Raw genomic sequence first — 72,089 nt, 5'->3', positions numbered from 1 at the left:
GATACTTTCTGAATGCGAGAATCACGAGCTCGTAGCTTTATTTTTGGCAGTTGCTCCTGTTGACTGAGAATTCGTTCAGCCGTCATACGTCATAAGACCAGGGCTATACATACTGAGCGGATATGAATCGGTGACATGAGATCATCATGGCGCGTGCCATTTCTCGAGCACACAAGACATGGCAAAGAGGGGGGGGGGGGGGGGGTGAGGGGGAGGGGAGGGGTGGATGTCAGTGAGTTACTTGCGGGTCGCGGGCCGCGTGTTTGAGGCCGCGGCTATACGGCGAGCAAGCGCATCGAAACGCAAAGAGTGGCACACCAATCAACGGGCACCAAAGAGAACGCGCAGGAAACTCGCGATGACAAAGCAGTCAAGTACGCGCCGTCATTGGTTGAGGTTTCGGGGGGGGGGGGGGGGGGGGGGGGGGGGGGAGAAAAAGCGCGTTGTTGCGTTTAGCAGGTGAATAAACGTACGATATGCGCAAGGAACAGAACAGACAACAGTATAGCTGCCTTACAGACCCCGTGTGAACTGTCCCCATTTTGTATTGTTCCCACAGTCGCGGGTTGTTGTAAAAATATTTAGAATGTGTTATCCTTGCGCGACTGCTCTTGGTAACAAACCTGTTTGCTGAGCTAAGCTCCCAGTTTAGTGTCTTTGATAACACTGCGCAAGAGATGAAGTATGGTTCCGCTACCACCCAACTTTCAGCGCCATAGAAAGCTGTAACTTGCCGATGACATCTGTCCGATGTTCATTACACTGTACAACAAAAGTAAATAAATCAGCCAAACGTGCTTTACAGAATCATTTAACCACATAGGCTTCCGGAAAGCGGACCGATTCTATGAAAGTTTACGAAAAAAATGTGTGGCACGTGTGGCAATGCCGCCGTCAATAACGCAATGCTCCTGATATCCTCGTCATGACGAAGGTATCAGGGGCATTGAAGTGAGTGCACTTACTATCAGGGGGAGCGAGTGCACTCACTATCAGTGACATTGAAGTGAGTGGACTCTTTTCAAGTTTTCAGAGAACATTACCGTCATACTAACGCGAGATATTGATTGGACGACAGCGTCTAGCTGGGGATCACTTAGCGATTGCGTCCAATCGGTAGTTGATCTTTGGGCGAACTGCGTTGGGCCTTTCATATAAATGGAAGAGGCGATGCTGGCTGGCGCCAAAGAAATGTGAAAGGAATGAAAAAGTGTTCTAAAAATTCCTTAATTGCAAGACACCTCTTAAAGTGTGCTCACTTCCAACATAGGTCTACTAAATAAACTACGGTCTGGAGTTACGACACTTCTGCCGTATCTTTGCTTAAAATAATGATTCCCAGATATAAGAACCTTAATCTGAAATCGAGGAACACTCTTTTCCGTCTTCCGGAAATGTTAAAACAGCCCATGGCAAAGTAAAACGAGATCGCCTGACACCGAGTAGACTCAGGAAGCCCCATTAATTTTGTTGACTGCCACCAGTTGCGCCCACTCTGCACTGGGCAAAAAAATGGCGGCGCCCACGAGAAAATCGAGGAATGGGGATACGAAATAAACATAGCTTAGTATTAAGTAACTATGTATAGTATTAAGAAAAAACAGAAGAGGTCTTACCCGCAATAAAAAAAAAAAAGTGTCACTTTAATACCTGATCGGCATCATACGGCCATTTCTTTCGTTGGAAACAAATACCGCTAGTGGATCCACCTCCCCTGTTCTGTTTCTGTGACGTCACAAAAGTAGTACATCTGTACGCCGTTTTCCTACGGAAATTGAGGAGGGGGGGGGGGCTGTCCTGAAGTTTAAATGATGCATTAGACAGTATATGAGAAGAAATATAGACACTATACATTGATACCCCAGTGGCGGTGTTTGCCATAAATATAAATGACCTTTGCTCTTCGGATTTTCCGTATTCTTATCTAACAGGTGGAAGGTCAGCACAAGACGGTGATGGCCAAGAAGTTCTTCAATAATGAGGTACGTAGGATTTAAGGGGCGACAAATATTTGGGCGGGACTATGGGGCTGTTTGTACAGAGCGTGTGAATCCGAAAACTAAAAGTATGTTTTGTTTTTCTATTTGTTTCAGCATCGCGCACGATATTCAAAGCGATTCCAGCAAAAGACCAAGAAAAGCGTCAAACAATTAAGAAACTTGGTAAGTTAAAAAAAAAATATAGAAAGCCGTCTATATGGTGCTCGATTGAAGTTTTGTAAGGAAGTTTGCTTATTTATTTATTTAGTAATCATTTTAGATTTTACTGCAGAGAAGTTTAATTGCAGAGAATTTCAGCTTTCATTGCAGATAAGTGTGATTATGAGCAAGCCGTAATTAATTTTTCTGAATGACACAATGTGCAATCCATAACGGAGTAGTATACTGTATATGTTTCCAAGAAGAAAATTATTTAAAAAAAACGCAAAACGAAACTAAAAAAAATATGCCTGCCGAATAATGTTATATACCGAGGCAGATGTCAAGGCTCAAGCATAAATAAAAGGTTAGTGGTCTAGTTAACTCACGTTCTATAACTAACCTTTTAACCATATTATATCTGACATATTTCAATCGGAAATTTGCAGTCGGTTGTATAATATAGACAATATGACTTAATATATATAAAAAAAGTTACCTCTTGGCGAATTCCGGTAGCTGTGGCTGTGCGAGCGCAAGACAAAAGCTCGATTGGCATTGTGCGATTTTGTTTGAAATTTCTTAGTTGCAACGTTTGAGCACCGCCGCCTCACCCACGCCTTTTTGACCGCCCTAGCGACTTCGCAACAGTGACATCGCAAGCAAAATCGCACCGTGTGAATCGGGGGAAAGGCGGCAAATAGCCCAAAACTCAGAAAGAACACCGCCCCCGAAGGCGCGGGCCAGTGTGTCACACTGATCTGATTGTGTTTCGTCAATTATTAAAGAAACGTTCGGTTCTTGCTCTCGTACTGCAGCGCTATAAAATCTAAAATATTGAATAATTTGGTTGCACACTATAAAAAAAAAAAAAAAGGTAAATCGCAGTCGCACTTGTTTTGTTGGAGTAGACGCAGGTGTTGCCAAAGCGACCCGTACATCGCAAACCGTTTCAGTTGCAGCCGGTCGGACTCGACGCAACTGTGTGAATCGCCCTTTAAACATAACGACTGCGTAAGCGTTCTTTTTTTTTCTAGTGTGCTTCTTTTTTTTTTTTTTGGCACAAGTTTGGCTCTGAATTCTTTGGATGCAATGGCGGAAATCTGAGGGCTTATAGACCCCATCAAAAAATTACGCCCGCTTACGGTCGATCTGAAAATACTGCAGAAAAGCGTGCGCAAAAAAAAAAGAAAAAAAAAAAGAAAAAAAAACAACAAAAAAACACACACATGAAAATGGCAGGTTGATCGATTTGATACAGTCACTCGGAAGTGAGCATTATATCAGCAATAGAATTTCCAGCTAGTTAGCGTTTTTTGCGCACGGTACTTTGCAGTATCTTCAGATAGACCTTAGGAGGGCGCAATTTTTGAAGGGGTCTCTATAGGCCGTTGCTTTGTACTGGTCAGTTTCTATGTCCGTATCAAGGAAGCTCAAATTAATCGAGGAAGAATTATGAGGTGATTCAAGAACAAGCTCCTCTTTGCCATTGACTTGCGAATGCAATGGTGCCCGAGTATATACAGTTTCATGACCGCCATTTGTTTGTTGGAAGTGAAACCCCTTTTTGAGCCACAAGATGACACATAATTTCGGAAAGTGTGCATAAAAGGATTTCAGTATATGACGAATATAAGAATTCAATTAGACCCATAAAACTCGATTTTTGCAGGGACAAAGAGCATGATGTTTCAATAGATCATTTTCAAAAGGCCATCAAGGAACATTGGCGGTCGCCATTGCTTGAACACGAAACACGTGACTGGATCCGAGTTTTCGCAGAACACTGACAAAGCACTCGTGTCTAATACATGCTTGGAATACGTGATCGAGCAATGGCGGACAGGCGATGGTGTGGACTAAAGAAAAGGGTCTATTTGCCCGTCGTCCCTGCACACATCGCATCTTCGAGATCAAGTGGTATTAGGGAGTTTTCGCAAATGGTTTTCGCCGTCGCGAAACGCTGCGGAGAGCTTAGCGGAGGGGGAAGTGCGTCCTACGAGAACTCCCTATTAGGGAGCTCTACGAAAACTCCCTATTACCAACTTTGCCGTTCGCTAAGATCCTTCTATACTACTCCGTGATTTGGTGCCTCGTGTTCTGCGGGAAAGCTAACTTTACAAACCACCCTTTTTTTTAGAATGCATGGTTGACTACGCCACATTAAAGATGATACATTTTTTCCAGGGGACCAACCCGTACCTGCAAGGAGAGAAGCTCCCGGTCGTGGCCAAGAAGGCTCCTCTGTCTCCTCGCATGTGACGCGATCGGTACGTGATAATCATGTAACACTTAATGTCTGCCTTGTACAATACGCCGCTCTAACAAATGTATTAATATCATGTTACGCTTCGTCAGAACTTCGCTAGAGAATGTATTCTACAGTGTTCCCGGACAATAAAACTTATTTATTGTTGATGTCAGTTTTTTTTTTCTTTTACAGCGTCAGCTGTTAGTGGCTCGTTCCCCGGTTTCTCGGCGGTGTGAGCGTAAACTAAAAGTTTCCCCGTTAAATTTGGCGGGAAACTTGATGTCACGTGACCTGACGTCACGGGACCTGCAGACAAATTCAGGTTCTCCCCTTAATTTAACAAAACAAATTGACGCCCCGTGACCAGAGTTGGCCAGAGATACTCTAAATAGTGTTTGGAAATACCAATACTTGGGTACATGACGAGGACAGCTCAAATACTGATACTGAAGGACACCCGTAGAAAAGCATCGCTCTACAAATCAGAAATACATTTGAAAATGATAAAAGTGTTCGCAAATACAAATATAGACGCTTTCAGGCAACATTTCATGGGCGCCGCAATCTTGACGTCACGTGACCCTGCCGCCATAGCCGCCCTTCAGTTTCTCGCCGTTCCTCCGGGTTGCGTGCTGCACCGGCCACTCCCGGAGCTTTGTTTTCGCGTTCTTTTACGTTCTGCATTAAAATTGTGTGTTTTCTTTCGGTCTTATCGATATTTCGGGTTTTCATTTAATCATTTAATATCTATATTTCAACATAGCTCTTGTATTTTCTTATTTATGAAATGTGATCGGACAGCGAATGTATCGACGATACAAGATTATGGCTTCAGAGACCATGAAGTTCATCCCATTCTAACCTTTTTGTCGCTAATAAAGGGCAGTCAACACCACTGCGACATAAGCAAATTTTAACTGACACAGTAAAGCTATCCAGTTGAGCTTCTCGATGCATGTGCGCGCTCGTTTCCGTAAAGCCGACCAGCATGTAAGCGATTTAGCGTGCGACGAGACGAGCGAAGGCGACAACAACGAGAGTCAGCGACGAAGATTTCTCACTGTCGCCTGTTTCATCGCCCGGTGTTTGAGTTTCTAAAAAACGTAGCTCGCCGTCTTGGTCGCTTGCTCCCGTCGCTTCCGTGCGGTTTGCCTCGTCGCGCGACTAGCCGAGCGACAGCGAAGCGGGTCACCGTCTCTTGTCTCGTTGCTCGCCGAATCGCTTGCATACGGTGACAATGGTTCAATGCTGTGTGCATGTAAATTAATTGAGTATAAACCGCATGTAACCGAGTCGGCGAGCGACCAGATAAGCGACGGCGACCCGCTTCGCTATCGCTCATGTCAGTCCCGCGATGAGGCAAACCGCATGGAAGTGACGGAGCAAGCGACCAAGACGGTGAGCGACGTTTTCTAGAGATCCCAAAACCGAGCGATGCGACGGGCGACAGTGAGAAATCTCCGTCGCTAGTCTCGTCGCACGCTAAATCGCTTACATCCGGGTCGGCTTTACGGAAACAAGCGCGCACATGCAGCGAGAAGCACGACTGTGATAGTCTTACTGAGTCAGTTGCAATTTACATATGTCGCAATAGTGTTGACTGGCCTTGATTAGCGACAAAAATGTAAGAATGGGATGAACTTATATGGTCATTGAAGCCTCATAATCTTGTATCGTCGACCCATTCGCTCTCCGATTCCATTCCATATAAATAAGAAAATACAAGAGCTATGTCGAAATATAAATATCAAATGATTAAATGAAAGTCCTAAATATCGAAAGGACCTAAAGAAAATATAAGATTTGAACGCGCAACGTAAAAGAGCACGAAAACGAAGCTCCGGTAGTGGCCTGTGCAGCACACAACGCGGAGCAACGGCGAGAAACTGAAGGTCGGCTATGGCGGCCCAGAAAGCGCGCGAAGGGGGGGAAAGCATTTTGCCGGGGCAGCAATACTCACATACATTTTTTTAGAGAACTTTGCGTGATGTGATTTCTTGTATTACCAGCAAAATGTTACTATTTGCAAAACAGGAATGAAAGAACTTTTCGCTAGACATTTTATTTTTTTCATATGAAAGCAATACAAAACAAAAGTAAACATACGAATTTGCTGCTACACTCGAACACAATTGATAAGAAGCAGCTTTTTAAATAGCTCGTCGATCTGCTGCTGCCAATTTGGGCAAATAGTCATGTTAGCGAACGAGACTAAGCGTTCTGCAAGTATTAATGAACACTAATTCTTACTGAAAGAAACGAAGACCGCTCTCAAAAAAAGAGAGTTTTAAACGATGCATATATATATATATATATATATATATTCAATGGTTTTCAATGGTACATAAAGACCTCGCTTGGAGCTGGTAATAGGTAGGCTTCGTTGAAAAGGTTTGTACGTCTAAAGCAATAAAATAATCCTGCAGTAAAAAAAAAAAACAATATTTTGTTAACCGTGATGTAAAGATTGAAGTTGAACTTAGACGTTCTCGCGTTCGAATTTATTTTCACGTGGAATCGTCATTTTCCTTTTAACAGAAAGCTCTGGGTACTAAGCGAGTTTCCAGTAGGTTAGTAATAATTTCCATCCAGAATGCAGTGCAGATCTCCCTTAATTCTATTGCGCGCCTTCGAAACAATACCACACGAACCTATAAATTCGTTTTATGTCTACCCAAATATCCCCGCCAGGTCAGCATCCTTTAATCTCATGTCGGTACCTTTTCTGCAGTCACTTCAAGACGTCACCTTTGAATGAAATGTTGTTATTTTATCTGACGATCTGAAGGAACTAACTTTACGCTTGCTCTAGAAAATGGGGCTGGGGCCTGGGAGTGCAATGCACAAATATAATGCTCGCCACAGTGCCTTCAACGCTTTGATTCTAAAAAAAAAAAAAAGTAGTTGCTCAACTGAGGCGCTCTAAAATACAAACGTTATATTTGTAAAGTAGGGAAGGGAGTCACCACTGTCGAGGCCATGTTGTTCGAAACAAACCTTTGTCTGCTTGATAACAAAGTCTCAAGGTCCCATTTACTGTACCTTCTACCTCTCTGAAGCACAAAAGAAGAAAGAAAACAATCTCTTGAGCTTTCGCTTGGACGTCACTGATTTCTCGAACATGAGAACGAGGTACATTGGCCCGGGATTGTATCGCGATACAAGGAATACACCAAAAATGTATTTCGATACTGAAATACAAACACTGATTGAAAACATGTATCGCGATAAAGAAACATAAATACTAAATGCATTTCTTAAATACTATGGCGATACATTTGTATCGCGATACAGCACAGCCCTGCCTGTGACCTATGCACCAAATCAATTTCCCCGCTAAATTTAGCGTAAAAATTGACGTCACGTGACTTATACACCAATTCAGTTTCCCCACTAAATTTGGCGGGAAAATTGATGTCACGTGACATGACGTCACGAGACCTACACATAAATTCAAGTTCCCCGCTAAATTTAGCGAAAAAATATACATCACGTGACCTTTGCAGCAATTCAGCTTCCCCGCTAAATTTGGCGGGAAAACATATCACGACCTTAAAAACATTTATTCATCAACAACGTGTCGACGCTAGATAAACGCAACGTCATTTCAATATCAGATCATCGTATGACGCACGATCGGGGTAATGTTAATCGATCGTCATATCGATTAACGTCAGTCAACATTTAGACAGCGTCAGCACAACTGACGCCGTCTAAATGTATCACGTCGTGTGATCGTCGCAAATTTTTTTTACTTTCTATCCCTGAAGTACAAAGTGGGCAAACGCAACCCACAAGTCAAATTAATTAAATCAGCTCGCCCGCATCTTGATTTTAGTCAGCGCAGTACATGAGCTGAATGAGACTATCACCATCCTGGGGTGGCTCTCTTGGCCACGGCCAACTCTATATAGTATTGGCAACGTGAGCGATCGAAAGCGTTGCTGTGGTCGGCCCACCACAATTGGCCGAATGCTGACTATGACGTCAGCAAAGGATATCAAATCGACGCAAATAAGAGAAATGTAAGCACTTCAATTTTCACGATGTGGGCAGTGTAACTTTGAGAGCGCTATGATTTCAGGCTTTCACCATGCTCATTACAAATACCATTCAACTCGTTCTTCACAACGTAATGACGTCACGAAAGATAACCAAGCGAGGGCGCTACCGAAACATCTCGCCGCTAATAGAGTAGGTCGTGCTCTTGACTAGTCACGTCAATATTGTCATGATCCCGAGCTAGGTCAGCAAGCTTTGGGAAGAAGAGATTAAAATAACATACACGGGGACAACTTTTTTTCAGCATTTCTGTGTAGAGGAGGAGAGCGCGCACAGCTTTATTCAGCGCTGAAAATGGGGGAGGCCATGCGTGCCCGTACCTTTGAGTCTATTGACAAGGAAAGCTGTTTCTGAGTATTTTCAACTTTCACTAATGGTGGTACCGCGGTGTGAGAATCACGCTCTCTAGCTCCAGGGTGATCGGCTTCACAATATATGTACTTGCCTACACCCAGAGCCGTGTATTGAGAGAGTTTGGTCAATGGGAGGCGCGGGCAGAGTCAGGGCGTGCGGCAGAGTCGGAAAGAGGGCTTGGCATGCTCTCTTGACCAACCAGAAGCCGAAAAGAATCCCCTAGCGGTGGTAGCGGCAAACAGTTCTGATCAAAAATCTATGTTCGTATATGGTTTTAATAAACGCGTAAGAGTGAAGTGTAGTAACTCTTCGTGGTTGAAAATAGGGTGCACGTGTTGTTTTGATCATGATCATGCAGAAAGATGTAAGAAACGAATGCACCGCGCAACTCTGTTTTGCACGAACGTTCGGACGGCAGATTCCCGGCCCTGGGCGCTTGGCGTACGGATCATGTCGATCGTTCCGCTAGTCGCACTCTTCCACCGTCATTTTGGATTAACGTGATTGAAACATCACGTGTACCATATTTTCAGCCATTGAGAGTTACTCCAATGCAGTTATCAGGTTTGTTTCTCGCGACCACCGCCAGGGCATTATTTCCGGCTTCTGGTTGGTCACATTCGAATTTCTGAAGACGCCCTGGAACACGCACAGCCCGCTTTCGGCCAATGGCGCCTCTTCATTTGTCTCCTATACTTCCCAACGAATGGCCAAACTCTCTACATTTACGGCTCTGCCTACACCTACGTGACGTGAAAAAATAAAATTCGGCTCTAAAATTGCTCGTATAGCGTAAAACGAGAATTACTTACGTGTCACAGACCCAGACCCGTCCTGTAGTTCTACGACGATCATTCAGAAGGCTGCCATTGTGATAGGCGCCAGTGCGCCCCCTATAGGTCGTGGAAGTTGTGAATAGAAAATAACACCTAGGTAAGAAAGCCTAATTGCTGAACTTTCCTGGGTCGCTAAAGGTGGCCAGGGTAGGCAAGAGCAGCGCCTCCTATATAAGTTACACTTTGCCTGTGGGCTTCGAGCAACGAAAACGGAAGGAAGAGGGCAAATAGTACGTTTGGATGCCGTGTGGGGGAGCCAGGGAAGCGTTCGCCGAAATTGCCGTGCGGTGAAGCCCAACGCAAGCTGCCAAGCAACTATGTACGAGCTCCCAACTGGCAATCTTTACCTCGTTTTGCCTCTGCTTCGCGCAAGCTCATCGGATTCCCTGAGGTGCCTGCCTCCTCTGTAGAAATATGCTCGGAACTGCTGTGCTACCAACCATTTACTGAATATAAACATATTTTTTTCACACCCATTAGGTTCGAAGACATGAAACTAATGAGTCTGGAAGATCTTCAGTAAATAGTTGCTAGTCCAGCAGTGTTTTTGTACTCTCTTCTTTCTCTCGCTCTCTCTTCATGGAACATTCTACGTTCAGCTGGCTTATTTAGAAGCATACATCACCAACTAGCTTAGTATCGACGACGCACGACGCACGAAGCAGAAGACCAGGCGTTCGCGCCATTCGCGCCACTGTTCATTGTTCAATTTCGCACCAGTACACCCTGCACCAGCGCCTCCTGGTCGCGCTTGACTTGGTTTCGGGTATAAGTCGCACCGAAATTATTTGGAAACAAGGCGGCCACATGTGTGACCACCTTGTTTCCAAATAATATATGGTGGCGGTTGTGCTCGTGCACCGCGTGCACACGCACGTGCGGGAGCATGTGCGGACTGCAGTGACTCTCTGCTGCCCTGTCGATTGCAGCGCCGCGATTGTTGCCTTTGTCGAGTTCCCATTGTCGAGTCGCGCCCGTCGAAACACTACCCCGTATTCTAGTACACTGTAGTCGTAGGGTGGAGCATCGAGCTTGTATATCTCGTGGAGAAAGGCCGACAGGCATAGTGTAACTTATACGAGTATAGGGAGTATTCACTGGCGGCGATAGCTGTGTGCATGACTGCTGAGCGCGTGCTGAAGACAAGCTTCCACAGTTCTTTTGCAACGTGCATTCCACACCATCAAGATTGCCGGTCACAGCAGCCTATTAATGTGGGCTCGTTCTGAGCATGCGCTCTAAATAGCGCCCTCAAATATGGCGTCCAGTGATTACCCCCTATAGGAGGCACTGGTCAGAGATTGGACCCGAGTGATGCGCCAGCATTCTGCTACAACTCGTGCCCAATCAGTCAGAGCACGACTCCTAGCCGAACGCTGACGCCGTAGTCGTGTCCAAACTCTGGCCTTCGGTGGTCTTTTCTAGTGACACAGGAAAATTCAGTACTCGGGCTGGCTTATCTAGGTGGGTTAAGTATAGACCGCTTGTATGCTTGTACACTGCAACGAAGTATCTGCTTGGTAAGTAGCGTTCCGTGCGAGCGCCAAAGTTGTGCCACAGTTGTGTGTGTACGCTTGTGTAAAGTGCATAGAATGAAAACTCCACATTGTTTATTGGACCCTATAAATAAGTCAAATGATTCAACAATCAAATGCGTCAAAAACTGGCCAAGTTACTCAGTGACGCGTTTGGGTTTTAAGTTTTGACGAGTGAAACGCCACCCATAGTTTTCACAAAAGAAGAAACTGCTTTGCCCTCCCCCTCCCCCCTTCACCCGCTCTTTCCCTCAGCGATACATGCGTTCGAATACTGCATCAAAAATGGGGTGCTTGAGATTTTTAAAGATTTTATTTGCTAGCAGTGTGGGCACCTGCAGCAAAACACGCTAATAGCTTTCCAGCCTGGTTTGAATTTGAGGTAAATTATGCCAAAGCGCCGTTACATGTGATGCGTATGATTTCCATATTCAGTCGTGGAGTTGCAATTGGAACCTCTGCAACCACGTCCTGGCGCTTCACCAAATTCTTTCAGGTACAAGTAAGACAGTAGGATTATAATAAGTAATGCGGAGACGACCATACTAATCAAGATGGCTAAAACTGTCCCGGGAACTTGATTCTCCATATTGGGTATAAAGTGTTGCGGAGACGTCTGGGACCTTAACTCCTGTCCTGCAAAAAGCAAAAAAAAAAAAAAAAGAAAAAAAATGTTAAACGTTTAGCTGCATTTTTCGCTTCTGTTATTGAAACAAAATTAAGCCCTTATAAATACTTGGTTGCAGTCCCTGTTCACAGATGACATCGTCTTTCTCGAACAAATACATAAGCGCTATAGACATTTGCAAGTACGGACTCTGTGTGGCGCCATCTTGCTGCTCGGGTGGGTAGATCGCCTGATAGTCAAGCATTGCTGAGGCTTAGCCACGGTCTCAGTTACGCTTGATTATCAGACGATCTGCCCACACCAGCCGCAAAATGGCGACGCCCAGGGGCCGCACTTGCAAACTTATGGAGTCGCTGAAGAGAATTCGGCATTAGCCGATAAGAAAAATATAAGTACGAATCACGATGCGGGAAGCGTGATGTACAAGCCGCGCTCTGCGTTTCTTAAGCTGTCGGCGACTATGCGGAGCGTGTAAGTACAGAGCGCGACACTGTTAGCGCGAACAAGCGATCGCCGGTTTTTCCAGTTTTTCTCTTTGAGACCAAGGGATGTCGTCCAAGTTATTACTGCTACGGAAAGAGCTCATTTAGTTCTGTAATGTAAGCCATACAATTTCGGGCTCGCTAATACTATTTAGAAATAAAATGCGAAAATGCGCCGATGTCGGGTTCGCGCTAACAGTGTCGCGATGTGCACGTCTGATTCTTGCGCATGGGCTGCGGTGACGTCACAACACCAAGTTCTGATTGGCTCTGATTGAAGAACAGCGGCCAGGCCTCAAGGGCGCTATACTTCGTTTCAGCTTCGGTCCGAGCGCGGCCGATGTTATGAGCCGAAGGGCCAATCAAACATGCGAAAGAGACACAACGTCATGGCGTGCTCTCGGCAGTTGATAGGACTAGCCGGTATTCGCCGTCTCTCTGTGCGTGCTCCTCCGCCGGCTAGTCCCATCAAGCTCAGAGATCACGCCATGACGTTGCGCTTTTTGCGCTGTTTGATTGGCCCTTCGGCTCATAACATCGTCCGCGCTCGGGCCTAAGGGGAAACGAAGTATAGCATTGATGTCTACCCACTATCTTTTAAATCAGAGCCAATCGAAACTCGGCGTTTCGACGTCAACGCAAACCCTGTTCGAGAAGCAAGACGAACTTGCAGTCCGCATTATGGGAGTTACAAAAGCTTTTTCTGCAAAAGGTGAAGGCTATAGCGTTTATCTAGTAGGCATAAAATATGTTGTGATGTGTAAAATCGACGTAATATTTCAACGCTACTTCTTCCAGCTGGAAAGCCATGAAATAGGCCACAAAAGCAGATCCGCAGAAGTTACAATGGAAGTGATTTACTCAAGGATGCAATAACCTGAGCTTAAATATTTAACTTACAAGTGAGGCACCCGTTTCCAGATGTACACAGTTAAAGTTATACTTACTCGCACAAAATAACTTGCCTTCGTTACAGTTACTCGTGTAAAATACCGTTTTTGTTTTTTTTCTATTCTAGCAGATTTGTTTTAAAAAAGAACCATGAGAGCTACACTTATGCGGTTCGCGCGAGTGAGTTACACGCCCAGGGGGACATTATATGGGTGGCTAATCTTTGCGATAAGTCGGCTAATTAATTAAAATTCACACATTAACGTTTTATTTAGTGAAAAGACACGTGGTTCCAATTAGAAACGTGCTTAACGTCGTCCAAAACCCCAAAATCAGTAATTTTTAGAAAGACTGTGAGCGCGTGAGAAGCGCAGTAGTGAGCTGAAGTTACCACTCGTGGAGCAAATACAAGGCTGGGGCTAGATAAGAGACGGAAAAATTGCGCGGGCGCCTTACCGAAACCGCTAGCCCTGTACCTGCTCCACGAGTGGTAACTTTAGTGCACTACTACGCTTCTCACGCGCTAAACGTCTTTCTGAAAATGACTGATTTAGTGGTTTTCGATAATGCTCAGCCAATTTATAATTGGAACCATATGTCTATTTTCACTAATTAAAAAATTTGCCGACTTATCGCAAAGATTAGCCACTCCCATAATGTCCCGCTGGGCGTATAACTCACTCGCACAAACCGCATAAGTCTGTCTTTCATGGCTTTTTTAAAAACAAATCTGTAAGAAAAAACAAAAAACAAAAAACACCCGGCATATAAGTGTCACGGGTGTCGTAATTAGAAATATTCTGTCCTGCTGTTTAGCTTCCGACGTTGGATGCAGTACCAATTCAATCCTGCCGTGGTTCAGCATAGAGCTCACGATACGTTTCCGGTCTATTACGTGAACGCTCGCGTTCACAAGCAGTCATACGAACTGCATGAGATACATTGCACACACTATGCTACGCTAAAGGCCCAATACGCCGAGGGACATTGGGCATTAAACGGAGTCATTTAGCACTAGCTTTGTGGAGCGCGCAAATGCGCCTAAGAAATTCGGTACGTCTACTTTCCTACAAGGCACTTGGGAGAGCCAATCGTTGTAATCGCTGCAATCTGGCTGAATGACAAGGCTGGGCTGATAATGCACTTACACCAAAAAATTAAGTGTGCTCTATATGAGACTGAGCACGACTTAAGCATGCGCTTACATCATGCACTGATTCTCAGCGCACACTTAATGTTGATGTCTAAACATACTCTCAGTGAATTGAATTCGGAAAAGTTAAAGTTATCTGTAACGCGGACTAAAAAGATTGGTTTTAATGAAGTAAACATTATTTCTCTCCTCCTTCCTCACCCCCCCCCCTCTTTTTGTTAGGAACAAATTAGGCATCGAGTTTGAAAGGTATTACATATTCAGTTTACTTTCATTGTAAGTTTTTAGAGCGCAGCTCTTAGGCGCCCGTTTCCGGCTTCAGCGGCGTCGGCGTAACCATGTGGTCACGTGACCCCCCCTGAGGTCACGTGAACCCCCCTGTGGTCACGTGACCCCCTGAGGCCACGTGACTCCCATGAGGCCACGTGGCCCCCGTGGCAGAGTAGCAGGCAGGATGACGGGGTGAAAAGGAGGGAGGAGGGTTATACCCTCCTCTCAGTACCCTTCCATTCTCCTCCTCAAGAGCTGCGCTCCAATTTGGCGTTACAGGGAGTTTTAAACGGCTTTCATTTTTTTTTGTCTTGGAAATCTACTCGAGAACCCCAAAAGCGCTATGTCTTAATGTATATCGGTTAAAGCATTATGTTACACGAAAGGAAATTAGGCTCGATTTCACGTTTTCGTTGAGCGGTAGTTAACTTGATTTGGTATGCTGCTGTGTGGTGCGCGTGTCCCCAGTCAGCAAAATATTAAGTTAGCCTATAACTGGTGGTGGCATTTGGTCTGGCAATACCGTGATCAGTCTCAAGGCTCGCCTTTTTTTGTTTCCGACGGCGGGCACTTGGGAGTCTATTCGCTTACAAGGGTTACCACTGAGAGCTACTAACTTTTGCGGCCTCGCCCTCGCCGAAAGACTGCCGCAGCAAGCTCATTTCGGGGGCAGAAATATTACCTGGGGCTGATTTGGCAGCCTTCTGACCAGGGGATGCCACAGAGACGGTTGGAGACCCGACAACCGCTGGAGGAGCTTCGCTAGATGGCAAAGTCCTGGTTTCCGCTGCGGCGCCGATGTCATCAGGAGAGCAGTCGACCAGACGTCTATTGATGTGGCCTGTATCATTTATAGCTGCAGACTCATTATCAACTGGAGGCACCACGTCGGTCGTAGATGGCGCTTCAGCTATCGGATTGCTAATGGCCTCGGGCTGGGCATCAACATCTGGACGGCTGCCCACGCCTGAATACTTTCTGAGAGAGGCGTCTTTGGTGCTCTCCGGCTGATCTTGAGCAGGCAGTTCGTCCACTGCGTCTTTCTTCTTTTTAGGTCTCTTGTGTTTCTTCGTGCGCCGCTTCTGACTTTCAGGTTGGCTTTGAGCGCTTAGAGACGGAAGGTTTGTAAATAACGAGCTGTCGGTGAGTCCTTTTGGGGAGCTCTCTTGCCGTTCCATGGCGACCTAAGGAAGGAAACTGACTGATCTTTTTCATCTTCGTCTGAAGTTGCAGTGGTCGACGTGTACGCTTTCAGACTTGAATTTACCAGCACGTGCGTCTAGTTCTAGCATTTTCTTTCAAGTTTCTTGGTTCTATGTTTTTCACAGCGGCCATTCCCGTCTACGAGCATTAGTTTTTATGATTTGTCTTCTATGTGCTCTGACGAGCGGAAATAACATTAATGATACTGCGGGAACACAGGGGGTGTTTCGTTAAGTTTCCGTGGCATTTCAGAAGAGGAAGGCGCGTGCACAGCTTTAATCGGCGCCATCGACGCTCAGGTTGCGTGAGCCCACGTGCGTCCCTATATCTTCTTTTATTGCCACAGAAATATGTTTTCAAATACAGTAATTTTATGGAACTCCAAAGTTGAATCTGCAGGGAATGTACGACGAGAGCTGTTGGAGGTACAGTGGCTATGCAAAGAGCTATACGATACGAAGCGAATCGAACATTTTTAGACTTACGGGCCTGGTAATATCCTTTTTGAGCGGCTATGCATAGCCGCAACCGCAAGTGACCCTTCCTTTTTGTTTCCTTTCATTCCGTTCGCGGGAGATCGATGGTCGTGTGTGCTATCGCACAACAGCCCCGTGCACTATTGAACCAAAGTTCACACTGCACAACACAGGGATCCTGGGTTCAATCCCCACTCCTTCCTGTTTTGATGTGGATGGGCATCGTACCGGCGTGCGGCCGCGTATCACTGCTGCGTGGCTCACGTTAAGGCTTTCAGCTAGCAGTGGAACTGCACTGGCTGAAACTTCACCTGCACAGAGAGTCACCACACGTCCACGTGGGATGGCAAACTTCCCGGTCCATAAATAAACATGCAACACATCAAATCCGTTAGCGTCACTTTACCAATGTGCTCGCACGTCAGAGTATTGACCTTCGAGTCACTACAGTGTTCAAACCTTCAAAGGAGGTTTTGTGCGTGGGTGCCTGGTCATCTCGTTGAGATTGAAGTCGGTGGATTCTAGAACCTGCAGTATTTTTAGGTGAGACAAAAGATGGTGAGTTTAAATTTAGCGCGTGCGCTGAAAGCGTCCTACAACAAACCGATCACACCATGGCGTTCGGCTCGTGCGCTAGGCCGCCATCATTTTGCTCAACAGAAGGCAGGCACCAGTGCGCGAGACGACTCGTGCCGTCTCTTACTCTGCATGCACAGGGCTTCAACGAGCTTGTCGCACGCTCAGAAAGACGAAAGTTATTTCTATGTAATGAGGCAGCGGTGCCGTAACCAAAATGGTCGGTGAGACGGGTTTACGGCTGGTGCTCCATGCGTGTAAGCGTAGAGCGTGTCTTCTGGAAAGTCTTGCCACAACAATTGCACCAAAGTGTTCATTTTTTTAATAACATCTGGGGACGCGAAAATTGCTCTAATTGCCACCTTAAAGGCTCTTTAGATTGCCCGTACGTTATCTAATATTTTCAGTTCCATAAAATATAATTCCGCGGGATTTCCTTTAGACCCACAGTGTCAGGGTTTAGCAATCCCTTGATTTTCCTTCGGCTACAATGTTGGCTTTTTACTTGACCTGCGTTGCTGTTCCTTATATGACCAATTATTTTATTGTATTCGGAGTTTATGTGGTGGCAGTTCTTTTAATGGTATGTCCAGTTTTATCTATCTTACAGCAGAGCTGTTAAGGGCTAGGTTCCCCAAGATCGTGTCCGTGTATGCCGACACAAACCTACCTGGACAGCTACCGCCATCGATAAGCGACGGCGGCAAGCACACAACCAGTATGGTTTCCGCCGTCGCTCGTAGATGGCGGCAACCTTTCCAGCTAGAATAGAAGAATGGATAGTTGGGCGCGTTGGTGGGAATACACCCTTTCCAAAATTCAGTCTGGCCACTTTGATCACTATCATCATCTGCGGAACGGCATCTGTGCCATACCAATGGCGGCCTTCTAGTGACTGATAAACGACCTCCTTGCTGATAAAGGAAGACGTTGGAGATGCTCCTAAGCGGATGATGCAAGGCCTGTACATACGGGGGGTTTATACGACGCGACGTAGGAATGAAACACAAGAGCTACGCAAGCATTCATTTCTAATAACTCAGATTCAGTCAATGTGTGTGCGGCACACAATCGGCTTTAAAGCCCTTTGGTGTATAGAATATTCCCGAAACATCGGTGTGGGTTGGAGCTTTGTTCTGACTGCAGGTTCTTGGTCACCATCGAAGTGAATGTGATCGAGAAAGAATTCACACTGAACAATTCTTCGCGTGCCGTTGACTTGCGAAAGTGAAGGTGCCGATACGATTTCATTTCCGCCATTGATATGGCAAAACCTAAACTGCTATATGAACCACCAGCTGGCACTGAATTTAAAAAAGGCTCTATTCATCCTAGGAAACAGCGCGAAAAACAGACGACGACGAAGAAGAAGCACACAGTGCATCGAGTACAGCTCCGCTGGTCTTCCTTCTTCACGAAAGTGGAAAGGCTGAACGATTTATTATTACTGTAACTAGACAACCTTTTTTAATCTCCTATTGTGTTTAGTGGTGCTCCTTCAAACTGGAGCACCAGCACCAGAAAAGTCGTTGTGGAAAAGAGGTCGTTCCGTTCCAATTCAACTTTCCGAGTTTCCAACTTTTTCCCCTGCCACAGTCTTTGTTAGGTTGTATCTGACTACAGTGCAGTCCTCAACGAACTCAACGAACTTAGATGATCAAGAGCGTGCATTCAGATGCGCAAACAGATGGTAACAGTAACCACCAGCCTTGATCACAGCCACCGCAATGGTGAGATTAGGCATGAATGATTTGCTATTGGAGAGAAGATCGAGCTATTGGGTGCGCTTTCTCGATCTAGGCACGAGCGCTGCTCTTTGACTATTGCTTTGGTAGCCACAAAGAGCGGCCTTCAAATCGCAATCTTTGACATCTCTGATAAAAAAAAGGCTTGTTGTTTCCAAAGCTAAACTATTGGTCACTATTGGGGAGGGCAAAAACAGTCACTCCTCTAGAGGTACTCTAGAGGCGTGACTGTTTTTCTCCTTCCCAATAGTGACTTCGAGGGAAAGTCCACAAAGGTGGAGAAGATTTGGCTAAGAATAAGCTGGCAATTCCACCTGAATGTCACGGACGGATGTGACGTTACGGATGACGATACTTGTCACTTCACCAATAACAGGGCATTTCACTTAAAAAAATACCGTGTACGCCTTTATTATTAAGAAATCCCCCCCCCCCCCCCTCTTTAATCTTCCTTTGGCCGGAAGTGCCTAATCTGAAGCAGCTCAATGGTGCAAGGTGTGGCTGTCATGTCTCACCACCGTTGTAATTTTTTTTTCCATTTCTGAAAACTGTTATGCTCTTACAGCAGCTGCGGCTATCTTTCTGTATCAATGGACTCTTATCGGCCTCGATTAATAGTGAGGCCTGTATAAGAGCCGGGCACTACTTGCCTCCTAGACGAGTTCCGGAGATTGCGCACCATCCTGCTGCTTCCACCGAACGTAAGGTATTTCTTCCCTGCCATATTACTTGAAAACTTTGAGATCGAAGTTTCTGTTTTTGGCGTGGCTCACGTTGAAGCGTGAACCTATATCCCGATGGAACCCTCACCCCCCCCCCCCCCCCCATCCCAAAATTTTGTCCGTAGATCCGTTCATGCATGCATTTTCCGCTTAATTTAGGGGGGAGAATGAGATCCCAAGATCTGACATCACGTGATGTATGAAACGACTCGTTCTCCGTGTTAAATATGGTGAGAAAACTGACATCACGTGACCTAAACACAATTTCAGTTTCCCCGCTAGATTTGGTGAAAAAACTGATGTCAGGGGACGTTTGCACCACTCCGCTTGCTCGCTAACAACAACGGAGAAACATATATATATATATATCAGTGTGTCGAACCGAAAAAAATACGGGTTCGGTTACGGTTCAGGTTCAGGTAAATTTATTTTGTTCCGGTTCAGTTCCAGTTCGATTAATTCGATCCGCGAACCGGTTCGCGAACCGGTTCGGAAATTATAAATGACAAATCGCAACATCAAAATAAATTACAAATAAAACATCTGAAATCAGCACATACGAAACGGGATACATCGTAGTGTAAGGTTTAGGGATTTCTACCAGGAATGGTTTCTTTATGTGCACTCAAAGGTTACCTCACCGACGTTTACGCATTCGGACTTCATCTAATTGGGTCCGACGCAGAAGCTGTAAAATCCGCGACCTCCTTACAAACCCACTTACAAGTAGAACTCGCTAACTATCCCGCCACCTCGGCGTGTAAGCAATTGAAGGAACAGTGGGGAGAAATTACAGCTTTCTTTATTTGAACTAGCCTTCGGTAACTCAAATTAGACCCTTAAAGAAGTTTTTATTAAACAAGATACAGAATATGAAAAACACTTCACCGAACGCAACGCCAGAAGGACGTAATAGGATAAATATTAAGAAAGAAGAGTTCGCTGTCTCACAAATATGTTAGCTTCTAAGTGCCTATACGAAACGGGATGCATCATTATCAAACTCCACAGCCTTAATTTTCTTTTCTCATTCCGATGGAAGCAAGCTTCAAGAACTCGCGCGTTCTAGAAACGTGTTATGAAATGAGCACACCGCAGCATTTAGGATTTACGAGATTGCAGAAAAATGAAATCCCGTGACGCGATTTTTTTTTTTTTTTTGCGCAGCCTTTTAGTTCTTTTTCTTCCGTGCAAGCCGCGACCAGCGCAATACTGGTTCCTATATCAAGATTCATGGATGCAGCATTTGTCAAGATTCATGGATGCAGCGTTTATATTCCTAAGACTGAGTGGAGAAGAAAAATATGTAAGCGAGGTGTATATCAGTTGACGGCACTTAAAAAACAAATGGCATTGATAGCACATTCATTGTCAACAGCGCGTGGCCGAACCGTTTTGACATGAGCCGGTAACCGTTATTTTTTTTCCGGTTCAGTTCCGGTTCGGGTTCATCGCGATAACAATATAACGGTTCGGGTTCGGGTTCAGTTCCGGAAAAAATACCGGTTCGGTTCCGGTTTTCGGTTCGGTTCGGTTCCGGTTCGACACCCTGATATATATTTATATATATATATATATATATATATAAATTAGGTTCTTCTACACCAACCGAAATAATAGACTAGCGTTTTCTAAACATTTGAACACGATTCCTGCTTAGATACTGCATTTTACGTAGTATACGAGATTGTAGACAGAGTGTTCGCTGCCAATTTTTATATCCGTTTTGTTTTCTAACTGCATGAACAAACTACGCATTGCAGAAAGCTGAATCTCAGTAAAAAATATGCGACGTAACGGTAAATGTGCAACGAAAGTAAAAAAAAAATGACGCTGTTAAAAACAATAAAGCAAAGAATAAAGGTGTTTTTTTGAGCCGGAGTTTATTTTAGCCAACACCACCGCATACTCATCAAACAAACAAAAAATTATATTGCGGGCACGTGTGACTTCGGTGAAAAACAAAATTAAGAATAAAAAAACTGATTTTGTTTTTCTCTGAATTTGAGCTTTTTTTCATTTTTTCACTAAATTAAGGGTTAGTTTTTTCTCTCCCGGATTTGAGGGTAAATAGTACTTTCAGACATATATCACAGATATAAATGTGATAAAAATACAACACATATTTTTTTTTTTTTTGCGCAGGTAGAGAAGGTAAATGAGGGATTAACTCGTGTGCTCAATGCATAGGTACACTAAAACCAAACAATGAATAGAGTTTTACAAAGCTAAAGAATAAACAAATGAGGACTACGGTGTTGAGCTAGAAAACTCAAAGAATTTGACAAATACCAGGACATCATTTTTTTTAGAGTGACAGAAAATATTTTATCATTTTCTTTACTCACAATTATTTTTGTAGGAAAGGCTGCATTATTTAGTTTTTGTAGTGACTTTTATCGACTGAGAACGAAGTGGAGTACCAAGAAATCTTAATTACATTTCTTCTGAACTGAAGGAAGTTTAAATTTTAACTCATATACCATGACAGCTAGATTCTAAGAAAAAAAGGGTGTAGTCGGGTGCATCAGGCGCTCGTGCACCCTTTTCCTGAAAGACGCACCCTCCGTTACCCAGCCAGTGTACTTGTACACCAGGAATGGGCAAAATACATCCAAATATGTATCGAAATACAAATACAAAATACTTCGTCAAAAATGTATTTAATTACAAATATAATTACATTTCCAAAAAGCATTTAAGTTCAAGATACAAATACAACCAAATGTATTTGGTCTCCTCCAAACACTTTTCCAAATACATTTCTCAAAATTTGCGTCAGCGACTTCAAAGAACCTGCAACGGGTTTCTGGGTATCTCATTTTAGTTTTGTATTGCACACTCGGGAGTTAATGTGCGAGGCTCTAGTAACGTAATAGAAATATAATCACAAAAATATGTAATCAGCTTGGACGTAATAGGTGAAAACAGTACAGAGCTTCAAGCTGCTTTTTTTTTTTTGTCGATGACACTTTGGTATAGACCGACAAAGAACCGAGACGACCAAGACGCGCAGCACTAGCTAGAGATTTTTTATTGTTGCAACTCACACCAGTTATGAAAATCTGGAGGACCCCCGGCATTTAGAATGTTCCAGGCAAAAATATGGATGGAAATCAGGCTGGAAAGCATCACTAGTTGTCACAGGCACTTATTTAGCCAGTATGCCTGTGAACGTCGATTTCGTCACTATTCTTGCCCTGGACTAGCACCGTAATCACAAAGTCACTAAAAGCTTGTGCTTGATTGAAAGACACTGCATTCGGTGCAGAACGTAGTTTTCTTCCTGCTCTGGACAGTGACAATAAATTTGAGGGTTGTATTTTCGCCCACAAAATTGTATTTAATTACAATTGTATTTGAAATACCCACGTTTTAGTATTTGAATACACACGTCAAATACATTACCTAATTTGTAATTAAATACACATGCAAAATACACAAATTATTTGAAATACGTATTTCAAATACAAGTATTTGAAATACTGCTCATCCCTGTAATTAAATACAATTTTGTGGGTGAAAATACATCTTGTTTTTATGCATGTGGTTGTCTCCATCCTTTATTCGGCCTTGGGGCTTTTTTGTTTTTCTCCCCCGGCTTTATTTTAAAGGCACTGTCCAGAGCAGGAAGAAAACTCCGTTCTGCACCGAGTGCGGTGTCTCTCAATCAAGCACAAGCGTTTAGTGAGTTTGTGATTAAGCTGTCAATCCAGGGCAAGAATAGTGACGAAATCGACGCTCACAGATAGACTGGCTAAGTAAGTGCCTGTGACAACTTGTGATGCTTTCCATTTTGATTTCCATTCATATTTTTGCCTGGAACGTTCTAAATGTGCGGGTCGTCGAGATTTTCGTAACTGGTGCGAGTTGCCACAATAAAATATTCTCTAGCTTGTGCTGCGCGTCTTGGTTGTCTCGGTTCTTTGTTGGTCTATACCAAAATGTAATCGACAAAAAAAGCTGCTTGAAGCTCTGTACTTTTTTCACCTATTACGTCCAAGATAATGAATTATTTTTGTGATTATATTTCTATTACGCTAGTAGAGCCTTGCACACTAACTCCCGAGTGTGCGATGCATAATTAAAATGAGATACCCAGAAACCCGTTGTGCCCTAAAGCCGCTGACGCAAATCTTGAGGAATGTATTTGGAAAAGTATTTGGAGGGGACCAAATATCTTGTACTTAAATGCTTTTTTGGAAATGTAACTAGATATGTAATTAAATACATTTTTGACGAAGTATTTTGTATTTGTATTTTGATACATATTTGCATGTATTTTGCCCATCCCTGTTTAATTACAATTGTATTTGAAATACCCACGTTTTAGTATTTAAATACACACGTGAAATACATTACCCAATTCGTAATTAAATACAAATGCAAAATACAGAAAGTATTTGAAATACGTATTTCAAATACTTGTATTTGAAATACAGCCCATCCCTGGTTTAGGCCAATCGGTTTTCCGGGCAGGATCACGCGACTGCAGTCTCCAAGCTAGAGATAAGGCAGAGCACGGCACCTGCCTGAAGGCCAAGGCCACGGATAGCATCCACAGCATTATTAACTTTAGGTCGAACTTTCAAGAGGATATAAGTGACAAATCCTCTCGTTGTGTTCATTGTTAGGTTGCACCTGAAGATAAGCCTTTGCGAGGGCTCCCCCCTTTTGGCTTTGAAGGAGCGCCGCCCCCCTGCTATTTCCCCTACTCCACTCTTCTCCTTTCTCTCCCTAAGCTGAAAGCGTGGAAGAAGGTGCGCAGCCGCCGACCAATGAACCGGAGTGTTTTTTATCCCTCTACTCCTCTGTCTGGGCGCCGGTAACGGCAGGAGCGTGATCATGTGGTAAAGGTTTCACGGATGACGTAGTAGCTTTTTTCGACCTCGGAATATCTGCTTCCCGGCCGAGTTTCTTATGTGCTGTGCTGCGACCAGCGGGGCTACCGTAGATTTTACCACCGACAACGTATTCGAGTGTACCAAGATTTCCAGAGTTTGAAAAGTCTTACGCTTCTTCAAAAAAGACCAGGGAATTCATGTGATGCGTTTAGTGTTCGGTTCGGAAAATTACTGCTTCTGCAACATCGTGTTGAATCTTCACGAACCCCTTTCTTTTCGTTTTTGTGTTTGTGTGGTTGTGCAGTGCCCGTGTCGACTTATATCTCGGATTACATATTTCAAGTCCGGTATTTTCATCGTAAGCGCACTGCAACCTACTCCTTTGCAACAATTGACCGTTCCGTTCCGGATTACCTCTAGAATTAAGCAGTGTCTATTCTCTGGCAGCTGTGAGAATAATTTTCTATTGGCAGTCGCCTGCCATTAGCTGTCTACAATCATGTGAAAACTGCAGGTGGAATACTGACTTTCTTATTCTCCTGGAGTTTTGTCAAAACACGTTTGTTTGATACACTTTTTGTAGACACGTTTCATCGACACTAACGTTTCATCTTCACTCGTTATGCAAAATGCACGCTGTAGAGACATTTTTTCGCGCGTGTATCACTGAGAAGCGTGCTCAACGACCCAGCCCACCCGTTCACGCCGCTTCGTGGCGCCAGTCTGCGGTGGTTCATTACAAAAATGTTAACCCACCTGTCCCACCCATAGACGTCACTTCGCGGATACATTCTGGGGCGGCTCATTACAAGAAAAAAAACAAACAAACAAAAAAAAAAAAAAGAAAAAAACGAGAAGCTAACATAGGAAAGCTAATCTGAGCTGTCGATGAAACGTCGTTCGATGAATTAATGGCGACTGGCGGTGGAATTTCATGGAAATAATTCTACCGGCTGCTGGAAGAGTAGGCACTACCTAAAGCTGCATTTACATGGATGCGACCGTAGCGCATCGAGTCGAGATTTTACGATTTTGATTGGTAGCAGTTGGGTAGAAGAGAAAGAAGTAAGAAGACAGGCTGCGTGTTATTGGTCCCTGCTCGATTCGATCCGCTACGATCGCATTCATGTAAACGTAGCCTGTGACTCACCCCCGGTTTTTATTGCTCAGTAACCTTCTCTGTTGTGTAACAGCTTCATCGTACGTCTTCGGATATCACGGATTGCTTGCAAGTTTGTACTTGTTTACGAAATAGGCTGTCTAAGAAACTTCTGTGAGATTTGAAAACGATCTCGTGTGTCCGTTTGCCTGCCTTTCTGGAATCATCGTGGCGCACACATTCTTTAACGTTTTCCTCACTCTAAAAAAAGCCCCTGCGGCTACTTTCCCGCAGAACACTCGGAGAATTAATCACGGCAACTAAAGGAGGCAGCTCAGCGAATGACGATGCCGAAACATATGTTTAGACCAAAAAACGCTGTCTGAGTTAGGACACTAAGCAATGCAAGCGTTACGTTTTGCATTGTTTAATGTCACAACTCAGACTGCGTTTTTTGGTCTAAACATATGTTTCGGCATCGCCATTCGCTCAGCTGCCTCCTTTAGTTGCGGTGATAGACTCTCCGAGTATTTTGAAGGAAAGTGGACGCACGGGCTTTTTTAGAGTGAAGTTTTATGTCTTAAATAGGTTTATGAAGTTATGAAACGCATAAATTGGTGTGATCGTGCACCTTTGAATCGGGTGCATCTCTGTTCTCTTCGAATTCAGTGGGCGTAGAAAGAGGTGTAACAATACACTATTGAACGGGGTACTCCTGTGTTTCCTTTGAGAGCAGTAGGTGTAGAAAGTGGAGTAATGGTACACTATTGAGTGGGGTGCATCTGTGTTCACTTTGGGTGAGGCGGGTGTATGAAGCGATGCATTGGTGCACCTTCGAATGGGGTGCATCTGTGTTCCCTTATATTTAATTGGGTGTAGAAAGAGATGTAGCCCTAAACCATTGAATGGGGTGCACCTGTGTTCCCTTCGAAAGAGATTTCTGTAGAAAAAAGTGCACATGTGCACCACACCAACGGGTATACACGTACTCCCATACCTGGGGTGTACATGTATTCCCCCAAAGGGTGATATGTGACAAGCACTTACACCCCCTATGGGTGTACCACATGACACCCTTTTTTTAGAGCGTAGTGTATAAAGAAAACTGCACAGCAGCATACGTATTTTTTTACGTACACTTAGCAAGGATAGGCCAGAATCATTTGTATTCATAAATGAACCTTATTGTAATATTTTTTCAAGGAATGCCATTCCAAGTGAGGTCCTTTCAAGCGCATGGTGCCATTCAAGTGAAACTTTGCTGACTTCTGTTCCACAGTCACGGTAAGTACACCACAGCAATGATCACAAGTGCTGAAGGAGTAACCTTCACAGATGCTTGTGAGCAGAAAAAAAGGTATAATGTACGTTTTTATTTACATTTTAACATCTAAACTAAGCAGCTGCTTTTGTTTTCTCAAGATTTCACAGTCAGCGAATTTCCTAAATTTTAGCACACGTCCGTTCCGCGTAACATGTGATTTACAAAGGAAGTGAACTGGTTTACTTAGCCCTTACCAAGAATCGCCCAGTAGTCATATCTTTTTTAATAAACAAAGCTAAGGCTTTGTAAAAGAAAAAAAAGTACGCTTCAGATAAAAACATTTTTAATCGGTCCCAAAACAATTTCAAAGCTTTGCCAAAAAAAAAAATCACGTCAATTATGCCATGAGGCCATGGAAATATTTAAAAAAACATTTCTATTACTTTTTTATTATTAACCTATATCAATATAAACATTCATGCTGATGCCGTTTGAAAGTTCACGCACGCAAAGAGCTTTGGCCTTTGTGGAAAAAGAGATTACCCTGAAAAGGGTCCATATACGCTTACTCGGGCGACCCCTTCAATTTGAAAGTACCGTACGCTCCATTTTAATCACAACCTTTTTTCAGTTTCCCGATAATCTACTCAATCAATCACGCACAGTACATCGCAGCAATTCCGCGTTTCTTTTTTTTTTTTTTTTTTTTTTTTTTTTTAGTGATTGGTTTAGTAAGCGATAGCGAACTCATAAAGGCAACAACCGGCGTGCTGATGCACTCTTGACGCTGCTCGATTAGTGCCATTAAATGGAAGCGTCGGAGCTGTTGGACTTATCTAATTAGGCACGGAATATATGTGGGCTGCTCTAGTATATTACCAATAAGCCAACGTAAGATTGTGTGCAGTGATAGCTTCAGTTCCGCAAATTTGAGCAACGTAGGCACGCAGGAGGTCATCGCTCCTGCCGGACAATGCATGCCACCTGATTTAGCGTACTATTGTAAATGACCATGGGAAACAGTGCGAAACAATGCATGTAGGTTATCACACCGGTTAATATCGAACTGTTACGAATTTGGCCCCAGGTATCTCCGAGACAGCCCCGGAGTCTAGCCTTTTATAATACTGATAAAAGTGGACGGTCGCAAGCGACGAGGAGTCTGACGCAATCTTTGGCGGTAAAACGCAGCGCGCTTGGCAGTGACCTTAGAATGGCACGAAGGCGCTATCTGCAAACCTCGTATTTGCTTCTTTTTTTTTTTTTTAATCTTATCTCAGCTTGTGGTCTGTGCTTTGCTTGTAGTACCTCAGCCTATGCTGGTTGGCCAACTCCCGTAACAGTTTGCGTTCAAAAAGTGCCCGCCCCCCCTTCCACCTCCAATGATCGTCACCAGTTGATTGGAGCGCCACCTTTTGTGCACGCTGCGGCTGTTTTCCGAACCGCTGCTGCTGGGACGCGCCGCAGCGTGTAAAAAAGGTTGCGCTTCGATCGACTGGTGACGGGGTAGGCCAGGGGGAGTAGTTTGTGTCTCGTTGGAAGCTTAATAACTGAGTTCGTTTACTAACGTTGGTTCCAATACGCGAGCAGAAATGCGGCCTCGAGAAAGCCATATTTTTATTCTTATGCGTGTACATGGTCGCCCGATCCTCAAAACCTCGACAAGGCAAACCCACTGTTGCCAAACCTGTACGTGAGTTTTTATTTTCAGCGCCACTCCCTCTTAATAAACAAACTAATTTTTTTTTAAAGCGCGATTGTAGGCGCATGTTCACAAATGTAGCCAAAAGAATGTGCACGGTGTTAGCATTTTTGAAACGCAGTCAAGCGTCAGAGCTACGAATCCAAAGCAGTACAATTTCAAGCAAGGTAAGCAATGCATGTATATTTTTAAAATTTTACTTTCAAATCATTATGACCACAAGTACAGGTCATTTTTTTTACTACTATAACATATGAGCTACATTAGGTAAATGAATAAGCTGAGAATCAAAACAATATATAGATTTTATATTTATTTATTTTAATGTAATATTTATTTTAAGTACCATCAGGGTCGTGAGGACAATGCAAAAGGGAAGGAATATCTGTATATTAAAAAAACAAATGATCGTGGCCGGTTTTAGAAAGAGAAGTAATCGCTTCTTTTGCAATCTTGTATCGGATAGCTCTACGGGCGTTACAATTTCACGTCGAAGAGGCATTTAAATTCCGCGAACGATTTATTTCTTCTATCGATTAATGGCCCGGCTTTGAATGGGTAAATACCGCGAAATCGATGGTTGCTCCATCCGACCGATTAATACTATATAACTATCTAAAAAGAAGAAAGTCTTGGTAACTTTTGACTGAGTGACAGAACGCGTAGAAACGGCCTAACGTGTTCTATTCACGCCTGGGGTGATAATGAGCGTGTCTGTCGGCTTATGAACGCGCGTAGGTTCGGCCCTACCTCGATTCGAAACGTCCGATCAGTCAAGGCCGACCAGTTTATACCCAATTATTTTTCTGGTTTCTTTATTTGTTCTATTACTACTTTCTGTGCGCCCCTTTCTCGCATCGTGGCTTCGTCCTTCGAACGCGGACAACACGAGTATACAACGTGCAAATGCGTTCTGGGCAGCGAATTCGTAAGGGCCAGAAAGTTCCGTGTCCTGGCGTCGCCGACGGGTTTCGGGAAAGGAAAACGGAGGTCCATCTTCGCAGGTCTGAGCAACGACGACGCCTGTGCAGCCGTACAGAATGCCACGGAGAAGAGACAGCTTGGGTGCAATGGGTAAGTGAATGAAAGTATATTATAGACTAACCCAACCCTCTGACGTCACACCGCTGCGGTGGCGCTAGTGTCGGCACTGCGCATGCGCAGATGCTTCGCGTCACGCGAATCTAGATTCCGCAGTGCCTACACCCGGAGTAGGTGAACGCGGGCTTGTTTGTAAACAGTGTGTTCGTGTATAGGGTATGTTTGCACAATAGTCTATATATATATACACCCGGGCAGAGAGTTAACCCTTTGAGTGCCGGAGTTTTAACGTGAAACGGTTTTTGGAGATAGTTGCTCCCGATTTCGTGAAGCCGTGGCCTGCGACGTCCCATGATGCAACGCGTGCAGCGTTGCATTATGGGGCTTCACAAACCTACGCGCCGATTCAGTGCCTCCGCTAAATTTTGTAGGGAAGTTAAATCGGTGTATGCATGGACGTCACGTGACGGCAATTCCATCGCTAAATTTAGCGGAAAAAAAGCCTCCCGTGACCCACACATCAATTTAATTTCACGGAGAAATTGACGTCACCTGACCTGGTGTCACCTGATGCTAGAACGCCTCGGACGTACGCAAAACGATTGACCAGCAATTCACCATACAATATTTTTTTTCCAGCCTTCTGAACGCAAATTTTTACTCATTAACGCTGTAGAATGCTCTATGAAATATTTGTACTTATAAAAGACACACACTTTATTGGTAAAAAAGTTAATCGACATCTGAATGCCTCCACCCTATATTTCTCATAATGCACTTTTTGTGACATGGTACCATGTAGTGGAATCTCGAACTCGCACCCTGAGACCACTATCTTGAGCGACCACCCTCGGACTTTGTTTATTCTGAACTGCAACTTCCTTGCTTCCGCGGTCGTCGAACACAGAGTTCATGAGTGGGTTCTGGATCTCAGTTCTCGCCAGGAAGCGCGAGTTCTAACGACACAGATTCGCCATTTTGTAACAACAGAGGAGCATACCGAAACAGGCTCGTTCAGCAACGATTGAGTTTCTTTATACTCGGTCTCCCTTCTCCAATTTGTAGATAAATAAAAAAACTTGAATTCGAATTACAAGTTGACAAAACAAAAAAATGCATACCATTAAATAATGACCCTACAAGGTAAAACATTGTTTTCAAGCGAGTGATGAAAACTTTTCATCACTCGCCCATACATACGACTACACAAAACACACACACACACACACACACACACAAAACAGCCTAGTTTGAAGGCGCAGGGAGCAAACCGACATTGAAACCACACGGGAACGCGCTCAAGTAATATATTGGGCGTGGCACTCGAAAGGTTTTTGATAGCTCGACGTCGAATGTGACCTCTTTTCGTTTCGGGTGCTTTAACTTAACTCGTAAACATTACAAAACCTGAACCACTGTTTTTTTTTTTTTTTTGAACGAGACGCATGGGAATGTATTGTTGAATAAAGGTAGAACTAAGCAACTTGACAACAGCACCTTAGAAACGGAGCCGAAAGGTTGAGCGAGACAATTTACGAGTGGAGTAATTCACTAATTCACTCATTGTTTTACCGCATGTTACTTACCCGGTCATGAAAGGCCGTACAGATGGTGAAACATTTCTCGTCTGAGTCAGGATAAAGTTTTTTTTTTTTGGAAGTCTATAGTGTTCTATAGTTGTCAGTCATGCAATAAGTCAGAGTCCTTGAGTATTCATCTTTAGCTTACTCTCGGCATCAGCGTTGAAAAGCAAAAGCAGCGCTTTTTCGCCCAAAACATAAGCTAGTCACAATTACAAGAAATATCGTTTTGAACTCCTCCAAATGAAAGATTGTAAACTCCTTCAAGCTCCTAGGTGTAATTTTCACCGAGAATATGTCATGGGATAGTGATGTCCACTACCTTATTTCTAAGCTGTCACAAGTAGTAGGTCTGATAAACCACCACCGGTACATGTTCCCAGCAAAGGTGTAATTATTACTATACAGTTCGTTATTTTACTCCTACATAAACTATTGCAATTTAGTCTGGGGTATGACAACGTCGAAGAATCTAGAAAAAATACACTTGTTGCAACAGAAAAAAAAAGCGTTAAGGGCTATGGAAGACGTTCCATTTGACTTCCATACAGCTAGTTTATTTAAGAAGTTTCCCGTTATCAATATACACGCTCTATTTAGCTTTAGACTTGTCACTAGTCTAAAACGAACAAATTAGGGATACAAACTTTTTGCTAAACTTTGGACAGCTCTCTGAAAATATTCACGCGTATTCTACCCGTCGTGCGGAATGTTGGGAGGTGGCCACTGCAAGAACAAACTATCCCAAAAATACTTAACGTACTTGAAGATAAAACATTGGAATTCAGTACATTCTCCCTTCAAGAAATTTGACTAATTTTCTCCACAAATGAATCTGAGTATGAGCAAAACTTTTAGGGTCTCATAACTTCTATCTGCAAATAGGTCACTTTTTCTGTTATAGCCGATGATAAAATATATTATGTCTGAAACACGCTTTGTTAAATTGTGGTTATCAAGCTTTGGGAATGTTTTTTTTTCTCGTCGAGCTGCTGCTACTATGCCTTGTAGGCGGTCAAGGACTTGTCAGGTTGCGCCATACAGGTTTTTTTTTTGATCGTCATCATCAACGCACAATGGAATTAAACTCTCGATTATTATTATTATTATTATTCTTAAATTGTTGTTGGTGATAATAACGCTGGCGACTTCCTCGATAAATTCCGGAGGCAAACACTGGAACATGCTTTGACCTGACTTGTGCGTGAATGCATTATTGTGTTTTTCCAAAGTCTTTCAGATTAAACGAGTCCCCTGAAGTATGAACAAAAATTAAGAGAAAGACATGTGGCATTATAGGATTGCAAACTTAGAGAATGGAGTGGTTACTGGAAGTTCCAAGCGATATCGGACGAATCATACACCTCTATTCAAAGGGAGAACTTTCTGCAAATAATCCGAATTTTGTCTCTAAAGAATTGCCTTCAGATATTTGCTCCGAAAATCGGAACAACGACAATGTGTGTGGACAGGTACTGCAACAAATTCAGTGACTGCAAACTGATGCAGTGAACATTGTTCTATGCATAGAAGCGATCTAAGTAAAAAACGGGCTACGTTTTTGCTTTGTTCGTTATAGTGCTTATTGACTAATTCTGGCAGTAAATTGCATTAAGAAGTCATCGTTTTCTAAATAGATCACCTTTAACTTTAGAACTACACTTGACCACAAAGAAAGAAAGGACAGGAAAAGACAGGCAGCTGTCTGTCCTCTCCTGTTTTTGTTTTTTTTCTTTCTTAGTGTTGAAGTATAGCTCCAGATTTCAAAGTGATCTACTTCCAGGTATGTAACCAACAAGCTCAACTCTTAACCGTAACCGTAACCTTGCGTATAAAATTGAGCGGCTTTTCGGAATTCCTATTGAGTTTTCTTTTTCTTGTGAGTGAGCAACACTGGTTACAACACAGCTGCTACATGGGAAACTAAATAACAAGTGAGGAACACACGTGTAGTTTCCGATCGAAAACTCCATGCAACGAAGCGACGCTAAGTTTCGAGCAGCGTGACAGAGAGTCGAGCTTAGAGCAGCTGTGCTGATGTACATCCATACAGTAAAAACAGGCTGCAGGTGCGGATACTCTTTCGTTTTTGTTTTCTACTCAGAACTAAGAACGCGAGCACCGTTGACTCGCAGTTCATGTAGCTCGACGGGAGTCAGACGCCCTAGCTTAAATCGGTTGGCTAATTCATTACAACTCAAAGTTTCGAAGCTCGGGGTGGATACAGCGTCAGCAGCAGCAACAGGCGCGTAACATGGGGTTTGACGATAATTCCCTGGTCGTATACTCGTGATTTAAGACGACCATAAGACAGGGGAAACAAGAAGGACGAACACAACGAAGTCTCAAAACCAGGGTTGCCAGGTAGGTTCTAGCTCAAACCGCCAAATGCCAGACGGGGTAGCCCAAAAGTAGCCAGATACAAGATATTTATATAGCACACAAAAGTAGCCATTATTTAGATATCTGCAGAGCCCGAAAATATTGTGCGCTCGAATGTGCGAGCTCAAGGCGAAGGCACTGCGTCTGAATATCTTGGGTTTAGGAGCAGCTTGCAAGATCTACGACATATTAAAATGTATTGAAAACATTTTATTTCAAACTAAAAAATGTACACGAATTTTCCACAAGCGTTTTTACGGTTACACAGTGTTGAAACATTCGCCCGTGTTCGGCTGACTCGCCTCATATGATTTCTGTGTTAAAACAGGTAACACATTCTTTAGTGGGGTTGATGCCCTTACAGCACTTGCCCTTCCCAAGGAAAGCAAACTTTACATAGAGGATCTTTTGAAAAGTTGGAAGGGACACCCTGTCTTAGGTCTGACTTTGTCAGGTACACGTGACTGAATACTCTCTCCACGGCGGCATTCGAGGTGCAGCGTCAGAAGCGCGATAGCAAGCTCGGATAGCGACGGAAACATGGCTGCCCTTGCGCTTCGTACTTGGCCTTCAGAATATTCATTGTTCTAAATCTGTTGTCCAATTTAGTGGCTAGGATTCCGTGTTTTCGGAGTTTATTTCTCGTGATATTCGGAGGGTGTTTTTCGGCGTTTATTTTTCAAGGGGGATTCGGGGTTTATCAGAGTTTATTTTTGTTAGATTCCCAATTCTTTAACATTAGAAGTTTATTTTACTGCGTAAAATTTAAAAAAATCGAAAACGAAATAAATAAGGTTTTGTTACCATGACACGTTTTTTCGAAAAAAAACCTCGACGTGCAAAAAAGCAAACCCTTTTTTGTCAGTAGTTCTAAATCTTAAAGGAAACTGAAGTGAAATCTCCTCTTGTGCTTTTATAAAGTTTAGTTGTAAAACTACGTCTTTTTGGCTGTTTATTTTGTCGCTGTGACCTCAAAATTCAGAGTTTTTCAGATTTTTTCGGATTTATCCGAAAACTCGGAACCCTAGTTATGGCTTATTGTGCTTTAAGAAACTTCCATGTTTCGCGAGAAAGCCTTCTTTGTTATATACGGTACAGCACGAGCTATCGGGCGACATCAAACTCTGCTAGATGTCTTCAGTTGCCTTAAGTGTCCTTTTTCCTCGGAAGAGGTACCTCTTGAGGAGAATGGTGGAAAACTCGAGGAAATAAAAGACGCCAGAGTGAAGGCGAAATAGCTTGGAAGCATAAGATAAGCCACAACGAATAGAAAAGCGATATTCAGAGCTGAATACGTCCCTCTTCTCGCTGGAGCTAATAGGACCTTGCGTCACGACCACCCATCTTCACAAAAAAGTTCCTGGAAGCGGGAATCGGGAAAAGGTGGACTGTCGCTTTGTGTTTACGCTAAATTGTTTTTTTGCTCAACTACTCTAAACCAAAAAAAAAAAAAAAAGAAATCCGCTTTAGAATTTAAATAGCCCAAAAATAGCCACAGAGCCAATCGCCAAATTTCGACGAAAACCTGGTAACCCTGCAGCCAAAACACAGCTGCGAATATATTTTTCTGACTTATTCTTTCTATAGAATGACCTTACTAGAACTTCCTACTTCCTACCCTTACTAGAACTTCCTACTGTCAACCCCACAATACACGTCAAACGGGCAAGACCCAACGACCCCGATCCGAAGAAACCGAACCAAACCAAACAAACTCCCACAACAATAGAACAATAGAGCATCCACCGTCAACCCCGACACTCGACAGAAGGCAAACCCCAACACAACAATTCGAAGAAACAAGAAAAGCAAAGACACCACTTCACATCACCCGCACAAAAAGTTCAAGGTCACCGAGAACTTTCACGAGATAAAAACGTCCGCAACTCCTTGTCTTACACAATGGACGGAACACTTATGCAGATTCCAGCGCTTGTTATCCGAAGTCGAGCTCCTTCAACAGCCTTTTCCAAATATCCTTTTCCGTGCTAAAAGTTTTAGTTTCAGTCCAGGCTCGGGGAAACAATTGCCACACTCCCCACGACGTTTTGCTATTTCCGAATTTGACGCGTTCGACTGCACTCTACGACGGTACGCCCGGATCCCACGAAAAATGCATCTACTCCAAGCGCCGATCACACGTACGTTATAAACACGACAACGGTTCTGTACCTATCTAACCGTAAGTCGAGATGTACGATTCAAGTTCTCTGTACCGCGCATAGCAACGGTCATGTTATATGTCTGGCCCCGTTTCGAAGGGTTCCGGGGCGGATTCTAGAAACGCGCGTTGCCGACGCTGCGCTCGTCTCTTCACTGATTGGGCAGTCTTGTAACCGAACGTCTTGCTCCAGTAGATGCGGATTGAACTCCTTTCATATATTAAAGTGTGAGACATCTGCGTTCTATACACAGTCCCGACAATTGACGAGTACAGTTCTGGTGTTGTACTTACGTGTTAGTTGAACTGATGGACACAATCTTTAACCCTTCGAGGGTCGCCGCCCTCCATGTACATACGGCGGGGCGGGAGTAGCCAGCACGGTCGTCGCCATGTGTACATGTACGGCGGCGCTTAAAGCTGACCCGACGCTACAGTTTGATAAGCCGTTCGGGTAGCGTTACGAGTGGATCGTCACAGCGCTCGTCCTATTTGCGCATTTGATATCACCGGCTATAAACGAATCACGCGTAAGGGATGCGCGTTTTCTTGGAAGAAAACTTGACCGAGAAATGGTTGAACATGAATGCAATTCGAAATATTCTTGTTGTTGCTGTTTTCTTTTTTTTTTTTTTTTCAGACACAGTACGGCATCTCAGGTATGAGATGCCGCCGGCCTCGGCATTTCGAGCTGACGAACTCCTCAAAGAAAAGGACGCACACTGCGACCCACAACAAGGAGATGCCGGGGCTCCCATCCAGTTAAAGAGGGAAGTTGGGCTCTTCAGCGCGACTGCTCTGCTCATCGGAGCTGTCGTTGGTGAGATATAACGTCATCTCATTTCTGTGAAGTGTGGGGTAAGGGGGTTGGCAATGCAAAGATATATTGAGTTCTCTCGACTTGTCCTTGCGTTTTCTTTATTCGCTGTAGTCGCTGAAAGATTAAGAAACGCAGACAGTGGCGAATAGCGAGTATCAATAAATATCACTCTGCAGACGATAGCACTGCAGCATAGACTGATCCGATCACCTAAGATACAATCACAGAGCTAGCAGCATGAGCGTTTCTTAAGTTGTCAGTATATACCCCGCTCGCCGCTAAGCTCACATAGATGGCGCGGAAGCTACCTGCCGCCCGGACCGATCAACTCGTCAGCCTTTTAAAGATGCCCGACCCCGCTTACTGCGTGTGCGTGATCACGTGGTGCAAGGCAGACTGTTTATTGGCCCAACAAACACGTAGCTTCCAGCCAAACTTGTATACGTTAGTTCAAAAAAAAAAATTCGATTGCAATTACACATACCCTCGGGTAAAACTGTAGGCATGGAAAATTGATCGATTAACCTACACCGATTATTCGATGAATGTTTTAATCGCGATTAACTTTTTTGTTTTTAACCGGTTAATCGGTAAAACTTCTTCGAGACAAAAGAAAGTAAAAAAATCAACGTCTTCTTCACTCAGACGTAAACGGGCACACCTGTACGAAGGGCAAATTTTAGGTGAAATGTTAACCTAAAGTAACTCTAGAAGGTTACACGTGCTCCGGCCACTTCATTGCTGTGCGATTGTCCGTTTAGAACAGCAGCGACTATTGTGAACAAGCAAAGGAGCTCGCTTTTGCCGAAGAGTATCAAACAAGGAATTTGATGCGTTATAATGAATACTGTACAAGTGTGCTTCTATACCCTCCTGTCAGCTTAATGGTGAATGGACTATGGATTCAACATGATCTATGTGCCGAAAGCAATCACAACAGCCGTGACACATTTCTCGTAATATTCGCTGTAACTAGAGTTCCGTGTTGTGGTTCTTCCTTAGATTTCGTTCTTTTGTTTTGTTTTGTTAATTTCTTCCCGTAGATTTGGTGTTGTATAATGTCCGTTTTTGGTGTTGAACAAAAAAAGTGTGTTTATAAAAGGTTATGTCAAAAAAAAAAATTGGTTGTAGGGGCGAGGGATCTTCTAACCACCAGGGAGTCCAGGGAGTATGCGCGTGATCCGAACACTTGGAACACATTCCAGTACCGATAAGAAAAGGAAGCGAGATATTAGAAAGTTTTAGTAGATCGTTTTGATCGTGATTTAAGACAACCCTGAGACAGGGGAATCAAGAGGACAAACATGACGAGGTCTAAAAGAGTTCGTCATGTTTGTCCTTCTTGTTTCCACTGTCTCTGGGTGGTCTTAAATCATGAACGTAAACCAGCTTTCCTGCGCCTTATCACCCATTTTAGATCCCTCTGATAACTCCGATACGCCCGGTAACGATACCCGATAACGATACGATGCATGCGCAAAAGGCGGAGTATCCGGAATCGTTATCGGAGTCATCGAAACGATCCACCAAAACTCTCTAATAGGTTGCGGTTACTAGGAAAGAAGCAGCTTCGCGGGCAATTCAGTGCTGACTCTGTTCCGGATTGACACATAATCAAAACTGTAGGTAAAAATGCCTTCCCGTAAAAACTTAGGTGTTTTTCTTGCGCAAGGACTGATCCGTTTCGAGGTTTTTCGGTTTTCTCAGATTTTAATAATACCGCGTCGGGTCTCATTCCTCGGTGTTTATCGGTATTTACTAAAAACACGAAACTTCAACAACATTGTGTTTTTTTTTTTTAAGGTTTTACAGATTCGTCGTTTAAAAAGCCATAAAAGCTACAGTAATACAATCTGAGCAGGCGAGTTACAAGGCCGGAAAAATTATATAAGAGAATAATCGTAGCAATAAGTCCAATAATTCACCAAATTTTGTTAGTTACCTTTTTAAATATTTACATTAAAGGAGCTGTGCAACAATTTCATGGCTTTGCTTAAATTATTGTGGAAGTTGATGCCTGACAGTTCTGAAGTGAACTACAGAAAACAGATTTTGCCTGGATACACTAGTTTTTATAAAAAAAAAGAAAAAAAACCGAAAAAGATCCAGGTTTTTGTCGCCTCTCAATTCGTACGTCGTCTTCCGGGTCACGTGCGCAGTGACGTTGCTGTGGTAGGCGCGGGGTTTTGGAAAAGTTCTCTCTTTAGAGCCATCAGTGAGCGGCGAGAACTCATCCGCTCGCGACCGCGTGACCATATGCTGGCGGGCGCCGCGCGAACAATACGGTGAAAGGAGGAAGGTCTCATCCGGGTCCGGCCATACCCGTCCTTGCCCGTTCGGCGCTGTCCCCCTCCCCCTCCGGCTTCTGGCGGCTGTTCCGGCTGTTCGCGGTTTTGTGGACCTAGGGTAGATGGCGCCACTAAACTTCCGTATAATAAAAGTTTTGTCGATGATACAAGGTTTTTGGCACATTTATATATATGTTGGAACGACAAGATTTATAGAAAAGTTGCCTTTTATCGAGCAAGTATTCGCACAACTTGGTATCTTCCTAAAAGATTCCCCATTGACGTCACTCGGCGTGTTTTTCATGGCCGCCGCTCGCGGCTGCAGGTCGGGGAATATTCTAAGTTTTGCCTCGATGAAAGGAGGTGTGTTTTCAGTCATTTGTGTCAAGGTGAACAATATCAAAAGCAGAATATGCCAATTCTTTCAACGTTAAAATCGTTGCGCAGCTCCTTTAAAAATAAGATTCTAAAAAAAAACAAAAAACTTGCCGAGTTTTTTGAGCGTTGAGTAGCAGGGTAGTGCGCCAAAGTTAGCACTGATGCACCAGGCGCAAGGCTAATGGTGCGAAAATGTGCCCGCGTGGTTTAGTGAACAGGGTTCACAATGTTTTCTTATTTTTATTGGTTACTTGAGACGCAGCTTTTGAAGAAAACAATCGGTGACAACCCGAAAAAACATGCGGACGTTATCGTGCGGCGTGAAGCCATTTACAACTATTGAAATGGGCCCTAATCTTTTCACGAAGTTGTACCGAATTTGTTTGTGAACTTTTTTAAAACTTTTTATGCGCGTTGTATTTTCGGCTTGTGGTTTTCTAAGGACCCTAAGCTAGACAAAAATATGACAGTTTTATTAATCTACGCAACCAACCATAATTGAAGATGTGTATGCTTAACAGTAAACAAGAAAAGCCGAAGGAACCACAAAGCTCTCATTTGAATGTCATATATTAAAAAAATAATTAATCAGGAGAGCCGGAAAACAATCTCAATCCTTTGCGGTGATTTCTATTCTCCCGATCTGGCGTTGGTAAACGAGGTTTGTTGAATATTGTCACGAACGACAAGTGATGAGGCGATAGTAACTCAAGAAACTAAACGTTTAATGGGGCGAACTTGTGCCCAAAAATAAAAAGGGAACAGAAGAAAGTAGAGCGTCGCGGGCGTCGAAGTCGGCGTGACAGCAGAGTTGAACGCTGGGCCGAAACTGACTGTGGCTCGCCACGCGGAGCCCCTTATGTACATGCGTGGGCTTCTGAAATAATCGGCGTAGAAAATTTGACGCGTAGAACATTCGGACCTCGAACAAGCCAACAAGATTCTCGAATTTACCAGAATACTAGTCTGCAGGAATAAACAAAAAGATGCGTGCTCCCAGGAATCGAACCCTGGCTTTTCGCGTGGGAGCCAGGTATAACCGTTAGATCACGCGCGCGCTGCCTACTTGGCCAGCGGCGCGCGCGGCAATATTTAAAGCGCGGTCATGTAGAAAAGAAAACAGAGCAGACACGGACGACATGTCTGTTTGCTGAACACTCACAGAGACGGGATTTTCATGTCTTTTTTGTCGAACGCCACTTCGACAAAACTCCGATGTCTGCGGCGGCGAAAACTTGCGTTGCGGACGTCGAGTGGAGCAGCACGAGCGGTGCAAACTTCATCTCACAATTTCCTTTTTTTTTTCTTTTTTTCGTAGCCAAGGTAAACATTTCGTGTAGTGCAGAGAAGTCTGAAACCAAGTTGAGCTCGTTGCAACGCCTGGCACATATTGCCCAGGGCACGGTTTCCTTTAGAAAACACAAAACTTTCCACCAAAAAAACAAACAAAAAAAAAACCTTCGCCAGGAACAACCAGAAAAAACTAAAAAACCTTGAGTCGCATGTGTTGGCGTGAAGCACTCTAGTCTACCGCTAAAGAGCAAGACTATTACATATTCGCATAAAAAAAAATTAAAGTGTCCTCAGGGATAAAAGACATGACGGCCTAATATTTTGTCCATGTTGGGTTATCGGAAGTAAGAAAACAATAAAGTTTCCGAATCGCACTTAGTGGCAGAGCGTCCATGTTCTGGAAATGCTGAGAAACCAAAACTCGAGATACTTGACGCTACCAAAATTGCTGCGTGCAAAGTGTTGCCAGACTACCAAACAGTTTCGAATTTGATCTAATAGTTCATATGCGATTATATCGTGACAATTTTCGTCTTGTATATTATGTACCCGTGGCCATAGAAATCACCTTAACAGCAGCGTTTGTGTAGTTTTTACCACATTTTTAAAACAAACCTGTAAAGCTAAAAGAAAGAAAAAAAAAACACCCTGTACAAAGAACGCGCATTGCACGTAATTGGTGGAGATCATATGTTAATAATGAAATAATGTGGTGGGCTTGGTGATGGTTTACCGCAAACACCGCACATTTAATACCACTTTGCGAGAAAAGGGTTCAAAATGATAGATGTTTTTTTTTTTCTTCAGGATCCGGCATATTTATAACTCCCAGCATAGTCTTCAAAAACTCTGGCTCTGCGGGTGTTGCTACCATCGTGTGGTCTGTATCCGGACTCACCACCATTCTTGGTAAGAATTCTCGAATACTTATTTTTTTTTTTTTTTTTTTTTTGCGGGATGGTGACGAAACTGGGCGTGAAATATTTCGAGATTAGAACCTGCGATGAAAACAAACCCTGAAAATGATCGGCGTTTTTTTTTTTTTTTTTTTTTTTTTGTTCTAATGCCACGCAAGCATTAGAACAAAAATTCTACTGCCCACACACACTTGTGTAGACATTAGAATGTTATTCTAATGCCTACACATGTGTGTGCATCTGTAAGGTCGTTTGTGTGGGTTTTTGTTGATCTGGGCGTTTGTTTTTGCTGGTGTGTTGGCGCACCTGGTGAAATTCGCTTATTACAAAGTATTTGTCGTTAGGGCTCGTTCCAGGCCAAAGAAGACGCGACATTTTTTTCACGCCTAGAGTATGTACAAAAAAATACTTTCGATTAAGGCGCCTCTGAACTCCAACAATTTTTTTTTAAATAAAGATTATTTTTGTTGATATCATGCTCTAAGTTTGTTGAATTCGCTTTAAACCCACGCAGTTAAGAACAACATCGTGAAAGAAACGACTGCGTAGAAAACAAATTTAGGTAGGCGCCTAATTACTTTATAATATGTCCTATCTTACACACAACTACAAATATTGAAAGACGTCATTTTGTGTCCGAATAGAAGCTAAAAAAACAGACTTTATGATATTTCTTTATTTATTTTCTTAAATCAACTTGAATTTAGTTATTAGCTACAACTTGGATCTGGGTGTTAGCTTAGGTTCAATCGTGTGTCCCCGTAGTTGTGAGCGGGCAAGCGCGGCAGCGTACCGCCATGTTTTTCGTTTATCTGCACTGGAAGATGCCCCTGCACCAAGTGTTTGTGTGTTCGAGGGCTCCGAAATCTCTACTGGACGTCGCTTCACTGTGCCAGTAATTGCTAAAACCTACACGATGAGTAGTCCTTGTTCCTCTTATTATTAGATTGCGCTTTGCTCGCTGACGGATCGCGTATAGGCGTACTGCGATGAGATGATCGCGGCGGTTTTCGCCGGCGCATGGAGGTGATGTGTTCTCGATTTCCGGGTCTCGCGTTAAAAAGGGGTTAGCGCCGACTGTGCCCCCGAACGTTTTGTATAGCGCTGTGCTCAGGTAAGCTGACATTTATTAGAAAGGTTGGCTGCTACATAGAAAGTCTACGGCAGTCATACCACTATGCGGAATGCTTCGTATAGGAGCCGCATCGTGGCGCCAGTGCCCTTTTGCACGCTTCCAATAGTTACTAAAATGCTTCAAGTTGAGTATTTCTAGCTGAGAAACAAACGCATGAAAAATGGTTTCTTGCAAACCTTAGATAAAGTCACTTAACGTTCAAGGTTTTTTTCTCGTCTTTCACATCAGATGAATATTTGCTGAAAGTAACCCAGCAGATTAGTACAGTCTGAAAGTGTTTAAATACTGCGATACGCCACTCAGTCATTGGCAATAACCGGATGGCGGACAATACACGCTAAACAGAAGCCTGAGGAATATTCAACATGACAACTAAGCTGTCTGAAATTTTCCCAGCGGGTTAACTACAACACAGTGCTTACGATGGGTTAATTATTCTCTCAACCCGCGACAAATACTTTCAGAAATATTGAGCATTGATAATCTCTGAAAAGTAAGCCTCTACGAGGCTACATCCAATGCTTTATAAACATATTAAAAAAATATATCAATAACTTGATCACACTTGTCGTAAGAGGCGATGATATCATCATAAATCTAAACAAAGTATGTATTTACATTTTCCAAAACCATACTGTTGAGGGGCGAAAACGTTGCACAAATGCGGATGGGTCAGCAAACTGCTAGATTTAGCGTTATCCACACCTGTGATGTAGTTGCTCGTGTGCCTATATTTATGTTCATACGTATGCCAGTGTTTTCTCACATGTGCTTGTGTTTATTATTTTAGTACCTTCCTTTACCAGACTTACAATCAAATTAGACATGCGTGTTTCTGTGTGAGCGAGTGAGCATTTCTGTATCCATGTACGCGGTGCGATGTAATCATGTTCTCGAGTATATCAGCGTTTTATTATTTGTGCTTCCACTCCTTATTCTACGTCCTTCATTCAGCAGGCTATTAATCAAGCACGCGCGTTTGTGTGTGAGTGACTGGGCCACTACGTACGTATACGAACTCGTGTGGGTATGATTTTTGTCCCAATCCGTGTTTCTATATTTTACGCCGAATCTTGCCCTAGTACGCGTTTCCCTTCACGCCCAGCGGCTTATCGGAGCGGGGAAGTAGTAAACAAACTTAATTTCGGTTGACACCCAAAAAAAAGGTGGAGAGAGAGAGAGAGAGAGAGGAAGAGAACCCACGGCCCGTTAATTAGCGAAGTAATTTATTACGGCGTCACTCAAGCATGTTGCGTATCTATTTGATATTTCTCGTACGCGCGTGTTATACGCATGGATTGCTCCGGGATATGAGCTTAATGGATCTAAGAGCTTGAGATCCTATTCTGGCGCCATTCTTATCCGACAGCCGTCTTTAGCGTTCAAATGAAAGAAGGGCGCGTAACTTGTGTTGACTGAAAGGATGAACACGCGAGACCCTCGCCTGCGGCGCCTTTCAAATGGAGTCCGGAGTACGCGTATGCGCAGAGAGGATAGATATATTTCTGCCAAGTCCAGTAGTCTGCTCTCCTTTACGTTAGCGAAGGCGCCGCGCCGAGGCCCTGGCAGCGCTGATAATCAGCCGCTCGTGTGTTTACCCCTACGGCGAGTAGAACCGTGCACATGTACACAACTCGTGTCTTAGTCGAAACATGAAGAAAGAACATACAGAAGAAACGGAACAAGATACGACCACTTCCAACTGACTGACAGCCTAAGAAGCACATGACGTAGCGAGACCCGATCATCTAATTAACGCTCCCCAGCCAACGAGATTACAGCACTAGCCGATAACAATACCGAAGAACCAATCAAAAAGCAAGAAGCGTGGATGACCCCGCCCCGCCTTTCTCAAGTTGTCCGTTCCTATGAGCACGCGTGACTTCTTACGGCCAATTACAAGGATGCTCATGGTCAAAAGTTTGCTATAAGAACGTTTATTTAATGTTTATTCGATGCGTCCGCGAAGAACATTTCTTCTTTCTTTTTACTACAGTGAATTCGTGAGAACTCAAATCGTCGGTGAATTGAAGAAGACTCTTCGCTTTCTCAACTCTCTGACGTCGTGACACTGCGGCGCTGCTGCTGTCAGCACTTCGCATCGGGGAGGCTCTATACTCTTTTTCACCCCAACTTGTGCACCGGAGGCTCCACCTCTACAGGCCGCGCATTGGCCAGTCACCGTCGCACCACCACGAAGCGCTCCTCCGCCATTTTTGAATCAAATATAAACAAAAAAGTGTCTGCAAAGAAAAAGTTCTATACGAGCGTCGTAATCGTGATAATCCAATCATCTTAAATAGGGCTTATTATGTAGCACGTTTTCAGCTATAATTTTTCATATGTCCAAATTTATTGGTGTGATTCTTTTTAAAATACGAATCGCACGCAGTCGCTGCGTGGTGACTGAGGCCCTACTGACTGCGTTCGTTTGTTCACGGAAGAGTGAGTCGTTCACAAACAGAATTGCTTTCTTAATAAATACAGCACTCCCGACTTGGCTAACATCTTCTCTCAAATAAAACAATTGTACCGTCAAACTGTCCACTTAAACGGCGCAAGACTTGCAGCCTGAGTGTCTATTTCTTTACTTCTGTTGAATTTACGAACGCGTCCGGTTAACTCGGTGACGTCATGCTGTTGTTGTAGTCGGGGAATCGAATGCTCGACGCGCTCGGCCCGATTGCGTTCTTCTTCTGCGTGTTCAGATATTTTTTACAACTTTATCGTTCTGTTTTATTATTCAGCGTATTTCCTTTGTGGATATCGTTGAGGTAGTGTCCATGGCTCCATCTCCACCGCCGTCGAGACGTAAGCCAGCCGCCACGACACCTATAAATTTGTGGAAGAAGCATCGGCAAGGACGCAAGCTCTCGAGCGATTGCAAGCAGATGGTTCTTTCCGTGTACGCCAAGCTGCGAGAACAATACCCGGACAGGTTGAGGAACGACTTATACCAGCTGACGTCTGAGTATACTGGCGTCGGAGCACGGACAGTTGTTGCCATAAAGAAGGAAGCCATCACGAATTCCGGGCTCCTTCGAACTCCAACTGGTAAGCGCCCAAAGTCGGTTGGCACCCGTCGTCGCCTGGTCCAGTACGACTCTTTTGTGCTGTCTGCGTTGCGGTCCTGCGTGCACGGCTTCTTTCGAAGGAACGAAACCCCGACCGTCACGAAGATACGCGAAGCCCTCATTGAAGCGCTGAAGGATGATGAGGTCGCCGTGGAACCGAGTCCATCGACTGTGTACCGTCTTTTGCATGACATTGGGTTCGAGCTGCAGAAGAGGAGTCGCAACTCTCTTCTCATTGAGAAGGACGACATCCTTGTGTGGCGTGCGAAGTACCTCCGCTCAATCCTGAAGTTTCGAGCAGAGGGTAAGGCGATCTATTATCTCGACGAAACGTGGGTCAACGCCGGACACACCGTCAACAAGATCTGGGTCGACACGACGGTGCGTTCTGCCAGAGACGCAGGAAATCGCGGCCTCAGCACCGGTCTCAAAAATCCATCTGGCAAAGGCAGCAGACTGATTGTCACTCACGTTGGGGGTGACCAAGGCTTTGTGGAAGGTTGCCTCGACATTTTTCATGGAGTGAAGTCGGGCGATTACCACGACGAGATGGATGGCAACAGGTTTGAACATTGGTTTGACTTGTTCCTGACCAAGGTAGAGCCAGGAAGCGTTATTGTAATGGATAACGCTTCCTACCACTCAAGACGCGTGGAGTGTGTCCCCACGAAATCTTCAACCAAGAGTGTCATCCAAGAATGGCTAAGCTCAAAGGGAATTGACTGGGACAAAGACATGCTCAAGGTGGAACTAATTTCTTTAGTCTCCCAAGTGCGACACAAGTTCCTCAGCTACCGAGTGGACACACGTGCTGAAACTGTTGGGTGCACGGTTCTTAGGCTGCCCCCTTATCATTGTGAGCTGAATCCCATTGAGCTTATCTGGGGGCAAGTGAAGAATGAGGTTGCACGAAGCAACTCGTCTTTCAAACTAAAAGATGTGAAGGTGCTTCTAGAGCAGGCAATCAAGAATGTCACGAAAGACAACTGGACCGCTGCTATACAGCATGTTAAGAAGATGGAAAAGCAGTTCTGGGAGAATGACAGCCTGTCGGACAGAGAGGTTGCACCAATCATCATCGAAATCAATGCCGGAGATGTCAGCGACGACTCCTATGAAGATGAAAGCTGCGATGAAGTTGTCTCTGGATCAGGCCAGCCACACATTCCAGGTGTGGAGCCACTTAATATGTAAGCAGTGTGGCAAAGTATTTCTTCCATTGTGCTCTCCGGGAACTGCTGGAGGCCCACGTGAAGCCTTCTCTGCGTATAAGGCGGCCTGCCTGTGTGGGCTGACTCCCGAGATCTGGTATGCAACCCTGCCTCTCCGAAAACGGCTGCAGCAACACGACGAGGCGGCTTCGGAAGCCCACTTGAAGCGTTCTCTGAAAACAAGGCGGCCTGCCTGTATGGGCTGACACTCGACATCTGGTATGCAACCCTGCCTCTCCGAGAACTGCTGCAGCAACACGACGAGGTGGCTTCGGAGGCCCACTTGAAGAGTTCTCCGAAAACAAGGCGGCCTGCCTGTGTTGGCTGACTCTCGACATCTGGTATGCAACCCTGCCTCTCCGAGAACGGCTGCAGCAACACGACGAGGCGGCTTCGGAAGCCTACGTGAAGCCTTCTCTGAAAGCAAGGCGGCCTGCCTGTGTGGGCTGACTCTCGACATCTGGTATGCAACCCTGCCTCTCCGAGAACTGCTGCAGCAACACGACGAGGCGGCTTCGGAGGCCCACTTGAAGCGTTCTCTGAAAACAAGGCGGCCTGCCTGTGTTGGCTGACTCTCGACATCTGGTATGCAACCCTGCCTCTCCGAGAGCGGCTGCAGCAACACGACGAGGCGGCTTCGGAAGCCTACGTGAAGCCTTCTCTGAAAGCAAGGCGGCCTGCCTGTGTGGGCTGACTCTCGACATCTGGTATGCAACCCTGCCTCTCCGAGAGCGGCTGCAGCAACACGACGAGGCGGCTTCGGAGGCCCACTTGAAGAGTTCTCCAAAAACAAGGCGGCCTGCCTGTGTGGGCTGACTCTCGACATCTGTATGCAACCCTGCCTCTCCGAGAACGGCTGCAGCAACACGACGAGACGGCTTCGGAAGCCTACGTGAAGCCTTCTCTGAAAGCAAGGCAGCCTGCCTGTGTGGGCTGACTCTCGACATCCGGTATGCAACCCTGCCTCTCCGAGAGCGGCTGCAGCAACACGACGAGGCGGCTTCGGAAGCCTACGTGAAGCCTTCTCTGAAAGCAAGGCGGCCTGCCTGTGTGGGCTGACTCTCGACATCTGGTATGCAACCCTGCTTCTCCGAGAACGGCTGCAGCAACACGACGAGGCGGCTTCGGAAGCCTATGTGAAGCCTTCTCTGAAAGCAAGGCGGCCTGTCTGTGTGGGCTGACTCTCGACATCTGTATGCAACCGTGCCTCTCCGAGAACGGCTGCAGCAACACGACGAGGCGGCTTCGGAGGCCCACTTGAAGAGTTCTCCAAAAACAAGGCGGCCTGCCTGTGTGGGCTGACTCTCGACATCTGTATGCAACCCTGCCTCTCCGAGAACGGCTGCAGCAACACGACGAGACGGCTTCGGAAGCCTACGTGAAGCCTTCTCTGAAAGCAAGGCGGCCTGTCTGTGTGGGCTGACTCCCGACATCTGGTATGCAACCCTGCCTCTCCGAGAACGGCTGCAGCAACACGACGAGGCGGCTTCGGAAGCCTACGTGAAGCGTTCTCTGAAAACAAGGCGGCCTGCCTGTGTGGACTAACTCTCGTCATCTTGATTGAAGCCCTGCCACTTCGAGAACTGTTGCAGCAACACGACGAGTCGGCTCCGTTATGTTGCACAGAAATATTAAACACCGAGCCATGTTCAAGACGTCGTTCCATTCCCTTCTCGTCTCCCAGGCTAATATTGCGGGATTTAGCATGTCTTCAGCTTACACCGGCTTGTGTGCACGCATCTGCTAGTTCCTCTTAGATTGAATCTTTATTTAGGCAACAACATACAAACAGTCGTTGCCCAAGAGCTGACACAAAAGGCAAACAGAATTGCCTCACGAGGCGCCGCCCCCCCCTCCCCCCCGCTCCCCCTCCCAATTACAAACATCATACACACTTGTCGTACACAATATAACAGCATAATAAGGGTACAGCAAAGGTTACAGAATAGACTTGCACAGCAGAATTCAATTTTAGAACACCCCTGGCCCCAAAGACGCCAGAAATGCAGTTCGTTGAATGCAGAGTACACAGGAAGTGCCCGAGGTCTAATTGAACAGTGCAGGTCTACAGAATTTGCTTGTGTTACCAGTTTTTGGCTCATGAGCTTACATCACATTGTAAACCTAGGACACAGGACAAACACGAAAGGGCCTTTTAGTGTTTGTCCTGTGTTCATCCTAGGGATGTACAAAATACGAACGTCAAGAAGGTTATGAGTCGCAAAGATGCAGGGCTGTGGCACTGCAAACAAAAGCTGCCACAAGTGCATTCGCTATACACAAATGCATGCTGGTGCTGTCCCAGAATTATTTTATAGTGATTCAAAGGATTAGACCTGCAATGAAGTGACATAGTTCCGTACTAAAATAAGTGGATGTGGGGCGGTCAGTTATAGTGCCCAGATGTAGTACAGCTGCATCTGTTTTCTCGAAGGTAAGAGAACTGGGAACAAACAATGCAAGCATTGTAACAGGAAACTGTTTTGGGCAGTACAGTACAATACCGAAATTGTTCGTTTTAGGGGGTTTTACCATGGGGGAGGGGGGAAAGAGAACAACCAATGCTGTCTATATCCACCATTTGATCATACAATTTTTCGACTTCGAATGCTACATGTCATCGCAGCAAAAAAGCAGGGGCTAGAGGAGCTGTGGACAGTGGCCTGCAATGAACACAGAACATGAACCAGAGCTACTATGAATGTGGTATGCTCCTTGTTACCAACAATAAACCTTGTAGATATACTTGCAGTTTTCTTGTTGACTGATTATATTACTATAACTGCTCATATTAGACCAACAATATTGTATAACTGCTCATATTAGACCACAATTCTCACCACTCCACATTCCCGGCTTTGATGCAGTCGACTTCAGCTGCAGAAAACACGTTTTACACTATTTTGAGAATCTGCTGAGTAATCCGCCTGTTACAGCAATCTGGCACTTTACCAGTCATTTCCAAATGCTGTCGGACATCTCGCATGCCTATCGCGGTGCAGCAGAGAGCCGTTCGCGGGCGTGGTATTTGACGCTGGAGAGACTGAAATCGCAAGCTACCAGTTCAAGAAGCAAACAATATAAACTTTTTCAACAAAACCGCGACCGTAACGTAAGGGCATGTCACATACCAGGCAACATAAAAAGCGCGAATGTTGCGCGGCAGCGAAGTTGCAAACGCGGTCCGCATGCCCGATTGAAAGCGATGGCGACGAAGCGCGACGATAGCTGCAAATCATGTTTTCTATGCATCACATTTCCTTGCAACTGTTGAGATGCCGGCCAGTGCGGTTTGATAGCACAGACTCCCGCTCTTTCGCGAGCGACCTGAGCGACCGCTACGAATACGCACGCCACAAACCTGCTTGCAACCCGCTGGCTGAATCAACTGTCAACATGCACTCTGACTCCTCCCAGTGGGAGTGCGGGTGAGGACACCCGGCACTCTGGTTGGTTGGCGCACTGATACAATTCTCTTTGAGGAGAATTCGCCGGTGCACAAGTTGAGGTGAAAAAGAGTATAGTGAAAATGGACGACACTCAAATCCTGCAGAGCGCTTGCAATTCAACGGCGCCTGAGGGAGAGGATTGGGTCAGAATATGCGCCAATGTTGCCTGCACGAGAGCAGACGCCCGCTCTGTTACAATTCTGTTGCCCCGTGCGCCTTTCCTCCTCTCGCCTCCCATTGCAAGCAACGAACGCCTCGGCGTAGGCTTTCACGCTTCCTTCTCGCTCCCGAAATTGCAAACGTCGAAAGGAGAAAGCAGGGTTGCCAGACAAGCAGCAGCGTCAAAGATGGCGGAATTTACCATTTTTTGCGTTACACGAATGCTTAACCTATCGGAGCAAAACTGGTGGCTATAGAAAAGCAATCATTGATACCTTGCGTAAATTATATAAGCACATTAATGGGCTCTTATGACCTGAGCTAGGAAATAAAACGACCCTTTGCCCCGTTGACTCCCAGCAAAATGTAGCAACTAAATGGCGTCCATATCCCGTGATCCCCAATCTAGCAGTTGCGCCTACCCTCACTAGAGCCTCCCTACTGCGCATGCGCACACGCTTCATCTCGAGCGAATTTTGTTTCTGCGAATGCGCGTTACCTACGCCTGGTGTGGGCAAAGCATGCTTTGCTCACACCAGGCGTAGGTAACGCGCGTTCGCAGAAACGGACACACTGCTTGCAAACAAACGCCCTGCAAGGCGTTTGTTTGCAAGCAGTGTGTCCGTGTGTAGTCACTTCGAGCTTAGGAACCTATGATCACGCATCTTGTGTCGTGATTTGCTCCGCGGCGTTCTTATCGACTGGTGTCGTAACCTCGTGGTATGTAGAGCGATAATAAGATGTCCAAGAATCGCCAGGTTTTGAGAGCTGTCACCTCTTGGTAAAAACCGTACGAGGCAAGAGGGTGTCACAGGAAGAAAGAGTTGTGACTCAAGTCGTCAGTTCGGTGACCTACATCTATAGTCGGTGACATGTTAAGAAGTGGAAGCTCCTCCCACCTCTTTCCACTTTAGCCGGGCGAGCACTGGAAAGGAGGCGGATTCCTCTTATGCGTCATGTTCTTGAACCCTGAGACGGGGAAGGAAACTCTAAGACATGATAGTAGAGACAAAAGAAAGGTAATAGATAAGCGTCAGTCACCTTTATTTTGTCTGTCCTTACATATAATCAAGTTTTCTTTCCAGTCTCAGGGTTTAAACATCATGAACATACATGCTTCAACAAGCTGTGCATGTGGGCCACAATAACCGCGACCTTCCGTTTTTGTTTCCTTTTATTCCATGTACTTCACTTCATGATTACCACAACAGGACAATGCACTGCCGTATTAGATTTTTCTGTGTCCGCCTCCCCAGCAATGGCCTCTGTGGAGTCTCGTAAACACCCGTTTCAGTGGCTCGGCATCTTGGTAAGACAAGTGAAGGTCAGCAATGGCGGCTGTAATCTGGCGTGTGCTTAAAGCGTGTATATAGTCGACAAACGCCGGGGTTTGTGATAACGCAGATTAGGTATATCCTGGCATTAGGCTTACAGTCAGCTGCTTTTAGCGACTTATCGAGCAGGTCCTGATGAAATGATTGGCATTCGCATCGCTTTCTCTTTCAGGTGGATTATGCTACGCGGAAATGGGTTCGCTCCTGCCGGCTTCGGGCGGCGACTACGCGTACCTGACCGCGTGCGGGAAGTCGTTTGGAAAAATAGGAGACATCCTTCCCTTCTTCTACGCCTGGAGCTTCGTCATCATCTTGGATCCGATGACCGCCGCGCTTCAGGGGCTCACGTTTTCCAACTATGCGCTCAGCGTCGTGTACCGCGACTGCAGCCCGCCTTATTCGGTGACGGTCATGGTAGCGCTAGCCTTTATATGTGAGTAGAGTTCCTCAATATGGTCACCCCAAGGGAGAGCAGAGTTGCGCGTTTGTTTTCTACGAGCCGCCAAGCCGCTATCGCCCAGATCAATCACGTGAGGAGCAAAGAATCCAGCGCCGTGCAGGAAAGCCACCAATACGATCGCTTCGCCGACGTTGCACGCGCCCCGGTGTATGTTCTGCTTCTGCCTTTTTCTACTCCTTGCCGAGTTCAGACGCGAGACGCGTAACGAGCAAAGAATCCAAGGCCGTGCAGAAAAGCCGGTGCCAAGGCCATCCGCCGAGGATGAACGTCCAACTCTGCTACCGTACGTAGAGTATATACGCAGGAACTCTATATGCTAATGATTGTTTATCTTTTATATTTCGTTCACGTCACTCTCTTCTTGTTTTTGAGCATGTGGTAACCTCGAAGAACGAAGATATTGTTAAAGGAATAAGCTGATATATAAGGATATTGGTTTGAAGCACCTTGGCAGGGTACTGCTTCCTCAAGTTACGTGATCGCGACTATACTATATGGAAAGTATTTAAGTCTTTTTTACTGGCTTCTGGGACCTGCATGTTGTAAAATGACATTAAGTCAGAACAAATAAATTATCTTGATTTACTGTTCGCGCTTATACATCACTCGCATGACCAGCCTATGGTTACCTGTAACATAAAGATACCTTTGCAATCGGCAAATCAGCCCGCACTCACGCCATGTACGGTCGTGTGAATGGGGTATTGAACATCGTTTGTTACGAAGAAACAAACGTGACGTAAAATGAAGCAACACAATGTTCGTTTTCTTGGAAAGCGGTAATTGACGCCTAAGGCAGTTCTTGTCAAAAATTTGGGATGATAAAATCATCAAGAGTCCTGAACTAAATGTGTGCTTATTGGACAAAAGACGCGATGAATAAAGTACTAAAAACTTCGCTTAAAACGGTTCGACCTGGCTATAGGTATCTTGGGGCATGCTAACGTGCACGCTTTAAATAACAAACAAAAAAAGTAGCAGTGCTCCGCTCATTCTGATGACTCGATAGCTTCAAACCATATACACTTTAAGATGTTCTTTGCTTATACGAAATCATTGAACTTACAGCGCTCGCCACAGCCGTCAACTGTTTCTCCGTGAAGACATCCGCAAGAGTCCAAGACGTCTTGTCCGTCATCAAGTGCCTCGTCCTCATCGCCATCATTATAACGGGTGCCGCCTTCGCTACAAGAGGTAAGAAAACTGAGCAAGCTCACTGAAACGTTGCCGAGTCTTCGCCTTCGTCAAGGAATTCGCTCTACACCTTAGACGAAATCTGGGGAGCAAAAAAAAAAAAAAAAGCAATTGAATTCTTACTAACTGCTGTACTGCATTAGCTTAAAGTACAATTACCTATCATTTGAACATAAACACAGCATACAAGCAGTCTTGTAGGTGTTACTAGAAAGAGTAATCGACAACTACAATCAGTTTTGGTTAACAATGTATTCAATATTAAATTACTTGATTACTTGACAGAAAAAAAAGACATTCGTTACTCAAAAAAGTAACCTTTACTGTTAACATTACTTCAGATTTTCAGCGAGAAAACTTTTTCTGCCGGTTTGAAAACGGTCTTTTCGTACAATATCCTATTGGATTAGAATAACCGAACTAGAAGCTACCCATCTTTTCCGTTTACTTATTAGGAAGTTTTGGGGAACCATTTTTGCACATCCGATAAGGTACGGTCGATGGGCCCTCCGGTACGAACTGCGCATGTGCGAGTCGTCTGTGGTGGCGCATGCGCAGTTCGTACCAGAAGGCCCAGCGTACCGTATTGGATGTGCAAAAACGGTTTCCTGAAACTTTCTACTTCGTGATTGCCTGAAGCTGAGCAGGTTGGTTAAGGCCCGTTCACACTCTTGCGACTGCTTACGACCTCTTAAACCTGGGTTCCTTAAAACTTCTTAAACCAGAGAACACACTGGCGCCATCTATTGGGAAGCAGTGTAAACTCGGCGGTCCGGCATATTTTTTTTTTATTTCTCGCGCAATATCCTTTCTTTTTTTGGCTCGAAAAACTTTTGTCAATGTTATAAACGAGCCTTTCTATGGGTATTACGCACATTTGACCTCGGAAATCCCGCAAAACCTTCGCTTTTGTGAAATGCAGTTCTAGGGTCACCGCATAGATGGCGCCACAATGTCAGTGTGTTCCCTCATTCTAGAAACATTTAAGAAGTTGTAAGAGATCTCGTCTCCCTCAGTCGTACTCGGTCGCAAGAGTGTGAACGAGCCTTTATTCATACTTGTAGGATATGCCAGCTGAACGAAGGAAGAACTTTCTACTTTGATAGACCTTCCTCCGGTCGGAAACTTGGTTCCAGGATTCCTTGGCAGAAAATTCGTTGAAACAAAGGGTAGCATTAGGAAAGGGGGGGGGGGGGGGGGGGGGCGCAAATGGCAACACAAACAAGTGATTTTTCGCGATTGCTCACTAAAAAAAGATTCAAATTATCACAAAATTACTACAAATGGTAGCTGATTACAAGTAATTTGGTTACTTGTAATGGGTGGCTTTCAAGTTTGCATACAAGTATATTAGAAAGGAGATCTAAAACTTCCCTTCTGTTAGAAGTACGGTTGGCTCCGACGGTTTCTTAGCTATCCCGAACTACCTAAATTTTCAGAACACCCGGGTTTCCACATTTACTGAGTTGCTATTAATTATCTCTAAATTCACATTAGTTATTGTGCACCTAAACCCCCCCCCCCCCCCCCCCAAAAAAAAAAAAGAAAAAAAGAAAGAAAAAAACAGCACAAAGGCGAAGAAGTAAACAGACAAAAGCGCACTCGCAACTGGTTTTTATTTGCGAAAACAATCATATATATAGCTTCGAACTAACACATACTCTCTCCTAAGATCTGTTCAATCCCCGTAACAAGAAGGAATACTCATTCGCCGATAAAGAAAGAGACGCATCACGCATTTTTTGCACTTTGCCTGGATTTCAAAGACGTCATGCAGCTCTCTAGAAACCCTACCCGAGTATCAAGCCAAAAACCTGGTGTCGCCGATTGACGGGGCAAACAGGCAACGACTGCAGTGAGAGGCAAGATTTCCCAATGGAGTGGCTTTTGTCACCGCGGCGTGTTCACGGGATCGCATGATCAATGGAACACCTTCCCGCCTGGCCGATATAAGACGAGCAGCACGACGTTAGAATTTCGTAGACAACACCCGTGGTACACTCCATCGGGACATCTTGACACTCACTCCAGTCGTTGCCTACGTGCCCGTCATTTGGCGACACCAGGTTTCTGGCTAGATAAACGGATAGGGTTTCTAGAGAGCTGCATGAAGCCATCGAAATCCAGGCAAAGGGCAAAACATCCATAAGTGATAGTCCCTTCCCTTATCGGTGAATGAGTATTCCTTCTTGTACGGGGGTCAAACAGATCTCAGGAGAGAGTATGCGTTAGTTCGAAACTATATATATAATTGTTTTCACAAATAAAAACCAGTTGCGAGTGCGCTCTCGTCTGTCTTCTTCCTCGTCCTTGTGTGTTTTGGCGCTTTTTTAGGTGTTCATGAACCAACTGGCCCAAATTGGTACCTTAATGTAGTTTTTGAGAAAACGGCAAATCAATGTGATGCCAAAACCAGCATTCAAATTTCCCCGCGCATTTCAGTGCGTGACGTCCTATGTTGTAAAAACAACTCTTCGGTTGAGTGGGCAGTCCGAAAAAAAAACACGAAGCATCCCGCACATTCCTTTCGTTCTGCTCCAGCGAAGTTACCCGATATTTATTTTATTCCAGGATAAGTCTTGTGCGCCGTCGAGGACAAGTTGTTCTGTGTCAATTAGAATATCTATAGTTACATTTTCAGTGTTGCCAGTACAGACTTTTGAATTTGAAAAAAAAAACGCTAGGACCAACATTAAAAATTCAAAAACTTCGCGGAAAAAAATTTTTTTTTTTTGCCTCTTGTTTTGATTACTAGTTCAGCTGTTCATTGATGTATTGAATCAGTATGGAGGCAAATCAACGACCAACAACAGTTTTCCAGAGCACATCACAAAAACGCTATGAAACAGCAAACATAGAAGACAAGTTCGATGCCAATTCGTTTAACGTTTTGTTGTTCACCCAAATATTTAGGGGGAAGGGGGGGGGGGGGGTGAAAGGAATGGCCTTAACTGGCCGCAATCAATACAAAACAAACAAAATATTCATATCACCCTTGTCACAGGAGCGCGCGCAGTTGGCGGCCCAAAAAAAGTAACAGGGTTGGAAGCGACGAACGGGCTGTTACGTGTTGTTGTCGGATATTTTTCTCGTAGTCACATGGTCCACGGATATAACAGTCGAATGATTTCAGTCTCATTACCGCTCTCATGTGCGTGAAGTGTTGTATGTAAATATAGCTTTTTTCTTATTTTTGCTTGCAGTGAACCACCTTACATCTGGTCCATTCTTCAGTGACGACATTCTTCCCGGAAACGTGGCACAGGCATTTCTGGGGGCTGTGATCTGCTACGGAGGATGGTAATTGTAGTAGTAGTAGTAGTAGTAGTAATAGTAGTAATAATAATAATAATCGTTATTGAAAGTACCCTAAAACAACCACATTGGTCATTAGATTAATTGGACTCCACAAAAAACACTATAAGTAAGAAGTAAAACTGTACATGATCACACTGAAAACACGCAAATACACTAACACGTTGTTTACAAACAAGCCTGGGTTTTCCTACACCAGTTGCGAGCACTGCGCTTGCGCAGAACCAGATTCGTGTGAGGGAAAGCTTGTGGGCGTACGCACACCGACAGCAGCGCCACCACGCTGCCGCGACGTCAGAGTGTTGAGTTGGTGTATCCACCCATTAGGACGTATGACGTATCCATTCATGGAAACTTCATATCTTTATCGTTATGAGCCAGCAGTCTTTACTGCGCTCACTACGGATTTCAGGGCTCTGCAGTTTATAAAAAAAAACAAAAAACAATGTTGGTGCGATACCATGATACTCCTTGGCAGGATGAGAACGGCTGGAAGCCGGTAACTTGAGAATACGGTGAAAGCTACGGTCGCTCAGTGCCAATAAAGTAACGGAGTGAGGCAGGTGACAGCGTGTACCACCGGAGTATGCTTTAACCGCGAATAACCGTCGTGCGTTTCGCTGCGTCGCTCTAATTCACTGGCCGCGTGCTGCACTCACGCATAGCTCATAGCGCAGTCTTCGGAGCGGTATGCAGGATGTAACGGTCGCCCTTCGCCAAGTTGCGCTGTTAGAGAAGAAACGAGGGCTCTCACTTCGCTTGCGCTGCCTGGTCATTCTTGGTTGCCTTTACTATAACACATGCCTGCCTGGTTTCATGTTTCTTTTTTTACCACTGTGCAGGACGCAGATCGCCTTCATTGCCGGAGAGATTACCGACCCAACTCGAAACCTGCCAAGGGCACTCTTATGCGGCATCCTCACCGTAACAGTGATCTACGTTCTAACCAACGTCGCTTACTTCATCGTCCTCGACGCCGCCACAGTCATCAACACAGAAGCCCTCGCAGTGACTTTCGCCACAGTGACTTGGGGACCCGTTGCCGCTACCGTTATCCCCATAGCGGTATCCGTCTGCGCCTTCGGTACCCTCTTCGCCGCTTCCTTCGTCAACGCGAGAGTCATCTTAGCCGCAGCCAGACAGGGCCATCTTCCAGCAGCCTGTTCCCTGGTCTCCGTCAAGACTTCGGTACCTCTTGCCGCCACCTTGCTTCGCGGCATCCTCTCGCTCGCATACACCTTCGCCGGTTCGGTCGGTTTCATCGTGGAAAGCTGCGCGTTCTTGTACAACGTCTACGAAATCTGTGGAGTCCTCTGCTTGTTCGTCCTAAGGTCATCGATGAAGGACGCTCCGAGGCTGTACAGGGCTCCCACCGTCCTCGCACTCCTCAAGCTCCTGATATCCATGTCGCTGGTGATCATGCCGCTCGTGAACGTGGACGAGTACATGCAGTACGTTCTGATCGCGGCCGTGTTCGGCGCGGGCGCTGTGTACTACACGGTGTTTGTGGTGTGGGGGATGAACATCCCGGGGGCTCGGCCGTTGACTTTGCTCGTCCAGAAGCTGCTGATGTCGGCGACGTGCGCGAATGAACTCGAATCGCTCTTGAAAGACAAGATGTAATCGTGTTGCTGTACAGATAGGTTTTTCGAATAAATGTTTTATACTCTGTTCACCTTTAGGTACAACTGAATCCGGCGCTACGATTGGATGGAGGCAATTAAGCACTGTCACACTTGCATACCGGCTATAGTTTGCTTTTTTGGTTTGGTATCACCGGTTAAACCAGGCACACACACAAAAAAAAGCCTAAGATTGCGGCGCACTAGTTGGGGGAGGGTTTAGTCTGTGATTTTAAACGCAAAAAGACGATGGGCGCAGTCACGATGCACTTTTGATTCTAGGTTGATTGTTGTCATCATGTCATGGCGTCGACTGCGGTCCTACTTCAAGTCAGGGATGGGCAAAATACATGCAAATATGTATCGAAATACAAATACAAAATACTTCGTCAAAAATGTATTTAATTACAAATTCAATTACATTTCCAAAAAAGTATTTAAATACAAGATACAAATACAACCAAATGTATTTGGTCTCCTCCAAATACTTTTCCAAATACATTCCTCAAAATTTGCGTCAGCGACTTCAGGGCACAACGGGTTTCTAGGTATCTCATTTTAATTTTGCATCGCACACTCGGGAGTTAGTGTGCGAGGCTCTAGTAGCGTAATAGAAATATAATCACAAAAAAAAAAAAAATGTAATCAGCTTGGACGTAATAGGTGAAAAAAGTACAGATCTTCAAGCAGCTTTTTTTGTCGATTACATTCTGGTATAGACCAACAAAGAACCTAGACGACCAAGACGCGCAGCACTAGCTAGATAATTTTTTTATTGTTGCAACTCGCACCAGTTACGAAAATCTGGACGACCCGCACATTTAGAATGTTCCAGGCAAAAATATGGATGGAAGTCAGGCTTGAAAGCATCACAAGTTGTCACAGGCACTTATTTAGCCAGTCTGCCTTTGGACGTCGATTTCGTCACTATTCTTGCCCTGGACTAGCACCGTAATCACAAAGTCACTAAACGCTTGTGCTTGATTGAGAGACACTGCATTCGGTGCAGAACGTAGTTTTCTTCCTGCTCTGGACAGTGCCTTTAAAATAAAGCCGGAGGAGAAAAAAAAGCCCTATGGCCGAATAAAGGATTGAGACTATATCTTACATCCACATGCATAAAAACATGTATTTTTCACCCACTGGATTGTATTTAATTACAATTGTATTTGAAATACCCACGTATTAGTATTTAAATGCACACGTCAAATACATTACCCAATTTGTAATTAAATACAAATTCAAAATACACAAAGGATTTGAAATACGTATTTCAAATACTTGTATTTGAAATACTGCCCATCCCTGCTTCAAGTGAAATGAAGTATAGTCGTTTTTTGTGTTTATAAAAAAGCAATAGTGTGATACTGGAACCATGGTGTGCGGTGAATGGCCACCTGATCATTTGTAAACACGAAGTATATTGGACAGACAGAGGTCAGGAGGCAAGCGTTTGTAGGCTCCATCTTAAATGCGTCTCAAGATGCTTGTTACGGTTCCATCAAAAATACTCATTTTATGTATCATGCGATACCTTTACGGTCAAAATGTGGTTAAAACACGATCGAAATAATAAAAAAATACAAAAGTCTAAGACTGCAAACTGTACACGCGATATTTCAGCGTGGCAATTCTTACACCAGCACATGTCCGCCCACATACAAGGTTTACAACAATCTCTTGTCCCTCGTACTTCAGTGCATCTCAGTTGTGGATTCTGGTCTGCGCTCCGGCTACTCTATTACGTCGAAAACTCTATATCTTATTCGATGAAGATGTCACATAATACAGCCCACACATTTGATCTACGATCAAGGTGGCGTCAAAAAAGAAACACCCACACTGCGCTACAATACCAGCAACTACATCCTTTAGGGGGGCCATACGAGTTGATGACTAAACGGTCTTATCACCCAAAATTATAGTATCTGAAATACGATCAATATCCACTCCGTCTTCTGCTAGGATAAGTCACCTTCAACAAATTTTACGTCTAGAATGTTTTTGTTTTTCAGTTTTCTGACAGGTATTGAATTTTATGTCTAATCCGGTTTTTATATATTTTACAAAATTAGATCGCATGCTACTGGAAACCTTGTTAAAGACGACTGAGAGTCACCTTGCTAGAAACCAAAAGCTCGCCTCAACGGCAGGTGAGAGACATTAGCAACTAAAATCCCGTATTAACGATACGTTGGCTTAAAATTTTGTTCCCCGAAAGGTGTTTGTTGCGATAGCGTGTTCTCTCATTCTCGTACCAAATGTGCATACTTTGTAAAGTGAGCGAAGATGACCGACATCGGTATGAAGTAGTCATATTGTTTTAGTTTTAAGAATACCCGCACCAAATCTATATAAATTTCTTATTATCTCTTTTGTGTAGACGCAATGAGAAAGGTCACTGGAAGCTAGGATCACCATTACAATGAGTCTTACCACCAATAAAACACATTGTTGTTGAAACAATGACAAAAGTCACAGGAGGTTAGAGGGCCGGGTCGATGATTAGAATGGGTGTTAGCTCCAATTCAATGCCACTTTTCGTCAATTATCGACTGGGTAACGGCTGCCGTTGCTGCAGTAAAATAATTTTCGGTGACAGGGTACCGTGATATTGTGGTATCACCAATGCTCAAATAGCGAGCGGTGCTCCACTGTAGCCATTCATAACAAAAAACGGAAGTGCGCTAGTCATAACGTCACGTGAGAGCGCACGCGCTGCTCTCCTAAGGTATAATAATACTCGAACATCTAGACAAAATCGAATGTCACTTTTTTTTTCACTTTGTGTTTGTAGCCCAGTAATCCGGCCTTTATATAAAATATAGCTGGTTAATGCGTGCGAATTGTGATCTGCAGCCGCTTTATCAAGAATTAAATGAAATAAACATGGAAGATTACGGAGCATAATTAAGCTGTCTTTTCCTCTCACTCTCTCAATATCTATAGTTTGCGCAATCTTATACAGACCTGAAAAAAAAAAAAAAAAAAAAAAACCTTGTGCCTTTGCGAATTTATGATGCAGGAAAGAGCATTCTTTTTTTAACTCTCTTCCTAAAAACTACCTGTGTCCGTCATTTCATCTCATCGGATAAAATGAGTTTTCAGCCATATACTCCTAAAGGGTCTGCGAACACGAGCAGAATGGCTAAGCATTGTTGAAGGTTTTCTTAATGAAACGGTTTGGTATTTGCGCTGGGATGAGTGTAGTTGATACGGTAGGCACCGACAGCATCGCAGAACATAGTGAATTTCGAGCATCTCATTACCGCTCCGCAGCCAATAAGTTGGCAGCATCAGCCCCAACACAAACGCTAAAGAACGAATCACGAAACAAGCAGCTTGGACATAATGTGGAGAGAAAGTCGTCTGCTCGTTGTGCAGGGGTTGCAGTGACGTCAGAACAACGTCGAGCTCTGATTGGTTTTGAATGAAAGGATAGTGGGTAGACCTCAATGCTAGATGCCTCGAGGTCTACCCATTATTTTTTTTTTTTTTGATCAGCCAATAAGAGCTCGGCGTTCTGGCCCCCTGTGCAGGAAGCAGACGAACTTGTGTTCCGCAAAAGCATCGCCCTACGTTCATTAATCTGGGCGAAACGTAACACGAAGAGCTACCAGATAACTCGAATGGACGCGATTACTAAACTCGGTTTAAAGCCTTCTACAAGTAGTGACTTGAATTGAGAAACTAGCTTATCTATTGACGAAAAAGGCGCATTGTCAACCTGCTTCATAATATATTGACCAGCCGAAATTCTAATTGAACACCATTATCCCTTTTCTAGAGACACTTATATTCACTGTCGATTAAAAAAAAACGAGGAGTTTTGATTACAGTACCTTATCATCGCCACACAGTAGTATTGCCAATTTAGCGATAGTTCCGCTAAATTTAGCGTCTTTTTTTTTTTTAGTTGTCTAAAGGGAGAAATTGCAGTTCTGCGGGCGGCGGGGTTTTTAACTGTTCAAGTCATGTTAGCGGTTTTTTTTTTCTTCTGGTGGTCAAAAATGTTCTTTAAGTTGCATCTGTCAATTGTGAATGGTATAATTTCTCTGGTAAGTCATAATGGGGTCGTCATCTTTGCTTACTCTCAGCAAAATGTTTTTTTTTTTCCCGAAAACATTGGCGACACCCTCGAGATAATATGGTGGGAAACATTGAAATATATTTTGAATCGATATGGGCGTGAATGAATAGATTATTTTTCTAAGTACCAGATAAAATGGGCCCAATAAATTATATGCGCAAGAAATTAGAAAAAAAAATACGGAGGCTAAAAAGATTTATACCTCCAGACTAGGGTGCCTTAGCGCACATGAAGGCTCTCTACTCCATGACTGGTTATTGGAACTTCCAAGCAAACTCAGATGAGTCAGATATCCGTACTGGAATATAAAACGCTTTGCAAAGCATGTGAATCTGGTGATCGAAGCTATGGACGGCTATCACATTTTGCACAAAAGATTGGAACGATACGGAGGTGTACGTTTGCATTCAGTTGACATCGTTCTGTGCATGGAAGCGGTCTGGGTCAAAGAGATGAGCTCGCGTTTTGAAAGTTATTTTCTTCATTGTACTGCTTTTAGCCTAATTCTAGCAGTAAATTACGTTGAAGGGTCAATCAGGCTCTGCAGCTTGAATTCGGTGGTTTTTACTGGTTTCCCGGTATTTTTATTGTGAGTGTTAGATTTTTCAGTTGGCAACCCTGCTCGGCCGCCAACGAGCGAAAAAATCGCAGAGCGGAAGCATACTGGCTTAGAAGGGCGAAGGGAGGAATCATACTTTAGGTTTTTAGTTTCTAGGCTAGGTGGCGCACGCTATTGTCCGTTATAAAGGATACAGCCGTTAGCATCCATCCATCTATCCAGAATGCGGCATTAACCCGTAAGAACGCCGATAAGAACCCTATTATTTTGTTCCTGGTGTCAAAAGAGTTGCCATAACAGTGTAAACTCTTTTGCGTTTTAATAAATCTGGAGCACATTTCCTCAAATGCACTTGGAAGTATCAATCGCTACAATCAATGCAGGAGGCTCGGCGAATCGCAAGACTAAACATATATGTTCATACCAGACTTGACCGGCACTTATTACGAGCAATCAAAATACTGCTAATCGAGTACTTTTTGAATAAACTTTGTAACTTTTACTATTTTGTTTTCTTCTCCCGTTTCTAATGACGCCTTTTGTTTCTGCAAGTTTCATAACAATTTTACGAAACTTCGTGGATAAAAGATGAGCAGAGTCTAGTTCGCTCATTCTTGTCCAATATTGGCCAGTGCAGAAGAACCGTTTTCGAACCGGAGACAAAACTGTCATTTTCGAAAATCTGAAGGAATCAGAAGGGAGTAACGGTTACTCTCTTTCTCAAGAAGTAATCAAGTAAGCTAATTGAACGCTTTCTAAAACGAAAGCATTTGTAATATTAATTCATTACTTTTTTTAGTAACGCGTCCACAAGAGTGATTTACACTTAAAATGGCAATTTGTGTTGTAAGATAACAATATGCGGCGAACTTCCTCCGTTAATCGCAGCGATTGGCTCTCCCTAAATCTTTGTAGATAGGTAAGCCCTCCAGGTTCCTAAGGGTGTAAAAGATGCCTAACGTAAAACAATTATGTGAAGTGAATATTATCCTCAATCCCTACGTTTAAAGGAGCTGTGCAACAACTTCAAGGCTCTGCTTAAATAATTTGGGAGTTGGTGTCTCGACCTTTCTGAAGTAAAGAACACAAAACCGCTTTTATCTGCATGTCCTAGTTTGTATTTTAAAATTGATAAAAGTTGAGGTTTTCGGCACCTCTCAATTCCTTTACCATCTTCCGAGTCACGTGCGCTGTGACGTCAATGGGGGACCAGCGGGGTTCCGGTGAAGCTCTCTCTTTAGAGTCATCAGTGTCTTTGTCACGGATGACTGATGACAGTCAGAGCGAGCGAGAACTCACCCGCTCGCGTCCAGGTCACCTAATGCTTGCGCCGTGCGTTTGGTACGCCTCGGATAGATGGCGCCATTAAAACTCCGTATAATAAAAATTTTGTCAATGATACCAGTGTTTTTACGCATTTATATTTATGTTGGAACGATAAGATTTTTAGAAAAATTACCTTTCATTGAGCAGGTATTGGCACAACTTCCTACCTTTTCACAAGTCCCCTATTGACGTCATGCCGCGTGGTTCTCATGGCCGCCACTCGCGGCTGCGGGTCGGGAAACATTCTAGCTTTTGCCCCGCGATTACGTGGTGGAATTCGCAACATTTCGAAGGAAGGAGATGTGTTTTCTGTTCTTTCTGAGAAGATAAACAATGTCAGAAGTAGAAGATGCAGATTCTTTCAACGTTAAAATCGTTGCACAGCTTCTTTAAATGTCAAATGAAGAAACATGAGGAAGAATCTTCTTCGGATATTTGTCTCCATAGTATTTTTAGTTTAAGATTATATGGAGTCACAGTAAGCAAAATATAGTGCCACTAATTTACTGATATATCTAAATGGGTGCTAGGATTTTTCGTTGAGTTGAAGACGACTGAGAAAAAAGAAACCATTAAAACAAATAATATAACTTATAAGATATAGGTAATTTTAAGAACGCCAAAAGGTTGCTAAGCGTATTAGTTGGAACTTTGTACTTAAACTGCTTTTGCAGGATCCGGAATATTTGTAACGCCCAGTGTTTTTTTTAGAAAAATGCTGTTTTTTTCTGCTGGTGTGATGCTTGTGGTATGGTGCATATCGGGATGCTTCGCCATTGTTGGTAAGCATCAGAATCGCCTTTCCATGATCGCGTGCGACATTAGCATTAAAGCTATTCCTGAATGAATAAAAGAAAAATAAGCAAATATGCGGATAAATGTATAGGCTGCCCCAATTTGCGGACCTTTCGCTGTTAAACAAGCAGGAAAGATCGGCGTCTGCATAAAGAAAGCTTAGACTTTCACCAAGTATAATATACACTGCACAGGTCAGTCTTTGCAGTGTGAAATTTTTGAGGCCATGTTCGCAGACAATCGATTTAGCGACGCCTTGTACTTGTGGCGCCATCTACCGATAGTCGCAGCGAACAGACGGTGACCAACCTTGACTCTGGAAAAGTTGCTTGCTCTCATCTTTCCTACTGGAGGTCAACTAGCGCCTTCATATTTCATACGGTTAAACTGACCTGCTCAATGCATATTTTTCAGTGAAATGTTGAGCTTTTTGTGTGCCGGCGTCGATTTTTTCGGCTCGTTTTACAACAAAAGGTCCGCCTGTGACAACTTATATATTACGGAATTCTTCAAAATATAAGGGTGTTGATAGAAGCCACGTCTTCAATACTTTTGATTAATTATTTAAGTATTTTGTAAAAGCTTAAGCAGGAAGCTACTCTTCAAAGTTGAGACTCCGAAGGCGACCTGCTTCATAATTAATACCCGTTACTCAAGCAACAGACAGATTAAGAAATGAGGGGCATGGCTCATAATGTCAATGACTCTTAGTTGGTAATTCCTTCTTCGGTATTCTTATCAGCTAACGCTGCAATCTCATCGGCTGTAGCGCGATATTAACATTCTCGGGACTTGCTACGGACTGCGTTCCCTATGTTATCATTCACTAAAAAGGGGGAAAATAAAAGTACCGAGAAACACACGTATTTCAAACCGAGCTAAATATTCTGTGCTCGCGTGTTTCCGACATTTGTGTTATAATATTTTTAGTTTATATGGCATGCAGAAAGAACTTGCCTGCCTTATTTGTAGAGTTCGTGATATGGATCTCGCAGTGTTCAGACTGCGTTGGAGTACTATACGATAGCCTGTGATGCATCAATCAATAAGCGTGCTGTTAAACAGAGCATGAGGTTTTACGTGTTCACGTCATTCTTAATGCCGCACCGTAGACTCCACTTTTAGTTCTTAGCATATTTTCTGGCCTCCTCGTTGTCGTAGGTTCTTTGCTTATTCGACCTATATTATTGGGTTTTCTTGTGCTCTACGAGAAACTAGACGTTCAGTATACTCATGATAATATATACCCGAAACTGCGACAAAAAAAATTAAAATTGATGGGGTAAAAAGGAAAATGTAAAGAAACAGGTAACTTCTCAATTTGACACATCGTATGCCTCCTTTTGTTTCTTTTTATGCCACTTTCAAGTTTTTTTTTTGTGTGCCCTTGGTTTTTAGTAAATATTGGCGTATTTTGAGTTCATATAATCAGCATCAACAATAGCTCTCCTGCACTCTGACGGCATTTTTTCTTAAGTATAAAGAGACGGTAATTTGGCACGCCCTTTTCTAGAGAAAATATATATTTTTATATGAATGCTTCTTCTCTTCTTTTTTTTGCGTGAAAGACAGTGCGTGGGAGGAGTAGACTCTATATAAATTATCTGAGACAAGCGTCGTGTTTGAAAAGAATAACGAAGAATATAAACCATAGGCCATGACGAAAATGTGATGCCCTTCACCAAAAAGTGTCCCTTATATACTTTTCCTAACACTGGTAACTTCTAAAACGCAACCGGCATGGCGTATTTTTTTTCTCGTGATAATGTGACGCGCCATGAACGCGGGCGCGATCGCGTACGCAGACGCACTCAACGTTATTAGATTAGCTCAGTTACGGAACTGCTCATAGACGCCGTATGCACGAACAGTACCCCCCCTCACTCATCACGACTCGCAAAGCGTCGCTCGACGCGCCGCCAGACGGCTGCTTTGGTAACTGAATCAGGATACGTACGTTTCAACGTTACTAGAAACGTAAAAACCAACGAAAAAAAAACTCTTTTTGTTGTAACATTTATTGGAGTTTAGTACAAAATGAGGGGCGCGTGATGTTTTCTAAAATCTTTAGTTTGCAAGGTTTTGCGGTACAATTAATATTGTTTTAATACAACCATGCCTCAGCGAGGATTTCAGGTAGCGCGTCCCGACCTAGGCTCATCTTAACTTCGAGGCGAATTCGCGGCGCGTCCGCTGGGGAGACGGGGGTGGCTTCCCTGTGCCTCTTTCCACTGTATCTGTTTTGGCTCCGAAATGGCCGATTGAAGCCGAAATGGTGCAGTTCCTCGAGGGATTAATGGCGGCGTTGTGATCGCCTTTCGGCGCTTCAGCTGGGCTCTTTGGAACGCATAGTTATGAAACGAAAATATGGATGGCGCTTCGAACGACGCTTGGCGGATTGAAGTGAGTGAATGAGGGGGGGTACCCCCCTCCCGCGAGAGCTCCTCAACTGCGGTAATCTAATAACGTTGGACGCACTCGCATGTACCGCTGTCATCAGGTTCTCAATGTTTCTTGACTACACAAACTACCGCACAACAGATAGAAAAAACACAGATAAGATATAACGCAACAAACATTAAATAATAAATAAATGATTAAAAATATACTTACATGTCGTAGAAGACTGGTCTTTTACTTTTAGGTCGTAAACAAAGCTGCCTCAACCGCGCTGTTATCCCAGCTGTTGTTCACACGCGTACTCGTACGCTCGTTCCAACGTTGGCTGTGGCTCCTCGTTCTCATTTTTGCCTCCGTAGTTCACTGTGATCTGAAACTCACCGCAGCCTCCGTTATGAAGCATAGGAAAACGTTTCTCCTGCTTAAAAGCATGTTTTGCGCTGAATCAGGCGCAAATGAAAGATCGGCCAACTTCGGTGCCTCCTGTGCGGAAAAACACTGAAAGAACACAGGCACGAGGTCACCTATGCATCACAGGCGACTCGCCTGCAAACGGAAGTAGTGTGCCACACTTGGACAATGGGTCATTTTTTTGACTTAGCGGCCTCAACGACCTTGGCAAGGAAAGAGGGGGGGGGGGGGGGGGGGTCACCGAAAACTGCTAGAATTGTGGTTCTAACGAGGGGACACGTAATCGTGAATCAAGAACCGCGGCCCTCTCCCCGAGGCGTACGCGGAGCTTTCCAATACATCTGTGCCGAGAGAGACCAGGAGGGGCCAAACTGCGGCTCTTCGCAGATCCAAGTGCAGCTTGCTGCTCACTGGTAAGCGTTTTCACCCTTCCCCTCCTGTATCCCCAACATCAAAAAACGAGTTCTAGAAAAAGAGCTCACAGTCATGGCTGCTTTGTACTACACTACACTGGAGTGTTTTTTGTCACATAAAAGTGTCCAGGGGCCCTGTTTTCTATAGTGTTCTAGGAAGAATTTAAACCTTATACGCATAATGGTCGTTAGGGGCACGCATTTCTTTTCGCTTAGCAGTTGAAGAACCATTCTGCAGCCTGGTGTTATTTCTTGTAGTCGACAATTATACTTGTCCGCTTTGGAAAGGACTGAATACTCCATATCGCTTCTTTTTAAAAGTACCCCCCTCCTTTTTTCCCTGCAGCTCTCTTAACTTTTGTAGTTTTGTCTGCGAATATAACTCCATGTCACTCTGGCCACTCCTGAGATAGACCTAGCATTGCTGCTATACTTACCGAAGATGCCTCCGGGAGGAGAGGCGAAGCGATATGAAATATTTTTTTTTTTTTTTATGTTTTGTCGCGTCGGTGTTATTTTTTCCACTATGACGTCCCTCGCCTTTTGGAGTGTTTTTGAAAACAGAAAAAAAGAAAGTGAATACTACAGTGCACGCTGTCTTGTACACCATGAGGCCCAACAACGTGTTGCAAACAGGCACGGCCGTCAATTTCAAGTGACTGTTTGCACGGCTCTCATTGGTGATAGCCGACGCTTACTTCCGACGTCGGCGCCAGGAACGCGGTTTTTTCCTGACCGGCGAAAAACAGGGACGACGAAACCAAGCGCGCAGCGTTGACCTCGACGCGCGCGAATCGCGTACAAAAACGCTTCATGCGGGTCACGCTTAAGAGTTTGCACGAGGCCCTTTCATGTATCCCAAAAAGCAGACTATTACAGGCCGTAGCAAAATTTTCGTAATATTACAGGCCGCTTTGTGTCTTCTAATTCAGATGTATCGCTTACAGAACTTGCTAAAATTCAAATGAAGATAACCGTTCTTATAAAAAGGGTGGGATAGAGGGGCTTCATGTTAAACGAGCCGTAGAGATTAGTGCATGCAGAAACAAAGCTAGAAGTTTAATCAAAGCAGTATTTTAGCAGATGATTATAGGTGCATTCATGCGAAAAATCAGACCACCGCTAACATTTGTAACAACGGGCTCCGACGCAGTCGTCAAAGAGACGCACTTGTGGGGCACTCCCTCGACACGAGCAGCAAGCACCTGTTACTGCGTCGTCTGCTTTCAACGAATGCTTGTTAAAACTATCGGGAGATGGCGCCACAACCGCGCCTCTGGACACACTGGAGTGTCTCAAAGCTTGTTTTTAAGAGTCTTAGCTCGGTCGAACTTGTAAGAGCCGGTCGTTGTGAAAATGTTGAGCATGTTCTATTTTTTTTAATGCTATAATATTTTTAAATTTCACAATATGCAAAATACTAAACGCAAAAAAAAAATCATTTTCTTTGAACACAAAGCGCAGGCGAGTTAATGAATACTGTATACGCGATCACTGCCCCAGTCTCGGGTTAATTTTATAATAAAAATTCATAACAAATTGAGCTCTCGCCGCGCAGTCAGCGAAGTATCCTGCTAGTTTTTGCAGCTAGCCACTCTTGTATGTTTGCCCTCCCGCTATGGACATAATCAAACATTGCGGTGATGGCGGACGTCGGGGTAATGATCCCGTCTACAGTCTCTGCCAACTTGAAGAAATGCAGGGCTATGCTTATCACGCTCATGATCGTGCTACTTGCTTCGTGATTAGCCGCTTCGAAGTACTAATTAATACTAATATTTAGACGATCGAGCTTTTGTCACATCCTGCGTTTCGTAAGCTCTCGGTAACCACACTGGGAGTGTTCACCATGTTGCGTTTGGCAGGAGGGCTTTGCTACGCCGAACTGGGCGCAATGCTTCCCGTATCCGGCGGCGGATACTCTTACGTTGCGGAGGCGAGCAGATCGCTAGAAAAAATCGTTGATTGCGTACGCTTTATGTACGCCTGGAGCTACGTGACCCTCGCCGACCACATGAGCGCCACCTTCCAGGGACTATCGATGTCCGGCTATCTACCGGGAATTTTCTACCCGACGTGCAGCGCCCCCTACATCCCGCGAGTGATGGCGACGCTCTCCTTCACGTGTAAGAGGGATTCGTTCGAGATTTCGAGACTTTAACCATATGTAACCGTCATACCGTATTTACTCGAGTTATAGCCGCACTGTTTATGAAGGAAACCTGAGGGTTCGCTTTTCCGCTTTGCACGCAGATTGTCAATCACTGCGATCTTGGAATACATTTTAGCGCTCAAAAAACAGGGACAAAGAGACGAGAAACAGACAGCACAGTGCACAACTCCAAAACCAACTAGCCCAACAATCTAATCTACTGAAACCAAGTTTGATTCCAGCTTCCAGCTGTTTACAGGACGGAGATAACGTCTTTGTTTGAAGATACCGTCTGCGAAGATTGCACTTGTATGGAGAATCCTGTTCTCGGTCTAATTATTCTTTATGTTATTTATGTGCAACGCAATGATTGGTTGTATTTGTGTTCGGTAGGAAGGTAAGGGCCTTGTTCATATATAGTGCGGCTATCCCTCGAGTAAATACGGTAGTGCACGTACAAAAATGTTATGGACTCATCGTGAAAGGCCATATAGAAGAACGCGCGACTCTGACGGTACGTCGCCACGGTGGCGCTGCTGTCGGCACGGTGCGTGCGCAGACGCTTAGCCTCACACAAATCTGGTTTCGCAGGCTTTTCTTTTTTGTGTGGATGTACGTATCTTAATCACAGCCGTGTATAGAGAGAGTTTGGTCAAAGGGAGGCACGGGCAGTGCCAGGGCGTGCGCCAGACTCGGAAAGAGGGCTTGGCATGCTCTCTTGACCAACCAGAAGCCGAAAAGAATCCCTTAGCGGTGGTAGCGAGAAACAGTTCTGATTAAAGGTATGTTCGTATATGGTTTTAATAAGCGCGTAACAGTGAAGTGTAGTAACTATTCGGGGTTGAAACTAGGCGGCACGTGTTGTTTTCATCATGATCGTGCAGGAAAATGTAAGAAACGAATGTGCCGCTCGAACTCTGTTTTGCTCGGACACAGTGTCACCGCTCGGACGGCAGATTCCCAGCCCTCGGCGCCTGGCGTACGGATTATGTCGATCGTTCCGCTAGTCGCACTCTTCCACCATCGCTTTGGATGAGCGTGATTGAAACATCACGTGTACCATATTTTCAGCCCTCGAGAGTTACTTCATTGCAGTTATCAGGTTTGTTTCTCGCGACCACCGCCAGGGTATTATTTCCGGCTTCTGGTTGGTCACATTCGAATTTCTGAAGACGCCCTGGAACACGCCCAGCCCGCTTTCGGCCAATGGCGCCTCCGCATTTGTCTCCTATACTTCCCAACGAATGGCCAAACTCTCTACATATACGGCTCTGCATATAAGCAGAGCCGGCTCTGCATATACGACTCTAAAGTTAATGGCTATACTATTCGTAAAGGCGGTAGCTTGCACCACCTAATTGAAGTTGTAAACAGGATGTTTTGTCTTGATGACTTCGTTTCACACCACGTTTTACCGCAACCGACGCCGCGGCCAGATAAAGCCTATCATGTCGCGCCAAAAAAATGCATTGTCATGGCGTTCGTTGTCTTTGTACATTTGCAACCACCAGCTAAACCAATCACGAGAAAAACAACAAAAAAACTCAGGATTGTGGGACATTAACTGTGCGTGATTGATTTAGCAGTTATACTAGCAAACATACAAGGACCATCATGACAATGCACTTTTGGTGTTGCTTGATTGGCCATATAGGATGGTATAGCCTTGACTGCTGTCGGACTTTTTTGTGAAAAGAATTACGGTGATTGATGTATCGCAATGTTTGATAGCTTCGATTCGCGTGAAGGACCGAATAATGAAACGGGGTTCACCGACGGTTCAAGGCAAAGTAAACAAAAGTGGAGAAGACAGCTTGAAGCAAACACAAATAAAAGTTTGCGCACAAACGAAAAGAAGAAATATTGGACTTCGTTTGGTTTAATGGGGTGTGGACTGTC

The 72,089-nt window shown here is 44.4% G+C and overlaps 2 protein-coding genes across 4 annotated transcripts in view; both read left to right on the top strand.

The window, feature by feature from the left end:
* Window positions 1-4,556, top strand: part of LOC8035269 — a 23,948-nt gene extending 19,392 nt beyond the window's left edge. The window contains exons 5-7 of the mRNA XM_040223112.3: window positions 1,932-1,982; window positions 2,094-2,162; window positions 4,326-4,556. Coding sequence (XP_040079046.1) covers window positions 1,932-1,982; window positions 2,094-2,162; window positions 4,326-4,400 — 195 coding nt within the window. The 3' untranslated portion in view covers window positions 4,401-4,556. The remainder of the gene's footprint in view (window positions 1-1,931; window positions 1,983-2,093; window positions 2,163-4,325) is intronic.
* A 14,691-nt stretch (window positions 4,557-19,247) lies between these two features.
* Window positions 19,248-58,095, top strand: LOC8035268 (Y+L amino acid transporter 2). Of its 3 annotated transcripts, none has more exons than XM_029967493.3 (9): window positions 19,248-19,306; window positions 26,469-26,549; window positions 29,236-29,305; window positions 36,036-36,215; window positions 40,982-41,083; window positions 51,626-51,886; window positions 52,982-53,107; window positions 56,311-56,407; window positions 57,265-58,095. In XM_029967493.3, exons 3-9 carry the CDS (start codon window positions 29,272-29,274, stop codon window positions 58,043-58,045), a joined length of 1,581 nt encoding a protein of 526 aa, XP_029823353.3. In that variant the 5' UTR covers window positions 19,248-19,306; window positions 26,469-26,549; window positions 29,236-29,271; the 3' UTR covers window positions 58,046-58,095. The 3 variants fall into 3 exon arrangements, with proteins under 3 accessions (XP_029823353.3, XP_040079047.2, XP_029823352.3); XM_029967492.3 differs by lacking the exons at window positions 19,248-19,306; window positions 26,469-26,549 and adding exons at window positions 27,901-28,218; window positions 28,353-28,398; XM_040223113.3 differs by lacking the exons at window positions 19,248-19,306; window positions 26,469-26,549 and adding an exon at window positions 27,900-28,398.
* Window positions 58,096-72,089: the final 13,994 nt, after the last annotated feature.

This window comes from Ixodes scapularis, unplaced genomic scaffold, assembly GCF_016920785.2.
Source record: "Ixodes scapularis isolate PalLabHiFi unplaced genomic scaffold, ASM1692078v2 PGA_scaffold4__175_contigs__length_147842914, whole genome shotgun sequence".
NCBI classification, from domain to species: domain Eukaryota; kingdom Metazoa; phylum Arthropoda; class Arachnida; order Ixodida; family Ixodidae; genus Ixodes; species Ixodes scapularis.
The sequence above is the reverse complement of the archived record's forward strand: the minus strand, read 5'-3'. Positions and strand labels throughout refer to the sequence as shown.

What these genes read in the sequence shown, in the direction of transcription:
- LOC8035268 (XM_029967493.3), top strand. Translation starts at nt 29,272, where the DNA reads ATGCCACGGAGAAGAGACAGCTTGGGTGCAATGG. An exon ending in GGTAGCGCTAGCCTTTATAT is followed by an intron (nt 51,887 to 52,981) that starts GTGAGTAGAGTT and finishes TTGAACTTACAG; the next exon opens with CGCTCGCCACAGCCGTCAAC. An exon ending in GTGATCTGCTACGGAGGATG is followed by an intron (nt 56,408 to 57,264) that starts GTAATTGTAGTA and finishes ACCACTGTGCAG; the next exon opens with GACGCAGATCGCCTTCATTG.